A 72,089-nucleotide genomic window follows, 5' to 3' on the forward strand; every position below is an offset into this window, starting at 1 on the left:
TGATAGACTTTTTTTGCAGTGGAAAGTATTTTGACTTATCATAGTAGAAAAGCAAGCATGAACAATACATGGAATGCAGCCACTAATTTGATTATTTACACTTGAGCTTTCCCAACTGTGACATCTCAAAATGTTGTCCGTGTAAAAGGCCTATAAGTGTTTTTACTTTTGAATGCAATAAGTAACGTATGTTTTTCTCTGAAAATATTTCTACTGTAGAAATGTCATGCATCCTGGTGTTCAACAAGCTAAGCTCACTGATATGGCTTGCAGAGGCATCGTTAATGTTATTAGTTCCACCTGTGGTTTTCCTGCTTTGACATGTCAATGTCTGCTGTTAAAAAGATCCGTTTTACTTTAACTAAGTGTCTTCCAGTGATGGAAGCAGCCTTTATAGATGCTGTCTCTTATTGTTCCTCAGCGTCATTATGTTTTCGGGTTGTCCTACCATTCTCATGGACTCAGGGTGCCTGGAGGGAATTCCTTCAAATATGGCACAAATGTCCACTTGGACTGAGTCATATGCTAATCATGACATTTTGGACTGGCATACAACCGGTAATTCTAATTTGATTCATGTATCACAGGTCTTATAATTGATGGTTTCATGCTTTGTGTGTATATTCAGATTATCTCAAATAGCTTCCCTACATAATGTCTACATGTCCGTGTAGGCCTACTGTACGTAGTGTATAGTGCACTACAATACCGGTGTACAGTATTGCACACAGGTAAAATATTGTAATATAGTTTTGCCATGTGATTGTTGTTTTTGTCATGATATTTTTTCTATTGCAGGTTACACAACATTCAAGCTGATTTTTTGGTGCAATATCATATGGATATGATTAAAATACATTTGTAGTGAAAGACAGACATGACAGTTTCATAACTTGCTAACACACAATATATGTACCTTGAGTTTAGAATGCATGGAGAAACTAAAAATATTATTTCAGTCCTATATGGAATATGGGGCACTGGTGCACTTCAGCCACACACTTCGGAAAATGATGGCAAACCTTTTTTTTCACCTGGCAAAACTTCTTTGCCCCACCTGTTCACAGATGAAAACAAATACTTATGGAATTTATCAACTTTTTCACCTGTTCTTAATTCATAAACACAGAATATACAACAATTCAGATCAGACTTTGACAATAATACTTTTTCCTCACTTGCCTCTAAGTGTTTTTGTAATTTAATTTCAGGCTAAATCTGTTTCTCATTGACCACCATGACAGCATGCTTATACTTGTACTGAAACAACTTCATCTCTTTGGCCTACTGTAGGATATGTTGGAATCAGTTATGGTTATTTCATTATGTTACTAACAAAGATAAATATCATGGAAGACGTTTACATAACAAATAAATAAATATATAGAAATATAGAAATATATATATATAGTGTTTTTAATTGAGAAAATAAAGAAACAAATTCCCATTTAATATGTTACTGCCCTCCATTAATTCAGTTTGAGTTCTGACATTAACATTATGTCAAAATATGTATTAAAACATTTTCCTTTCACTTCGGTTCTATGTGAGTGAGATTTGCAACTTACACAGAGAAGAAAGAAAAGAAAAAGAAAGAAGGGGGCAGAAGCATGGTGTATTATAATAACCTCTTGCTCTGGCGGGCCCGCACACGGTAAAAGGTTAATGCGCGTGGACTTCCTCGTTAGAGTTGCTAGGTTACCATCGATGACTTGGTGAAGTCCCTCCCTCCAGGTTCGTCTCGTCAGTGCTCAGTCAAATTCCTGCACTCACACTAGTCCACTTGTAAACACTGAGGTCAACTAAAAGCGGATACGGCAGATACACGTCAATGAATTCCTCCAACCTGAATTTAACTTTTCATTCGCTGGTACGTAACGTTAACTTTTAACAGTCTACTAACTAAGTCACAGCAGTAACGTTAGCTGAGCACTTCAGCTAATTAAACCTGACGGTCTTTGCTGTTAGCATAACTTTACAACTACTGTCTACTCTTTGTTAAGTCCTTGCTATCTAACGTTATCTTAGTTTATGTAAAGTGTTTATTTACACAATTGTCAATGAGGCTTTATCCGTCACAAGGAGTTTCACAATACAATAAAGTGACAGGGAAGGAAGTGAACGTGTAATCTTGCTGCACGTGTTTTGTGAAACCTGAACCCATTGTCTGCCCTTAGCTGAGTATTGTTTTGCTTATCACAAGCCTCCCTTCTTCTACTGGCATTATGTTTACATATTGCAAGCGTTTGTTGGCTTATTTTTTAATGACATTTCCGATGTAACAATGAGGCTACTTGACAGGTTTAACAGGCACATTGCAGTTCCTCAAAGACCGCCTGCAGATGGCTGATGAGTGTTGTTGTGGGTGGAAATGGTCGTGACCTGTATCCAGGAAGTGGTGTAACTTTTAATTTGGCGACTTGAAGTAACTTGTTATACCCGAAATACTTTCAGCTTGTCAGACAAATTCTCTTTTGGGTAATCCTAAATAGTTTTGAGCAGCATCCCAAATAAACAACAACTTTAATTTCATCTGTGCACATCTACACACATTCTATATTTAAAATCAATCAATCATGCAATATGGTCCAGTGAGAATGTACTGCTAGATTTTACACAGTACTTTTGTAATTGTTGTCAGGCACAATAGAACAAACTGTATATTTAGCTGCAGAAGGCATAATGTACATTGACATAGCTGATTGTGGCTTTTTAATCATACCAAGACTGTCATGTTTAAGTCAGTGCAAAATAAGTGTCATGACTCTCGACCACAAACTAAATGTGTTGCTCTCCAGACCACAATGTGGGTGTCTGTAGACAAGAGAAACGTATGTCTAATTATAATGTAGACTATTCATCTGTCAGCCTAATCATTCATTTAAACAGATGGACTGTTTCATAACTGTCTATTATTTTTAGTTAGGGTCATTTGTGTTGCTTTAAACAGTTTTTGTTTCAGTTTGAAGTTATTGTGCTTAGCTGGTATCTCTAACAGCTGTTCCATGTCAAAACCTGAAACAGATAAGGTAACTGTATGCAAAGAAGTAAGCGCCAGCATTTGAAAGTTAGATCTTAGGAAAATAAATGCAAGTGCAAATACTTTTGTATTCCCTAAACTTATACTTGATGGCAATTGACTGAAAATAGATCAAGACAATTTAGTATTAAATTATGTGCCAGATGAATCAAATGTCTTTCCTTTTGCTTAATAAGTATCTGTGTAGAAGAGTGTTTTCCTTGTCTGATATTCCCATACTCTAGTCCTCGGTCACTTTCTCAACTTACCAAGTTTAAACAAAGTAGCCATAAACGTTTATATGGCTTGAAGGGGGGAAAACAACTTCAATCTTTCACCAATTCACCTAAGTTCCCTTTCTTATTTCCTCTCTCATGCTTAAGCGTTTCTGTTGCTCACTCATGTCATGCTTACAATATGTTGCACAATATTTAGGCTCAAACTTCATGACACATTCAGAATAGCAAGTCATTCTTAAAGAACATGCCACTTTGTAGAAATGTTGAGACAATGTTCATGTTCAAGTACCTCTCTGAAAACCAAATGTTTGATAAACATATATATGTTTTGTATTTTATTATTGAGGTGCAGTAAAATCAATTCCAGATTCCAGATGTATCAATTAAAAATGCTTGAGTGAGCTTTATGAGTAAAAAATATAGATTATATTTGTGCCAGTACTAGAGTTAAAAGGTGTGTGTGTGTGTGTGTGTGTGTATATTATGCCTCTGACCCTGCACTCTCCTCTGTCCTTTTACCTGCCTACATGCATGACTATTTTTTTCCTGTCTGTTTGGCTTATACCAGTCCCACAAGTCTACATTTGCGTGGGTCAACACACACGCACACTGTCTGATGCTCTTCTTCATGAATCGACTGAGCCGACTCATGGTGCACAATGGCCTTCTGAAGGCAGTGTTCCAAACCAATGCACATAGAACTGCAGTGCCCCTGAAACCCACCACTAAGCGAGTTATATCAGTCAATATTTCCAGGCAGACAAGACCGTCCTCGTCATACCACAAGTTTTTTTTTCAGTTTTGGCTTTACTTGTCAGATGTCATTAGTCTCAGCAGGGGCCGACTTCCCTGAAGTAAAGGAGGAGAGCAGCAGTGGTTTTAGGTGTACAGCACAAAGTGGGCAATGCAACAACTAAACATAAATGGGACCGATAATGTGTGAGAGATGGCAGAATGAGCGAGAAAGAACATTAATGAACATATTTCTTAATGTGAATGTGTAGTTACCAGCATAAGTTATTAAACACTGAATCAAGGTGCCCTTCTTAGGCACAAATGTACTCCTCAAATCCTCATAAGTCTGTTCCTTTACTGCATGTCTATTAGACTTATTTATATGCTTGAGGAGATGATGATACATCATTCATTTTTAAATGTCATTCTGATTTATTAGGCTCAAACTGCGCTACCTTATTATAGACTTTACATTTTGTTTTGATGCAGTACATACATTTATAAGGAGCTGTACTGAGGATTCTCATCCTGTCTCTCTCCTAGGTTTCATCGACTAAGGCTGTTGCTAAGAGATGACAATCTGTGACATTGGTGAGAGCCTCTGATGTAGAGCAGCCTGAAGCTCGACTGCTCCAGGATATCTCTTTTCTCCACACCTCTGTCTGTCTGTACCCGACTCATGTGACGGAGGCTATCATATCAACAGACTCATAAATACCATGGCAACTTTTACTGCTCCTTGTGCCCTCACCACCGATATCACCACCACCACCACGGTGGCCCGAACTGCATGGGCACTGACCAAGTCCGAGAATGGGGACGTGGGACAAAACACTATCGTGGAGAAAACCTACGAGTTCTTCCAGATGTGTGATATCGAGAACAAGGGCTTCATCACCCGACGGGACATGCAGGTGAGGTTGCTGATGCAAGGGTGACTGCCATGACAGAGCTCTAATGTTATAAAGTAGTGTAAAGACTTGTTGCATGAGTCATTAAAACTGTAATGTCAGTTTTGATTACATTTATGGGTTACTGCCACAGAAAACAATAGAAACACATTGTTACTAACTTTAATTACTTGACAAAGTATCACAGCTGTTTTTTATTATCCACAGTGTACAGGGCATCACATTTTCATATCTTTTTTTTTTTTTAGAGATAGCAACTGTTTGTTCATCCAGAATGAGCATTAAATGCAGGGACGGTCTGCACACTCATTAATGATGCTGATCAGGACACAGATAGAACATATTCACCTTATTCAAAGCGGCATGAAAGAGACACGGAGAGGCACCAGAAGCTTTGTCATGCAACTCCTCCACTCACATTATTGTGCAGATTCGCTATATTCATCCCTGCCGAGGCCTAATCCTTTGATGAAGCACTTGTAGGCTCTCGCTCCGAGGAGCATAAATACACAGAGGGGAAGCTTTTGATCTGGTGTTTATGATAGTGGATTGCAAATTAGATGGCGAGTAGGACCTTCTCACTTGTATTTATATAACTGTCTAAAGAGTAAAACCTGTTCTTAGAAAGCAGCACTTGTTACTTAGATTTGTTTTACACTTTCCACACATCTGTGTGGAATGAGGGGTTCTGCTTACAATCATGTGCACTCTTATATAGTATATCTTCCCAGTTCAAGTATGTTTCACACTGTGAACACCAAAACACTAGCTTTACAATTCTACTGTTTGCTGACATTAGGGATATGTTCTGCCCAGATAACACACTTTACAAGAACAGCTGATTGTCTTACGCAGATGCTACCCTTTCCCTGTCCCTCCCCTGGATCGAATGGGTCGCCTCAGTCAACATTTGCAGCAGTGTAAACACGGCATAAAACCCGAGCTGCTTACAGAGGTGTGGCTGTGTTGGCTTTTCTTCTAAATGATCCAGCAGTTACTGTCTTGGTCAGGGGGTTTTTGGCGAGGTTCTCACTCTGTCATGTCTGTTTGGATGAACCCTTTGGTTAAGGAGCAGCTATCTCTCAAATTGTATCTCACTCTATTTCACTATCTATTTATTTCTCTGATGTCCTTAGAGGACAAACTATCTATGTCAAAAGCCATAAAAAGCCATACAATCATATATTGATGTTATTTTCCACTTTCACTGAGTTTAATGATTTATGAAATTAAATGCTAGTGGATTTCTTTTCACAGTTTTTTATGGCTATGATTAGTAACAACATTGATGCATCAGCTGTATGAGTGTGAAGTGCTGTGTAGTTTAAGATGCTGCATGTCCATTAAACATTTTCTGCTTAGAACTAAATGGCATCCTGTGTTATTCAGGCTATTTTATCTAATGCTGATGTAATAATAACTAGGAAAGAACCACCAACTGTTCTGCTGCACATGATAATGAACTGCACTAATAACTGTCCTTTGAAGTCTCAAGTATCAGTTGTTATAGCTACAGTAGTTCTAAGGTCTGTGAGGCTTTGTTCTTGTCAATAGCAGCTGTGTTTTGTGTCTTTTTAAACAGAGGCTGAACGCCGAGCTCCCTCTCAGTGCGGAGGAGTTGGAGAATGTATTTGATACACTTGATTCCGACGGTAATGGATACCTTACCCTTGATGAGTTCTCCTCCGGCTTTAGTATGTTTTCCTTCTGTTCCTACTTTAAACAACGCTTCTATCACCGGCAGGTGTCGTCTGATGTTTCGATTGTACACTTAAGCTCTTGATTTTTCTAGGTGAGTTTTTATCCAGTCAGAAGATTACTGTAGAGGAAGGCATGGGGGAGAAGAACGCCTGTAAAAGCCCTACAGAGGTCCTGTACCAGACCCAGTGGGAGGAGAGCCTGGTAAGACGAGACGAGGATGAAGAGGAGAAACACTTCTCCATGCTCATGGAGAGCCTCGGAGCCAACAGTGTCTTTGAAGAGTGAGTAGTGTATGTGCGTGTGTTCTTTGTGTTGCGTGTGTTGTTAGGTCCACGTCATATCTTTGCACACTTAGTTAACGTCCGCTTTACGTCTACACTGCATTTTAAGTGACTTAGCCTGAGACTTTAATCAGCTGTGCAAATTAAACAAGAGTTGGAAGTTTGCACTCTCAAGCAAAGCCGTTCCTGTGCTCCCTGTCTGAGCAATCTGTGTGTGACTGCTTGAATATTCAAATCTTTTTAATAAGGTTGAGCTTGAAACATAGAAATGTAATATTAAACATTAGGATTTGTGAAAAAGCATCACTTCCAGACTTAAGACTTAAAAAGCCTTCAGAAAACGTATCTGAATCATTAATGTAAATGTTCTCTGCGCTTCATACAATATTTAATGGGTATTAGTAGCTGTTGTTAGACTGAAATATAACACTGGATAATGACAGGATCTTATGAAATGCATGACTAGACTCACCTTTAACAAACAACTCCAACTCAATAAAAGTAAACAGCAGTGGAGGTGGATGCCACATTTACACATCCTATTGGCCTCCGCCTACCTGTTTAGCTCAAAGTTGACATTTTAGATCAAATCAGTTTGTGCAGCACTAACTGATATTGATGTTGATGTTGGCCAGATTTGAAGGATTTGCAAAGGTTGAAAAGTTATTTGTTTGACTTTCCCTCCCTCATCATAGCTTACAGGCACATTATATTGTTTCTTGTGGAAACATAATTAAATAAATAATACATTTATGTCATCACACAGTTTTGAATGTCTGATTCCAATGCAAATGTTAATACTTAAATCATTGTTTATATTCACTGTTCCAATGTTGCTGTCTTGCCAGTTATCAGATTTTTTGCAGCAATAATAAATAGATTTCTCAAGGCAAAGAACATCATGTCCTTTTCAAAAACCACAATGACCTTGTACCTGAGCTGCTGCCTCTATGTATTGTTAGGTGTTGGATTGTTGCTGTGCTAAAATGTCCATCCTTGTCCTTAAAAAGAATAGTGCGTTTCTCATGAAACTTCATGACAAAAACTGCAACTATCAGTTAAGAAATTGAGTTTGACTGCTGCACCTGGTTACCCCTGCTTCTTCATGCTGTCCCTTTAGTCCTGCTGAGGTGCGCAGTCTGTGGGCCCAGCTGCGCAGAGACGAACCTCACCTTTTATCCAATTTTGAGGACTTCCTGTCCAGAGTGACATCCCAGATCATAGAGGCCAACCAGGAGAAGAGGGAGATGGAGAGCGCTCTCAAAAGGTGAGGGAGGGACATATTTGTTAGGGCATATCAATGGGTTCATTCAAAACTATACTGTATAAGTTAAAGGTTCAATGTGTAATTCCGAGCTACCTCCTCCAAAGAAATAGGGGGCAGTATTTCACCTCTAAACTGGATCCATAAAATCTCTCGTATTGTGTATATTTACTCATTTATAATGCCAGTCAGTCAGTCAGTCAGTCAGTCGGTGGGCAAGAATACCAACATTCGACCAAACTGCTGAAACTCTGAGAGCCGGCCAAAACACTCTGCTGTCTTGTAATCTTCATGTGGGGCTGATCATCTGTGTTTACTGGGCACTAATGTTAACTGGGGCTGTAGTCCGTGTAATTCTACGTTAGTTTGTTTATTGGACTAAATCCAAAGTGTCAGAAACTAGAAAACAACCCACATAGCGTCCATCGTCTCGTCTTCCCCGTGGCGGCTCTTCCCAGGAGAGCAGCTCGCCGGGGGAGGAGAGAGGTTGGCCGAGCTGGCACTTGGCAGCCGCCTCCGTCACACAGAGCCCCAGTCAGCAGCCATAGAGACTTGAGCTCAGCCAGAACAAGCCTCTGCACCAGCAGTCACAGCGGGCTGATGGACCTGTGTACCAGCAGCTACAGAGAGTCTGCAGGTCCCCGGTGCTGTGGCTGAACTCCAGCTAACTGCTAACTGAAGCTACACTGCCGACAGCTGTACACTCAGGGAAACAGCTTCATTGCAGCTGTGAGGACGAAGCGAGGTGTCTCGTTTCTGCCACTTTGAATGTAATCCAATAAACAAACTATAACACAGACAAAGAACATGGCTGTAATATTTACAAGCGAGTCAGGCAGCTGTACTTCTTCTCCCTCTGTACTGAGGGCAGACTGGAGCTGCACTGACTTACTATCACCTGTAGAGGGACACGACTGGACAGAGTGCAGCTAGTCAGTTAGCATGCTAATGTCAGTAGATATCTCTGCAACACAACTCTGTAACATGATATCTCTGTAACAGTGTTGACGTTACCTCTTCACATTCTGATAACGTTAGTTAATTCTTTTAATGTTTTAATGTTTACACTGGACATTGAATCTTTAAAGAGTGTTGATTTAGGCAATTGTTTTACACAAATGTACAGGTTCACACTGTAGTTAGCACATCATCTCATCTGAATCTTATCCATACAGGAAATCAGCAACACACGATGATGAGATCCAGCGCCTTTATGAGGAAATGGAGCAGCAAATAAAAACAGAAAAAGACAGGATTGTGCTGCAGGTACTGATGTCAAAAAATGTATTTCTCTTTGTTGCTAAATCTACCAAATACTGTACATCTTCATCTTCCTCATTACACTTTGTCCTCTTGCCTCCCTCTTTTATTCCTTCACTAAAGGACTATGAGCGCTTTCTGTCTCTCAGTCAAGACCTGGAGCTGCAGCTGTCTGGAAAGGAGAAAGAGCTGGAACAGCTCTTCCAGAAACAGAGAGGGGTGAGTGAAAGACAGGAAAGTGATTTCTCAGAAAGTGCACTGCAGTTCACAGTCTATGAACTATACAAACACACTTTGTCATTTTAGTTATCTCATGGGTTACTTCAGCTTCCAGAGCAGCAACACATGTGAGACACATTGGACTGATAATAGAATGCTGTGAATAAGCTAATGTTGTGATTTAGTATCTCTGTACCATAAACACACCATAAACACATCAATTAAACTGTCATCAAGGAAGGGGAAACAAGGGTGGATATTTGACAGAGATATTTCATACTTCTCACAGCAGAGCAGAGGAGTAGTCAGATATTGAACTCCTTTAGCCTAAGGGATATCTGACAGAAACATACTGGTCACAGCAGAGAAGACGAGTAGTCAGATATTGAACTCCTTTAGCCTAAGGGATATCTGACAGAAACATACGAGTCACAGCAGAGAAGACGAGTAGTCAGATATTGAACTCCTTTAGCCTAAGGGATATCTGACAGAAACATACTAGTCACAGCAGAGAAGACTAGTAGTCAGATATTGAACTCCTTTAGCCTAAGGGATATCTGACAGAAACATACGAGTCACAGCAGAGAAGACTAGTAGTCAGATATTGAACTCCTTTAGCCTAAGGGATATCTGACAGAAACATACGAGTCACAGCAGAGAAGACTAGTAGTCAGATATTGAACTCCTTTAGCCTAAGGGATATCTGACAGAAACATACGAGTCACAGCAGAGAAGACTAGTAGTCAGATATTGAACTCCTTTAGCCTAAGGGATATCTGACAGAAACATACGAGTCACAGCAGAGAAGACTAGTAGTCAGATATTGCCTTAGACTGAAAAGGTTAAACCAGCGTGTTTAATAACGGTTTTATCTGGATTTTACCATAAACGAAATTGACGATTGTGTTTTAACTTACTTTGTACAAAGGGAAGTAAAGTATCGACCAGAGAAGTCGAAAGCCCACTTGAGTTTTTGATGAAGGTCAAGTATGGAGCGGAGAGTTGTAAACACTTAAAAAACCTGGCAAGACTACAAGAATGGTGTGATGAATGTGATTTCCCGGCAGTAGGATCGTTAAGTACGGCACAGATAGGGAAACTAGGCATGAATTCCAATGTTATTTTATAATATTTTAATTCTGCTATTTTATCTGCTATTTGTATACTATTTTAATTTGGCTATTTTTATAATGGTACTTCAGACTCATTTACATCTACCATGTCTTTCCTTGTACTAATTGTTATGTTTTTTGTTTGTTGCTGTGAAGCACTTTGGGCTGCAATTCTTGTATGAAAGGTGCTATACAAATAAAGCTTATTATTATTATTATTATTATTATTATTATTATTATTATTATTATATTATTATTATTATCACATAACACAGTGATAGATCTCTGTGCCCACAAATAGATATTCTCACATGTTCAAGCACCAAACAATATAAATTCTACAATTTAACGAGTACATAACATTTATATGGAAGCCTATTTCCACCAATGTGAAAGATCCTGTAAGTTATTATGAGAAATGTTCTCTAAATAATGACGTAGTATCTTAAAACAATAGAACCCTTTCTTTTCAAATAATGACTAACTTTTCTCGAAATAATGAATGATTAGTTTCTCAGAATAATGACTTAGTATTGCAAAATACTTTAAAACGTTCTCAAAAATAATGACTTGCTTATCTCTAAATAATAACTTAGTACCTCAAAATAATGAGTTTAAGAAAGTTTCTCATTATTTTGCGATACTAAGTCATTATTTTAAGGAGGTTTCTCATTATAATGACTTACAGGACCTTTTTTTTCCATCACAAGACAAAGTTTTTATCAAATTGTTATTTTACTGATGGAAATGGGCTTCCATATATTCATGAGAATTGTAGGTTTATTCCACAGAATATGATCATGCTTGTTAAGTAAAGCAGTCTGTTCTTGATAAGGGGAAACAGAAAGGTAACTCAAAAACCAACGTCATTACTGTCCAACTGTTGAGAAAGAGCAGATTTGCATAGCAGCATTAACCTCCTTTTAAAGCTCCGTTATACAAAGTTGTAGTTCTGTCAGTTCTATCAAATACAATCTTTTTGATCCAGTGAGCTTCCTCTTCTGCAGCAGCAGCTTGAGTTGATAGCCTGCTGTTAGATGTTAATAGGTTCTGTCACATCACCGTTTAAAGACTATTAGGCTAATTAGTAAACTGAAATTAATTCAAGTTACGTCAACAAGGACGTTTATTTCCCCAGTGTCTGTGGAGAACAGACTGGCACAGCTTTAAAAGCATTTAGTATCGTTCTGCTCACTATTGTATCTGTTAATCTAGTTCATGTTACAAAAATATTTATATTATATGAAATATTCAGAGGCTGTCAGCTGTTTGAAGGTATCGCGTGTACACATCATGCTGTCTCCTTACGTCCATCCTGTAACTATGGGTCAAAGAGGTCACTGTACATTTATGAGCCATGCAGTTTTAGAGCTGAGACCACAGCGGTCGGAGTAGAGTGTGTGAATGTGAACAACTAGGAGTCGCTACAGTCAGACCTTCATAAAGTGGTACAGAATGTAGTTCTGTTGATGTGATCAGAGAGGGATTTCCAACATATTGCATGTGAAGAACACGAGATGACTGATTTAAGGAATAATACACATGTTTTAATAATATTTAATGAAAGTCAGCACTGCCTCAATAAAAAGGGATTCTTGTGTGTGGCACCATGACACGCATTTCATCTAAGCCAAGGAAATTCCAAAGCATCTTCACTCTACTTGTTTCTTTTTTGACCAACGGTCTGTCCTCAGTTGGAGCATCAATGCCAGGACCTTCACAGTGAACAACATGTGACCAAGGTGGAGAACGTGAAGCTGAAGCACACGAACGACGAGTTAGCACGGGAGCTGGATCACACCAGCCAAGAGCTGGTCTTGGCACAGGACCAGCTTTGTCTGCTGCAGGAGCAGTCCACACGGCTTCATGAGGAGAAGGAGATGTGAGTGGTAGCTAGTGCTTCTTACTTGGGCTTCTTTTGAACTCCTGCCCTGATTATCTTGCCTAAATGTCTTATTTCTTGCTCATTAGTCAGGATGCAGTCACATGCTTTTGCTACAAACAAATAGAGTGCTGCAGGGATGACTTGTTTTGTTTTGGGGCCAAGCCGGAAGTTAGAATCGCCCGGGCTCCCCCGACAAGAAGCAAATGGGATTATTTCGCATATTTACACATACACACAAATGACTTCAATGTCACTACAACTAAGTTAAAGACGGACGAGCTTTCGGCGTGATTACACATAAAGTCCCCAACAACCTCTGTCGTCTCATTTACCCACTTTTGAGAAACCTCATTTTTTAAGACTCGCAAAAGCTTTCAAATTCATGATGGGTACACTTATGTTAACAACAGACCTTACTTCAGGCTTCTAACCAAAAAAACATTGACTTCAAGTCGCAGGAAGCGGAAGTGCAAAGATGTTAACTCATTCCTGCAGCACGCTATAGAGAGGCAGTAAAACATGGACAAATACACTCATTTTAGATTATCAACTCATTTCGCCTTTCTTTGCTGTGGGTCATATCTTCTAATAAAGTGTAATCACAGCAAGTAATATATATGTGTGTTTGTAATAAAAGATGCATTGTTGTTCAACAGTGAAATATACAGACTGACTGAGGGACTGCAACGAGAGCGAGGAAGCCTCCTCAAACAACTGGACCTTTTGAGGTATGGATTTAGAGAAGCAGCTGTACCGGCACCACAAAAACAAAACGCAGTAGAGAGACGTGACATGTATATTTATCTTGTGATTTCATTGAAAACTTGAGCAAAGTTCACACTTGTATCCTTGTCTAGTCGACCATTGACACAGTACCCATAGTGAAAAAAGCCTTTGTTTTTGTTTATTTGTCGTGTAATTTCCCGCCAGTGAGTTTTACCACTGCTGCTTATTGGTGATGAACTTTTATCACAAACGGCTCAGCCAAAACCGTAACATCACAGTAATTCACCTCTTTCTAGTGTCATGATCACAGTACAACGCAAGACTTCCAAACATATTTAGCACTTTGGATTGTGTTAGCTGTTTTTCAGAAATCTATAATCTATTTTAGAAATCTAACTATAATGTTTTCTACCTGGGAGCTGCTAGTTCCACAACCGTTAGCCAAAAATATAAACTTCAGTCCAGGGATTCAAGCTAGAGCCTGCTCATTTTGCTCAACTGACATATCATGATAAGCCAAGAAAAGACCTTTTCCAGGTGGAAAGCGGGACGTTCCAGGCATATTGTTCAACAAAACACAGCAAATCAAACAAGTCTTCAAGTTAAGAATAACTTTAGACAGTAACACAATATTGATAATTGTATATGTTCCATTTTTTTGAAAGACTTTCGGTTCTCACTCCCTTTTAATATCTTTATTTCTTTCCCTGTATCCAGGGAAATGAACAAACATTTACGGGATGAAAAGGACATATTCTATCACGTAAGTGCCATTTATCATAGCAGAATGTATTATACACTACATTATTTAAAGTTCCCCTGTCTGCACTTCATATGGATATAAAGGGTATAAGTGATAAACGGAGGCAGATTTCTGAATCTCATGCTGCTATATAAATAAAATCTTCGCTTTTAATTTCTTCAGAATCCAAATAATTCTAAGAATTCTAAGAAAACGACAAGTTTGAAGCAGAGGCCTTCAATCAATGTTATGAAACACACAAACACGACTATCTTCAAAAGGTAAACAATCACTAAGTGATGCATTAAATTCAAATCTCATTAAAGATTTTTGTAAAGGTGGAATCACAAGCCACCGTTTGTACAGTACTTGTTCTGTTGTTGTCATCAAGTGTGTTGGAGCTGTGTTGCTTGGGTTAGCGCTGTAGTGTGGACTATACTGTTACGCTCTATCTGCAGTGAGGATGAGGAGGAGATGACCAGCAGCTCTCTGAGACACAGTCTAGCCAATGGGTCATGCCAGTCCTCTTGCACAGCGGAAACAAGAGGGCACCTCCAGAGGATCATCTCCATTGAGGAGGACCACCTACCACATTTACTCCAGATTGACTGTCGGGCCCAAATTCCACTTCAGAAGTGTAGTGAAGAAGAGGAATCCTCAGACGATGAGGAGAATATAGACTTGGTGATGAGCGATATTTACCCGTGTGCGTCTTCTGTCGAGCAGCAGAAGTCGCAGGGCGATGTGGAGAAAAGGGAAACGCCCACATCTCCCAGGGGTCAGCCTGTTGGCAAGGAAACCAGCATAAATGTAAGCATGTGGACGATCGAGTGATGTACAGTATGTAAAGCATAAAGACTGTTTTTTCATTCTGTAATCAACATTTCAGGACTACATGAATGCCATTACTGTAAATATTTATATGATTTTCTATTTTTTGTTTCAGAATATATTGAGGAATTCTTCCTTATGTATGATCCTGTTGTAGCCTCCCGCACAGCGGAGTGAGCCACTTAACTAATTGTTTCAATTTCTTTCAATCTCTGCTACGATGCTTCCTGTTTCTCCAGGAGGAACGTGGTCCCTCGCCGCCCGACCGCCTCTTCAAGGTCGTTCTGGTGGGGAACTCCAGCGTAGGAAAGACATCCCTCCTTCGGCGATTTTGCGACGACTGCTTCCACCCTGGCACTTCTGCCACTGTGGGTACGTACAGTATAGTGCAAACACACCCTTGTTAGTCCATGTGAACAAAAGCAAGCAAACACTCAGCCCTGTTGTTGACCTCAGGCTCTGGAACACTTGAATGTAGCACTGGAGAAAGAAAAAAGAATAATATTATTTAATTATTTTTCACAATATATTTCCTCCCTCATATTTATCACCTAGGTATTTTAATGTATTTATAATCTAAAATATATATGACTTTTATTATTATTATTATTATTATTATTATTATTATTATTATTATTATTATTATTATCAAAACAATACTAAAAGAAATAACTTGGTTTGATAAGTGCTCTATGAAAAAGGTTTCTTCTTCTTCTTCTTAGTTTTATTATTAAAACTGATTAGCGTGTATGCTGCGGTCCCCCCATATATGATATATAATACTGTCTTATTCAGGGTCTCAGGGAACAGCTAACCAGCTGACTTCATAAATATTGCTTGTCTGTCTAGAATAAAATAAGGCGAGACACTTTCTCAAAGCCAGTGTGAGAAATATATTCAAATACAAAAGCATCAAGCTCCTCCAAACTCCATCGGTGTAAGATATTTGGTTTTGAGCACATTTGTTTAGTTCGTCCTGTGTAGAATAGAAATCTTCAAACTTCATTTTTTAAAGCTGTTGCAGGATTTCCTTTTGATAAAGAAAAAAATGCAATACCATTTCTACAAGGCTACGAGCAAAGTGTTTCAGTTAAGCCTTTAAAATTCTATTTTATGTAAAATATTGTAAAAGTTTGAAGGTAATAAAGTGGCTGTTGTATTCATCAATAGAAGCTCTGTTAAAAAAAAAAATTGAAATGAAAAAAAGTCCAGTTTCAGTTTCTTCGATTGATCTGAAAGTTATTTCTTGTAGTGTAAATATTATCATGTCTGAAATGTATTAGCTTAAAATGATGCAACAATCACATGTCTTCACGTCAATGTATAGATTAGAATGTTTGTACGTATATGTATACAGTGATTTGTTCTGTATTGTATCTGTACCTGTACAGTACACAGTAAACAATAGTACAACAGAATGTGCTGACTAACATTTTCTTGTCTGTATGTGCAGGTATTGATTACAGTGTAAAGACAATATCTGTGGACAACAGCCAGGTGGCACTGCAGCTGTGGGACACAGCAGGACAGGAGAGGTGAGGTGTCAACATGCAGAAACATTCTCTAAAATGTTTCTTAGATTTTGTCTTAATAGTCTGTTAAGAGACCAATAGCATGTCTTTAGCACATTATATAATAGTCGTGCATTTTTTAAGTTCCTCAAATTTAAAAGTTATGTTTCCTGGTGTTGGACAAACAAGTTGTCGTCTGTGAAGAGTCCCAGAAATCAATGGGTACTAACAAAAACAGAGCAAATCGTGGATAAGGACAAAAATAAGAGGAAATGTGTTTGTATATCACTTGCACATGCTAGACCTGCATGAGGCCTAGTATCACATTTGTTAAGAGTCTATAACAGTGGTTCTTAACCTTATTGGAGGTACTGAACCCTGCAAGCTTCATCAGTGCATTCACCGAACCCTTCGTAATTGGAAAAATAAAATATGATTTCTTCAAAACATAGGTATATATTTCATTAGTGCACAAAATGAACCATGCATCAGTTGCACACAAAATCACTGTGTTCAAAGAACAAAACATGAATTTCACACAAAAACATAACTCAATGAATATTTACTGCAACTCAATGTGACTTTAGCTGTTGCCTTTCAGATACAAGTTCAGTAATGTGCGGCTTCACCTTGGCAAGTGCCACTCAGTATATCATTTTTACAACAAAGTCTGTTCCTTTTCTTAGTTTTCATGTCTACCATCCTTGAAAAGGATTGCTCGCAAAGATACGTTGTAACAAACGGTATGAGTATCTCAAGGGCTTTCTTAGCACTAAGGGTATGGTACGATTTGGTGACACCAAAACGTTGTTCTGAAGAGTTGCTGTTGAAGCTGGCTCTACTGAAGTTCAATGATTTCGTCGAGGTATTCATCGTTGACATCTGCTGTCGCAACACTAAACGTGAGCGGCTGTCTCACCCATGCTGGATATGACTCTGGTGGGGAAGTATCCGTCGAGAGACTTTGCCAGCTCATCTAAGTGCATGGCAATTGCTTGCTTCAGCTTCAGGTACAGAAACGTCTCCAATTCCAGACACGTCTTCGATCTTACTTACACAGTCGTCCAGCACGGGAAAGTTTGCGAAGTTATTCTCTGTTCGTCGTTTCCATAAAGGTAGCTTTTTTTAAACGCCTTCAGGTTTTCTTCCGCTTCGATGATGTTCACTCCACCACCCCTGATTTGAGATGATTGAGAGCATCGAAAAGATCGGCCATGTACGGCAAAATGAGAATGAACTCTCTGCGTGACAATCTTGGTACTCTCGCAAAAACACTTTCTTTTTTTGTTCGACATAGTTAGTATGAAGGGATTGAAAGATTAAAAGAAAATCACAAATGATGTACAATCCCAACAGCCACAAGTCGACTACTGAGCGCACCAAGTTCCGGAGCGTGACGTCACAAATAATACGAGTATTACACATTTTTACTAAGCAACTAAATATTTGTAATCTAACACGCCGAAGACAAATTGTGTTTTGCCAAATTGTCGGCAGCCAATTTTTTGACGGCCGACAAAAACGGCCCGACATTGCTAGTGTGAACCGGGCTATACTGTGTGTGTCTTGACCCCTACCGAACCCCTGAGAGTGACTCAACGATCCCAGCGTAAGAACCACTGGTCTATAATGTACTGCAACACTACTCTAGCTTCAGCCGTGGCACTTTGACAAGCTCACTGTGTGCCACTCCTTTCTTTCAAAAGATTCTTTGACTTCCCAATGAATCAAATAGTTTCCTTGTGAAAGTTGAAATACGTGTTTTGAACTTGAATACATTGTTCCGTCTTTCCGTCTGACTCCGCCTCCCCTCCTGCAGGTATCGGAGCATCACCAAACAATTCTTCCGCAAGGCTGACGGTGTGGTTGTGATGTATGACATCACAGCGGTGCAGAGCTTCACAGCTGTCAGACAGTGGCTGACTAGTGTAAAGGTAAGACATTAACAGTCACCCTGTGCTGCACACATTCTCCACAGAGAGACTTTTGTGTTTCTGCTCTACGTTGATTCCCTACGGCCGAGTGTAAAGGGTATATGTTGAGTATATATTTCACCGTATATTAATATTGAAGCTAAATGACAAATAAAGGTCGGCTGCTGAATATGTTTACAGCACTGCTCCTTGTTTCCCACTTGGGAGCCAATAGCGACAGGGAAGCTGCTTTCTCAGTCTGTTAACGGCAAAGGAATCTTTGAAGATCGGTTTCTTTGAGTTTGTATTCTTTCATTTTCTTCTTTCACAGGAGGGCGCAGGCGAAGACATCCCCACCATGCTCTTGGCAAACAAAACAGACAAGGAGAGTGAGAGACAAGTTCAGAAAGGATTGGGCGAAAGACTAGCCAAGGTCTGTTTGTGTGTTTTGTCCGCTAAGCTCAAGGTTCTATACGAAGAATCCGTGTCTAGCCCGGCAGACAAATCACAAAGTGGTGTTTTTTCTTCAGTTTCGATAAATAAAGTAAAGATGGTTACAGAATAAAGAGAGTTTTATGATGAAGTGACTCCAGGATGACTATCAAGCTGTTGTTGTTTTTTATTCCTCTAGTCTCTGGTGTGTAATGTAGTTTCTATGGTGACTGGAAATAACCATGTGAGCTAATATTGTTACATGAGAAATATTTATGTTTAGCTTTTGCAACTATTAGTACAGACTTGACTTTGATCCTGATCAAAATGCAAAACGTTGAAACATGTCTGCCTCTTTTTTAAGGACTGTCAAATGACTTTCTATGAGTGCAGTGCATGCTCCGGACACAACGTGATGGAGTCCATGATTCAGTTAGCCAGGTGAGCAAAAGTAATGACCTTTGTGTGTTAGATTATATAGAAAAACTACATTTGAGAAAATGTGTAGCAAGTATCTGCTTAAACAGAAAAAGGGGGGATTATGTCTGTGCTGAAGTAAAGCATATCCTACTGTAGAGAGACAAATGTTTAATTTGTTCTGTGTTGGAGGCACAAAGGACTTTTTCTTATCAGCTTGTTCCCGAGTCCACGACAGAAAGCAGTCACTCCGAAGTGAAAACCACCGGCATCGTTTTATTGCTGTGAAGTGCACAATCAAATGCATGTCATTGTTTTAAACCCCGATATGGTTTAAAACAATGACATGCATTTGATTGTGCACTTCACAGCAATGAAACGATGCCGGTTCACAGGGATCCTTAAAAAGTCTTAAAAGGCATTGAATCCATTAATCTAAAAATAAGGCATTAATTGGTATTAAAATTTCTTAAATTAATCTTTGAAAAATCTTAAAATACTAAAACATGGTAAATAGGATTTTATTAAGATTTTGTAATCTGACATTGCAATTTGAAATCTCAAAATATGATCAGATTTACTGTCTGCTAGCTAGCGATGACATGGGGGATTGCAAATGTAATCAAAATTTGCTATTCAACCAAGATTTTTAAGCATGGCTGAAACCTCCACCAGGCAACGCATATGAGGCACAGCGTATTTTGTGGCATGGCAGTTAAATCTAACTTGCCTTGAGCTGTAGGAACACTGAGTGTCCTCTGTCTGTGTGAGAATGTCAATGCTTTTCTTGGCGTACAGTAAACATGTGCTTAATTTAATCTCTATTACTGCTTGACATCATGGTTCTACATGCTCCATGCTGAGACAATTCAACAAAGAAGTATTTAATGACCCTACAGGGTTCATACGCACTTGATGCAGACCGCAGAACTGAAGCACGTGTACATTTTTCAGAGCGGAAGTGAGCACAGAGGACACACAGCTGTAGTGTGTCCTGCTAAATCTGCTTCATATGTTCATGCCTCATTACGTCCCTTTTTAGAATCCTGAAAGAGCAAGAGGACAGAGAGAAGGAGAAGACGGTGCAGCTGGTCGCCAACATCCCCTCAGAGAAGAAGAGAGCCTGCTGCTAACAGTTAAGCAGCTGACACGTACACAGCACTACGCTTTACTCAGATACACAATGTGATCGTGTGACCACTGATGACACATGATTCTGAATGTCAGCATATATATATATATATATATATATATATATATATATATATATATATATATATATATATATATATATATATATATATATATATATTTAAAAACATTAAAAAAATGTATGGTATTCCTCAAAGTCTGTCTGCAGCTCTGGAATATTTATTCAGATTCAGAATACCCTTTATATGTTACATGTGGGCTTTTTACTGTATGTATTAATATATTTATTCAGTGTTATGTGTTGGGTTTTTTTTAGCTGTTCTGTTTCTTCACATACATAACACAATAACACAAAGAACTGTAAAATGTAAATGCAATATCAAACAACCTTGCAGTAAACACTACCTTAGTGACGCTTTTGGTGTTCAGATTGAGGTGTTGATTTAACTTTTAGGGCCAAGATAAGTTGAAGTGTTATTTTTGCACCACATGGCACGGGTGTCTTACTTTAGTTTCTTCAGCTGGGGGATGAAGTAAGAAGAAAACTACTGCAGAAGTAATGTTCTTCTGTGTTGTACACAATTTATAGTGTAGTTAGATCAGGGTTTGTTGCAGGGCCGTCATATTTAATAGTATTTCCTTTTACAGGCTTTTGTGTTATTTTAACCTCCGTACATTATCATCGATATTTAATTCTGTGTATTGTTGTGCCAGTGCTGAAGGCTGTTCGGCTACCTGAGCATTTAGTTGAGGGTTGGCTCATTAGTGTTATACTTTAAGAGCTAGAGCTAAATGACACAGAGCATTATTTTCCCCAATAGACCAAATGAAGTTTAGTGCAGACAATATGTATTTGATTTCACCTTAATCTGCCTCAGTGCCAAGTATTTTATGAAATTGGTGTCACTATAACATGTTAAGTTTTGTAATCTGTATGTTACAGGAAGGTTTAAACTTGAAGGGTTTTGAGAAATAACAAGTTTAGATTTTACTGTTTGATATTGCACTATGGTCTCCAATAGTGCTCCACTACTGCCAGTGTCTTGCACATCACTTTAATGTATATATATAAATGTAAATGTAAAAATAAAGAATTGTTAATGTTAATATCATTTGTAAAGGACTTCTTCTTCCTGGCACAATGACATGGAAATAATACATACAGTCACCCAGTGGATGAGTTGGGACATTGCTGTTTATTCAAGTTGACATTTACAATTATGAAAAACAACAAGTTTTAATATGTTGTGAAATTAGCATGCCAATTTATTAGAATTTGTATAACTTATAAACTATATGGAAAACTAGTTGTGTGTTTGATTGGAGCAGCCGACTTTCAGAATACATTTTCTGTAAAGGTGTAACTAGATCCAAAGATGCTTTTTTTAATACAAGGATCATTTTAAATAATTCAGATTACCATTTATAGTTATAGTAAGTAATGACTCATAACATCGTATTGCTTGTTTGTGACAGCCTGTAAAATACGCAGGGTCAAAGAAACTGTCGCCGAGACAGCAGCACATTTTAATGCTGCACTATGTGTTGATTGTTACGAACATCTTGTTGCATGCTTTATAAATGTAGTTTCCTCCATTGCTCCCCGGTACTAATAGCTTACATTTTATTTACAGGCCTTCATAGATTCATTAGGGGTCCTGCACGATATATAAGACATGGGAACATGTCTCTGGACACAATAATACCAAAGAACACACACTTACAATCTGGGAAAGATAAATGGCTTCAAACTTATTGTATTTTCCCTAGTTGACAGTAGTAGTTTGAGGTTTATACTAGGAAGAATAATGTGAAATAATCTGTGCCCAGATATGCGTCTTGAGTGAATAAAACCCCTCAGTGGGTACCAAGGCAATGACCTTCGTAAGAGCACAGGTGAAGTGGAAAGATTAAACTGTGCAGTGTGTCTCAGACTGAGATAAAGTCTGTGAACTCGAGTCCCACATTGTGTGTTAGTACTCAAGAGACACGATTCCCAATCTCATGAGGTTCAAACCGATACATTGGTACAGGGATTACTGCTCGTTTGTAGGACTTAAATAAATACTTCATCCCCGAAAATCATCATCTGTGTATCAAATACTCACCCTGTGTCACCCTGAGTAATCGATATACAAATGATCATCTTGGGCGTGAAGTATTCCTCTAATCACATACTATATGTGGGGTTAGATTGTTTGACGTGGATTGTGCCCAGATGAGGACTAAAGAAGCTTCATTGCTTTAGCCTGTTTTTAAACAATAACTTCTATTAATAACCCAATGAAAGGAGAGCGTCTGTACATGAAACTATAGAAATAAAAGCTAGGAACACTTTGGCACTTGGTCAAGGCATTAAGGATGGGGAAGTTCTGTTATTGGCATGTCAACATCACTGCTCAAACTGACAACACAGGGCACATCTGGAGTCCACGCTGTGTGACACCTTCTATTACACACTCACAGAAAGCTACTAGTACACTGACTACGCAAACACGTGTTACCTTTCACATTACACTTATATGCACCTACGCGGATGAGTCCTTGGCTGTCGCCTTCGATTGCTGTTAGATTTCCAACATTGCTTAATTGAAACAACTAAAGATACAAGTGTATCTCTGACAATCATTCCCTACAGTACATATTATGACATAAGAATTGCACCTTCATTTTTTTTTGTCTACCTATGGGAGAATGTGGAAATACAAGTTGAATACATGAGCTCTGGTGTAATTTAGAAATATGCCAAACAGCCCTCAATAAAGTCCAGGTTATTGTGGAAAACAAATACTGAGCAAAACACACAGGTACATCACTCCATCTCACATATAGACGCATCAATAATCAATAACATTCATCAACACTAGATGTTTCTGACCTCTTTTTGTTGGTTTTACATTCAGTTTTGTTTAACAGTCAGCATGAGTAACAGCCTGCCTTCATCACACACTGTAGTGACAATAGTGATATTGTCAATGGCGCCACCTCTGCTTGGTCTTTGGCCTGGTCTTTTCTTTTCTTCTCTGCCCCTCTTACAGCTCACAATGTGTCTGTCTGTGGTCGTGGGAGTGTCTCTGTCTCCCTCGGGTGCTCAGGGGTTGTACTCAGTGGGGCAGCGACGTCCCCCAGTCGATCTTAGCGCATCTTGTAGTCGTGGGATATGGCCGCTTCACACAGCTGCCCTTTGAAATCCAGCTCGAAGGTAAAGTCCAAGTCGCGCTGCAGGACAAGAGAGGGAGAAAAGAATGAGGGTTGTCAGAGAGAGGGGTACGGAAGCCAAAAAAACATTGATCCATTTTCTAGGTCTGATCCAAATAGTTTTTCTCTCCTGTGTTTAGGATTTAAGGTGAAAAGTACTTGCTGTTCTCTAAGTTGGGTGTGACTGGTTTAAAGTTCTACACTAGTAATGCTACTTACTACTTCTATTAGTACTTGAACTTTTCCCCCCCACCTGTTAAACAGATGAAAAGCAAATACCTAGCAGAAACTGAAAAAAACTAATAAAACAAAGACCAGAGAGCTCTGTCAGATTTTCCATTGTGACCTGACAGCAGAACATGATGTTAGGTAAGCACAGACTGTTTGTGTGGGACAACAGGAGGAAGCGAGCCCCGCTCCTCCATCCCAGAGGCGGAGCAGAGGACACGGACAAGGTCAACAATAGAAGCTGTTGTTATTTGTCTGGAAATCCCTGCAGTGCTGCTGCCTTCTAGACAGCTATCCAACACTGAGGAGAAAACAATATGTCGTGGGCAGGCAGCGCCTGATGATGACTCATTTCTTACTGTAATATATATAAGTTATTAATATGGTGATCTAGAGTCCAACTTGTTTTCTTTCCTGTGTTTATGAAAAAAAAGATGTTTCCTTCTAAGTCAATCTGCGAAAACAGATTTCTTTATTATAGATACACAACGTCACATGTAATACATCACTTAAAGGCAGATATCATTACCTGTGGTGTTATAATTCCACATGCTACTTACACAATATGAATATTAGACTGTACAATACTCACAATGTTTTTCTCATTGGGCTTCATATCAATGCTGCCGACAATCTCCTCTCCTCTCCGCACCGTCAAATAGTCCTCCAGGTAAAACACTGTCTGCTTCCAGTGGGTGTATTGAGCATCTGGTGCTGAAACACACACGTACACACGCACGCACGCACGCACGTGTATTAATATTTAATACTGCTAAGTTATCCGCCAAGAAGGTTATGTTTTTGTTTCGTTTTGATTTTTTGTCAACAGGATTACGGAAAAACTACTGGCCTGTTCACAGGACGGATATACAAATGATTTCCGACTTTCGTTAACATTGCGAGATAGCGCATGGCCATGTGAGAATCCCATGAGCATTAATTAATCTAGTTTTTCCCCAATCTGGCAACCCAAATGTTGCTCATATTAATCGCTTGTAACTTATATATAAAGCATTAGTAAATTATTTATTAACCATTTTGAATAATAATAATAATAATAATAATAATAATAATAATAATAATACATTTCATTTGAAGGCGCCATTCAAGACACCCAAGGACACCTTACAAAAAATACAGGAGATATAAACAGCAAAACACATGAAAGGGAGAGCAGACAAACAAAAAGAGTAAATCTTCTTTCATCGCTTTGTACCTGTTGTGCCAGCTTATGTGCAGTCATTTGTGTGTGTGTGTGTGTGTGTGTGTGTGTGTGTGTGTGTGTGTGTGTGTGTGTGTGGTAAAATCTGAACCAGCCCCAAAATAAGTGTGAGCATCCCCCAGTGCCATGACAATTTCTGTTCGCTTTTCCTCGACTCGAAAGGTCAGTAGCGCTTAAATCTAATTTCTGCCAGCTTGGTAGCTCTGCTTTTATACCCCATCTCTTTGTGAGTCCATACATTCAAGGGTTTACCAATCAGCAAGCACAAGCCCAGATCTCACTTTTTTGGGCAGAGTTCAATAAAGACACTGACAAGCTAGCTGCGGTTCTTATGATGATAATTCAGTAGATGAGATGGAATTTCTTCTACTGACGGCATAAATTGCTTCTTTGACCCCTGCTTGCCTTTTTTCTCCTTTGGCTGAGAGTCTGATGCAACTGTCTGTGTCTAAAATTTAAAGTTTAAAGTTGAGATATGTATCTTAAAGTTTTGGCAGACAAGGAGTCTTCAGGTCTGACGTTGGAAAACTTGCTTGACAGACAGACAGACAGACAGACAGACAGACAGACAGACAGACAATCAATAAAGGCAGAGAAAGCTGGGGTTAGGAAATTATTTGATAAATAAATGATTATGAGTACCCTAAGGCCAACAGGTCTAGTGTTCAAACTAACCTTTACAGTGATACATTCTGCTTTACATATCATTTCAATGTTCAATATTTAGCACTACCACTAGAGGTCAGTCACACACCGATTTTGAAACAACATCTCCTGCTCACTCCAATCCAGCACTGTTTGGATTATGTCAATCAGCCTGATGTGAACTTCTCTAATGTAAAGTGACAATGACATTTACTATAGTGATAGAAGCTTTTAAAGTCTCAACAAAGATCACGTTAGAAACTCCCATTCGACTTCAGCTACATTAATACTGCAAGTGCCTAGTGAAGCTGTCTAACTGATTTCAGGCTCCTGGGAGCTTTCGGTTCCTCATAAAATGTTTGCCTGTGGATGTTTTGTATCCGCCCAATAAAGTGAAATTCGCTTCCAGTTCATATGAAACAAGTCCTGCAATATCCTCCCCTGTTCTCTTATTTCCCCTCCCTTACAGTAGTGTATATGCAATGCTTGCTACCAGCATGAACCATCCTCCACAATTCACTACAACTTCAGACGCTCTAGGAGCCCAACAAATATAAATTGATATTAAGTTAAAGTTTGTGGATATTTATTTCTTTAATCCTTTAAACTTTTATTGAATTTTTGAATATCCAACACTAAACAAATAAAAAGGGCAGACAGGAAAGCAAACAGATATTGATATAATAAAAGGCAGTTTGATATTTAGTTACAATAATGTGGTGGACGTTAGTATCCTACATGGCAACCATTACTGATGTACTCAACACATATCAACTAAAGCTGTGCCATTGTTCTTCAACCATTTCATTTTCCAGTTCTATCTTCCCAGCATCTTTACGCATGCAACAATTCCCATCATGCATTCCTGTGTTCTGTTTTACATTTTCAAAATAAACAGTTTTTAATTTGGCCCATTTTAAAGAGTCCTGTAGGGGTGTATTAAAACCAAAGCTTGTGAATATTCAACTCTTATTGTTTGTTTTCAACACTCAACAAGTTGCGGTCAAACTACACTTTTTCGCTTTCATACCAAAAGTAAGCCGAGAACATTGATATCATTTAGCTTTGCTTAGCAATAAGACTTAAAACAGTGGGAAACAAATAGCCTGGCTTTGTCTGAGGGTAACAAATGTACACATTTGAACCATAACAAAGTATTCCGTTAAGTATTTTTTGTTCACTTGTTCAGAGGTCTGTGCTTTCATGGATTCAAACTGAAATCAATTTGTTGTTAGTTGTAAGAGCTGTTTGATTTCATGTTCAGGCCATAACCTTCCCTTGTTCCCTTGCTAAGAATCAGAAGGACCCGTTGCTTTTACATTGCAAATTTCATCTCTACACAACAGGGTTCACTAAAGCCATCAAGGGAAGACGGCATATTGGATGAGGTACCAAAGCTCCCACAGCTTCAGTAAAGTATCCAATCTGCTTGCTGTCAGTAGCCTTGAAGGGAGATACTGAACCGGATGCCTGGGTGGTGCTGTTTTATTGCTTTTAAGGCTGCTAATATAAAAGGAGATTGATAATTCTTTAGATTATCATTCCCAGTCCATCATGTTAATACATATACTGTAGCTCTAATGCTTTAAAGCTGCACATACATACCGACACATACACCCAGATCCCTGTATGTAAAGTAACAGTGTGAAGCATCTTACCGGTGGAGAAACCAGTCTTCTTGTGACACTTAGTGAACTCGATGTTGAAGTAGGTGACCAGTGCGTGGATGTAGTCGTTCCTCTGGATCTGCAGGCAGAACGCTGAGGTGAATGAGAGGTCCTCAGTCTTCACTGTGTAGATGTCCACTTCCTGTGGGAGTAAAGAGATGGGCAATTCTCACATATCTGGACAACATAAACAAAGAAAGACATTTTGAGGAGTGTGTGTATTTGCTTTCTAGCCAAGAGTTAGTTGAAAACACACCACTACAATCTCTGCATGTTAAATATGAAGCTATCGCCAGCTGCTGGTTAGCTTAGCAAAAAAAACTGGAGAGTGTGGAAACAGCTAGCTGGCTTTAAACCCCCACACAAACGAAAGTGTTGAAACAATATGTTGTGGTTTGGACAAACTAGATATAATATTTGAACTACTGCACTTTCTGTGTGCTGCTAGGTCGATGTTTACAACTTGGACAGAGCCTTGTACTAAACTAAGCTAGCCCGGCTGCTGATGTTAGCTTAATTTTTAGGGTAGGCTACAGAGTTGTGTTGTTCTTGTCATTTAACTCATGGCAAAAGAGCGAATCGGCTCAGCATATTTCCCAAAATGCCGAACTTTGTCTTTACATTGTAGTTCTGACCTCAACTAGACCCTTGTTTATTCAAACCACCAACTTGCAACACTCCAGAAAATACTATATGTGATGTCACGTGCAATACATTAAGGAGAGCAAAAAGAAACTTCATCAAGAAAATACATTACAGCTTCTACCTGCAGTAAGATATAGGGTCACCATTAAACTCCAGTGGAACTGTGCCAAGATCCTAATAACCATCACAAATGAGGCCAGTAACCCATGTGTGGGTAGGACAAGGATAGGGGGACTGGGTTCATCTGGGAGCTCTAACTATGGTCAGGCTCGAGGTGTTATTCATGCATAGTGCTAGCAACTCCAAATCTGTAAATGTCCCTGGTTTCCATTCAGTTTAACAGGGTATCTAATAACCCATCATCCCACCAGGCCTTGTTCAGAGAAGAACATGTTGTTCCAGGTCCTGGCTTACTGTCAGGTACACAGCACCGCGCCAGCATATCATGTTAGCTTTGATCACTGAGTAACAGAGGGGAGTGCAGCTCACCTGAAAAACGACAGTACCGTGGAGGGTAAACATGTAGGCAGAGGTGTGATAATCGTGTTTCATGTACCATCAGCAATATTAGATATTCAGCTAGCTTGCTGGCTTTTGTGCCAAATGCCACATTTGCTGTGGAGGAAGGAGTCTTATGCATGATGGCAATAAAAACAATGAAATAGTAATGTCAGATTCAACCCTGCTGTCTTTAGGAAATAATAGGAAATAATCATTCCCATATACACAATTACCAGATATTTGCTCTGGTCATGCAGTATAAACTTCCCAAAGTCACGTTACAAAGTTTAAGAGTACAGTATGAGTAACTGCTATGTCTACACCCTTGCAATTACTTTGTAAGCAAAACAAAAGTTTTAAGAGCCCTATCATGCAGGTTGTTAATGTAAATTAATGATCTTCTACAGGATTATACTCCTGTGAGTATTGCTACCAAAGTTTCAAGTAGCATATTAATAACATTAGGTCTTATGTGTACTACTACTCGGCTATACAATTTTAATGAGGTCGTTCAGTAATTCATTAAAGACAATAAAGCTTGTCAGCAGGTATCAATATTGTAAGCTTTCCTCTTTTTTTTTTTTTACAAGATCCAAAGACAAGTAGTATTCCCATCAGCTTCTAAAGGCCCTGTCACACATATCATCATATATCACCATACGGATATGTGTAACAGGGCCTTTAGAGATTATTAAACTCTCATGGCTCATGTCTTTTCTTTAGTTTATGTAATGTCTTACTGTATTTAAAATTAAATGCTGTCTGATATCAAATACAAATAAAAACTGGCTGCTTGACAATCAGCAACATGAAGAAGGTATGATCCCACAGCAATTTGTACAAGGACAGAGGTAGACAGGGCAGAGACGTCCAATCAATGACAGCGATAACAAGGTCACTATGACATGGAGCACAATCAGGAGGACGAGACGGGCTGCTATTGAAATGCACGGCACATCAGCCTGATCAGTCTAATCCACACAGTGAGAGGCACAGACAGGGCAACATCAAGGTCATACTCTTACCAGCCACAGCATGTCATATACCAAATAATCAATGCCATTGGATAGTTATAGTTCATATATGTATGTGTTTTACCAATGAAATCATGCTGTAATCTCTGCATTATAGATTACTTTATAATAGCCAGTTCACTTAGCATTTTCTATGGTGCTAATGTCTTGATATTGTATAGTATAATCGCTCCTTATTACTGTACTGTCAGCTCATTTACTTCTGGTACAGTCTTTTTCGGCTGTCAAGTGAACCATTAGGAAAATGGTGGAAACAGTGTGTTGTAGCATGAATATCAGTGATGTTGAGAAAACAATCTCACCACATGGTCAATTTAGTAGCCGTTCTCAGGTTTTAGATTATAACACATGATCGTCATCAATAGATGGAGTTTTGACGCTGTGATGATAATTCATATTTTCTCATTTTTCAAATTCGATGATGTACATGTTAGCTTAAATTTGTTTGGGATATGACTGAAAGCTCCAAAAAATCTATTAAATTGACCTTTTAGTTTTCCTAACTGCTGTCAACAATGAACTTTGAATCTCAGTTTATAAGCAGCTTTAGGGACATAAAGTTCACAAATAGATGGTTTGAATGTTTTGAAGTGGGGTTATATTAGGTACTTATCCATAGTCAGTGTATTATCTACAACAGATGGCGATCAGCATACCCAGACTTCGGAGGGATCATCATAAATCAGAATCATAATATTGATGATTGACCACAAGGCAGTACTTAGGCACAGGTGACTAATGTCAGCATGCTAACATGCTCACTATGACAATGCTAACATGCTGATGCTATGCAGGTGTAATCATTACAATGATAACCATCTTAGTTTAGTGTCTTAGCATTTGCTAGTTAGCACTAAACATAAAGTACTGCTGAGGCTGATTGGAATTTCATTGGTTTTGCAGGTATTTAATCATACAGACATTACTTAAGTATAGGACAAATTAAAAATCCTGATCAAAAATGGCCGCTAGATAAAAGGCTAAGGGATCACCATCTGGCAATATTTTATGGCAATTAATCTAATAGTTGTATATGAAAATAACCCTAACCCTATGTCAACCTGCTGGTGGCGCTCGATGAAAAGTCATGGGGTCACCAAGGTCATTAGGATTTATTTTCTGGGCAACATGGATGTCTGTAGAAAATTACATAACAATCCATCCAATAGTTGTTGAGATATTTCGGTCTGGACTGACTGACAGATGCCAACAGCCAAAATATTGTTAATATTTGACTAACCTTGATGAGGCAGGAGTTGGTCACCACATGTTTGGGGTCCACTATGTCCACCAGTGGCTCCTTCATGGCCACATTTTGGATACAGGTCATATCAAAGCCATACACGTTCTCCCACCCTGGTAAATACAGCATCATTGAGTTACTTTACTAGCATATTTTCGGTCAGTCTTTATACAGTGCAAACATAAGACGTGGTTTTCTTCTTTCCAAGTTTTTATTGACTTTATTCAGTTTTCTAGAATGGAAAACATCACAGGAGATGCAAACAGTTTGGCTACAGAGTCGGGATCTTACTCCCAGAATACTCTGATATATGACCCCAGTTTGACCTCCAGTCAGTTTGGAACCATTTTCCTTTTGACATATGAAAGTCACATTGTATTCAGGAATGATTTGGAAACATGAGCCTGCTTGAACGCAGCCTCAACTCTTGCCTGGAATAACCTTGCAGCTTTGGCTAAATCATCCCATACATTATTCATTAAGCTCCTTAAGATAGTGTGTGAGCAAACATCTTTATCATGACCCAAAAGGAGAGAACTACTTGAGCATGTAGGAGAGCTGGTGATAATGAACAGGTCACAAAGCCCCGAGGTAATGTAATGTATTGTATTTGCATTTCTTGCTGCCCACTTAACTAATGGCCCTGTCACACATATCCGTATGACAGAAACTTATGCCGGCGCATACGAAATATCGGCAATAGGTTGATATTAAGGGTATGTTGTGACCGTTTGAATGACGCAGACGTTACGCCAAACACGTAACACATACACAGTTCCGTATGGCAGAAACATGCCGGCGTATATGAAAATTAGCTCAAAATGTGTCAGAGTCCAAATATGTCCAACTTTTCCACAGCGGTGTTGTAGCTGAAGCATACATAACGAATACATAACAAATTATTATACGTATGTCAAACATTGATAGCTTATCACTTACCTATTTAAAAAGTATCAGAGCGTCTGGTTCAACGGAGCTGGAAAAGTGCCATCTGGTTCACGTCATGCTGATGCTGGAAAACGGCTAACATGCTGAACGCTAGCTATACTGTAGAAACACGTTTAATATGTTACTACGTCGTCAGGCATAATCTTAACATAGGGTAGGAATAGGTTATCCACTCGTTATCAATAAATTGGCTGTAGGATTCACCGTCAGCCGACGTAGCCTATATCTAACGTTCCTCTAACGTAGTCACGTAGGTATTCACGTACTGTATTTACGTAGGTAAGTATTCACGTACGTATTCCGTATTCATGCATGCCTAAAGTCACGTAACGTCTGCATATCTTATGAAGCACACGTTGGGTATGTCCGGTAATTTTGAACATGCTCAAAACATCAGCGTTCAACAACGCACCCCAGCGTAACACAGTGAGCTCTTAACGAATACTACTTATACCTTATCAACGTACACCAGCGTGTTGCCCATATTTTGTATACGCCATATTATTGTATATCTTATGCATTCGTTGGGCATTCGTCTGATACATTTTGTAATAGGAAGTGATGCGCTATCAATAGGTTAGACATTCGTATCTGTATATGTTCACTTTTCCGATCCGATCCGATGAAAAGTTGGACGTATTTGGTACTCTGACATTTCCGACAATTTCCATATGCGCCGGCATACGTTTCTGTCATATGGATATGTGTGACAGGGCCTTAAGGCAGTATGCAGACCAGAGTAGCACTAATGACCACATGATGCTCTTAGAATACTGGAGTGCTTCAGAAGGTCACTTCTAAAGGTCATCTTGCCCCGGAGAGAAAGAAGTTTGTTGTCTATATGTGTTCACCACTCGTTTCAGTCTGGTAAACTTCACGAATACAGAATAATGGTATCCAGACATCATTGGAAAGCTTTGCAATGCAGTTAGCCAACGTGATATATCTTTCTCATGGTGCAGTGTGGTTATATAATTTCCCAGATGTATGGGGGGAGTGTAAGTAGGAGGCCTATTGGCTATTGTTCTGTTTGCAGGACTGTTGTCATCTAGGTTGCGCACTGGCTTAACACTGACTTGATGCAGCAAAACATCGCCCACGGTCCTCCCGGCAGGTTTAGAGTGGGTTGATACAGAGATGGAGATGCTTGTTGACTTATAATATCAATTATGAACCCCAGAGTTATGCCTGAGGATAAGTTCAAAATCAATTGCAGAGCTGGAAATGTTGTGTTTGAGCATGGCCACATTCATGTGAGTACAATGTGGAGTCGCGGACGGTGTTGTACAGCCACGGTTCACTTACAAAGTAAAGACATAATTTTGATTTCAGCAGCCCAAGAGCTATGCAGAGTACACCATATATATATATATATATATATATACCAGATAGTACACATGTATGTGTCATTCCACAGTCCACGTTCAGTAATGCACACATCAATCCCCACATCCTGTACACACTGAACTTACAATGTATTTTGAAGTCTTTGTACTGCCTGTCTTCTATGGCCACCACGTACAGAGAGGCACGGTCAGGAAACATTAATCCACCGGGTTTCTGTTTGACAAACGAGGCAAGTAAATAACTCTGCTATTAATCCTGAACACATTACAAAAGGTCTACATTACAGAATCTGTGACATTTATTTCCTCAGCCAAGTACGGGTTTAAATTATTGAGGTGTTGTTGTTCTCTCTGCGCGCAGACGGGCATAGCATAGCAGAGCTGTTGATGATGTATAACTATAAGACTATAACAATTATTTTCCAATTACAAGAAGAGCGCAGACAGTTTCCATAAGTGCAAAGTAATGCTGGTATCCACCCCGTGATTCGGATCCCAAACCTGATAGGTTCTTCCTTAGCCCTTGCTACACCCTTCCACCAAGTTTCATAAGGTTACCTTATATGTAGTATAATAGCTCATTCTAATAATTCATTATCTTTTTTAGAGGTTGCAAGATGGATGGAATGGAAGCTCAATTCGGCCACAAAGAAATCCCCTTTTCCCCTTGTAAAAATTACATTATATTTCAAACTGGCCTATTTCGCAGAGACGTGACCATCGTTACTGTATCAGCCGTACTAACTTTGCACTTTTCAGTAAGTGTATGAGTTAGTATCTCTTAGTATTAGGACTTAATACTTCATAATTGTGAGACAAATATAGCGTTATTATCTCAATAATGAGAAGAATACTTAATAAAAAAAGTAGAAAACAGAAGACATTATTACATTTTTTCAAACTTTGGTCTACTGATTACTCTTTTGCTTTTAGTTATTGGATAATGTCACATTTTAAGACCTCTAAAAACTATTCATATGATGAGGGGTTGTAATTACACAGTGTTTTGTTTAACGAGGCTGGAATTCATTGTTTTAAAGGATGATTGATAGCTGTTATAATATAATATTATTAAATATATGAATTTTTTTTTTATTTAAGTTTTTAAATTACACACACACACACACACACACATACACACACACACACACACACACACACACACACACACACACACACACACACACACACACACTCAACACATCCTACCAGCCACTTGTCCCTGGCAAAGATGACGGTGTTGAGCATGGATTCATAGAAGAGGCAGTAGCCCATCCACTCAGATATTATGATGTCAACCTTCTCAACGGGAAGCTCCACCTCCTCCACCTTGCCTTTGAAGATGGTGATCACTGCAAACACACAACATATCTTTAAAGTCATAATGAATGCTCATGTGTCGGAATACAAAAATAAATGTTTTTACCAAACCCTTAACACTAAAAATGTAGGAATGATAATTACTAATACAGTATAATTCAGAAAGCAGATTTAAATCTCAAAGAAAGAAAGAAACTCAGAGTGCTCTCACATCACTTTGCACAGAATGTGCTACCATGGCAGCCATAGTGGGTTTACAGTACAGGAGTACAATCCCTGAGATTAGTTGACTTCAGTTTTGTTTATTCTGCCTTGGCAAGAAGTTATTGACGAGTGATACAAAGTGTCTGTCAGAACGATGCGACCCCTGGTACTCCAACTGGTGATTGCTTCCTGCTTTATTCACTGTCTGAAGCTCAGGGTGAACATAGTGTTAACTCTCCTTCCAATTACTTGTGCCTACTTGATATGCATAGGTTTATAGACAGAACATTGGCTGACAGGGTGGTTTATGTAGCTATCATTTGGTATATGCACAGTCAGTAGCTTGGGAGTAAATCTGTTTTCAAAGTTACAGAGGTGTTATGATTTAAACATATGCTTTGAAGTTTCATAAGTTGGCAGCATGTTTGTGCAAATGTATACAAATGAGCCGGTCCAGAGCAGTATGGGGAGGATGAACACAGTGAGACCTGAACAGTGGAATACCCATCACCGCCCTCTTCTTCTTCTTCTTCTTCTTCTTCTTCTTCTCTTCTTCTTCTTCTTCTTCTTCTTCTTCTTCTTCTTCTTCTTCTTCTTCTTCTTCTTCTCCACATGTGTATCTGCCAGCCCACCCATTTCCAGCCGTCCCTCCCTCGTCCTCATTCCCGATGTCTGTCTCAGCTAGTTTGTTGCTCCCTTCACTGCGGCCAAAGTGCAGTGTCATCAGAACAGAGATAGGGGGAACAGCTGCGGCTCTTACCGCTGTCGAGGTGGTTGGACTTGATGATCCTCTCTGAGTACTCTGATATGCTGGAACATTCAATCTGGTAGGGGGAAAAAAAGAAACAAATTAAATAACCATGGAAGAAGGACTGCGTTGGGAAGGATATATTTAACGGAATGGCAGCACTTGCAATAACATGCACTCAGTTTGCCTATAATGCAGATTCAGAAAACTTTAAATGTCACTGCTGTTGACTGGAATGCCTCAGATAAAAGCTCAATCAGCATAAATTTATTATATATATTACAGATATACCCAGGCTCAATTTGAAGAGGGACACAAAAGCAAAAGACTACAAGACTACAAGGCTTTTATCATTCACTGTTCCTACTTATACTTTTGAAATGGTAGGGCTGCCTCTAAGGAAGTAAGCTGATGAAGGATAAAGAGTGACAAAGTCTGCGTAAGGAGGAGGTTGAGGTGTCATTGACATTGAGTACAAGTCATGAGGGTGAAGATTAGTCACTGCTCGACTGCAACCAGCCATTTAGCTCATATGGGACCTTCAAATTCTAGTTTCATTAGTCTTTTGACATTTAAAATTATTTTAAATTATCCTCACTCCACTGATTTTTTTCTTTGTCCCATTGCTCTCCCCCTGACATACTTTCTGTCACATCTTACTTCATGCCCACTCTGTTCTACCTTTTTCTTTTTTTGGAGTCCTGAGCTTGACATATTACTTCCTGTTCTGCCCACCAATGCAGGACTGATGGCTGATTTATTGAGGTGCAACATAGTTATAACACAATAAAGCTCCTTCATTCATCAGAATAAACTATGGGACACTTCTAGTAAGCAGCTCCCTGACAAAATGAGAGCATAATTCAGGAGGAGGCATTTGTCAATACTGACCTCTTACAGCATCAGGGAGTCTGAGAGTATAGATTTTCACCTCAGTGCGTACTCTGTTCTACCTACCCCGGGACTCTGCTTGTCAGAGGTGTGCAGACTTATTCATGCTGCGAGATATCCATCTGGTCGTAATCAAACAGGGGACTTTTAAATTAACTCTAGGTGCTGTGGATTGTTTATAAAAAACTTTTTTTTTTAAAGGCAAAGCCCGGCTGGGACCCTTGTGGAGAGATCAGGCTGAAACATAGAAGAACTCAGCTGTTGCCTCAGACTCTCATAGAATAATCAGGTCTACGGGGAGCTAGGGCATGGGGCAACATGAATATTACATGTCACGATTATCCTGGTCAAAAAAATCGCTATTTACAATATTATGCCAATAATCACCAAAATATGCTTAAAACTCTTAAAATGGAAATAAACCGTAGTGGAATGACTTTACCTTACATTTTGTTAAGAAACACAGATAGGACGTGCATCTTTTCTTTAGTGAAAAACAATCAAACAATCTTAAATAACGTAATCATAAATCATAAGGTCCCCCTACATAAATAAAGGATATACTGTATATATATATATATTATTTTTTGTTTGTTTTTAATAGCAACATTGTGAGAGTCCGTTCTTTCTTACAGTTCAAAATAATTCCTGTGTTTTTTAAACCAGGCTCTATTTTTAACTTCTCTATCATATCAGACAGCTTTTTCAAATCCCTCATGTGAGGATATTCATTATTATCCTGATAATGGAAATTCACCAAAATCATCTTATTGTGTTTTTTATCCCGGTCTGTGATAAAATATTGTCCCAACCCTAATGGGGGTTTTATCTTAGAGGCAGAGTGGATTAGACACGCACTATTAGCAACACACCAACTGTGAGATGGACAATTTAAGAATGATCATCTTGGATATATATATATTTTTGTTTGTTTTTGCACTATAACATACTGATATAACATTCTGGCCTCTAGCTGAGGTCCCCAGTTTCCCTGCTGAGCATGCTCACAAGGTGCAGGGACTTGACATTAGCACTGCCTCCCTGCAGCAGCTCTATTCTCTGCTGCCTATTAGTGGAGGACCGGGCAGCGGGCTGCTGGTGGCGTCCTCACTGTGTCTGTCTCCTGCCTATTGACACCAGGCTGTATTAACAGGAATACCTAATGTTGCACCAGGTGTATGCGTGTGCACTCGCAGGCACATGGACATCAGCCCTCTTATTGGCAATGATTCCTCATCCCTCTCTGTGAATCTCTGTGAGAAGAGACAGCTATTAGTCATGTGTCCATCACGCTCCAGTGGGAGCACTGAAGCCTGGAGGTTGTGTTTAGAATCAACACAGCCTCACATGGTGCCTCTTGCGCCTCTCACTAGTGTCAGGAAAAGTCACTGTCACTGGAGTCGTCCCTGTGGGCTCCCACTAGTCCTTCTGTCTGGAGACACAGCAAGTACACGTTTCTAATTTCACCCAGGTGTCATGCACTTGTGTCCTCTGTCTGAGCTGTTAACCTGTAAGTCACAGTAAGTCGCAAATGAGTCGAGCCACACTTTTAAATAAACTAGTACTACTTTACTTTACTTTACTTTACTTTACTTTACTTTACTTTACTTACTTTACTACTCTACTTTATCCTAATTCAGGATTTAAGTTTGGTTGGATTTCTGTAGTTTTATAAGAATGTAAAGCTGCCTGAAGCACTTTTTTTGTGTTTGAAATGTTATTGAATTTTATAAACGCATACAAATATTCATATTAGGGCTGTCAAGCGATTAAAAAATGTAATCTAATTAATTACAAACTTTGTGATTAATTCATCTAAATTAATATTAATGATTAATAATCAATATTTTCTGTGAGAAGCATTTCAAAATATTCAAATGGATTTTTGGAAGATGAGTGAATCAATGAGTAGGCATTATAAACTTAAATGTCTTTTATTTCAATACTATTTCTCCAATATCTTGTTTGCCACAATTATCTTAGACAACACAGACCATCAGTGTGACATAAAGTGAAATTTCAAATCGGGCATAAAATCTTTCATTGCACAATAAAAATGTTGTGTCATTTGACGCCACCTGTAAAGCCTTAACCCGCTGTCCTCTACCACCTGCAGTACATTGCAATACATTTCGTGATGGAGTTGTTAATGTGTCTCAGGTAGACCGACTCATTCTGCGTCTGAACGCCTGATCGAGAGATGACGAGACGGGTCGCTCACTTTAGCATCAGCGGCGGTGCTAGCTAGCTCCGAGCTGCTCAGTGCTTTGCGTTGAGGTGATATTTATATATCTATATATAGATATATATCTATATCTATATATATATATATATATATATATATATATATATATATATATATATATATATATATATATATATATATATATATATATAGAGATATATATCTCTCTCTCTATATATATATATATATATATATATATATATATATATATATATATATATAGAGAGAGAGAGAGAGAGAGAGAGAGAGAGAGATATATATATATATATATATATATATATATATATATATATATATATATATATATATATATATATATAGAGAGAGAGAGAGAGAGAGAGATATATATATAGAGATATAGATATATTTCAGCTTGAAGTTCTCGATGGTTCGAACATTCTTTGCTGCAGGAATCTCACAGAACGGAGCATCAACTGTTACATCCGGGAGTTTATTAATGTAAACTTTCCATTCACTGGGCCAAGTAACGTTTTGTCATCCGCTTCATCACTTTGACGAGGCTGCTGTGGCCGCGCCGCGTCGGTGACGTAAAGAGTCAAGGGCGGGATTACTGATGAATTAATTGAAATTAACGCGCTAATTCGACACCCCTAATTAATATATAGCCTGTGTCTAAAGGAAAATATATATAAATATATATCTTAAAATAATAATTGACTTACTAACATTGTCAAATGCTAAATATTACATCCAGGAGAAAACAGAGCAACATGGGCATCTCAGGAGTTGCATTCAACTTAATTCATTCTGACCCATTTCATCATCAAATTCTGGGAAAAGTGTATTTAATGGAAAGTAGCTGAAGCCTGCTTGAAATAAATGAAGTTGCAAGGTAATTTGCATATATCTGTGTAACTATTTACATACTATATACAAGAATTAAACTTTTTATTTATCAATTTATTAATTTTATTTGCTTATCAAAACGCTATCATTTCATCAATATGCATATACCTCTAATTAAAAAAAAATGTTAGAGGGCTTTACTATATAATGTGAAACTGAAGTGAAAATAAAAAAATAAAACTTGGTCAATATGGTCAAGGTAAATAAGAACAACAACAAAGTTGCTACATTTATGAACCTCTTTGGCTTGCAACATAGACCATTTGACACATTGATTCATTGTGGCTTTGTGGTCCAAGGCTGAATCAGATCCTGCCAATGTGCACTGCAAACAATATATCAAACCACCTGTTTAAAATCTATTCCGCAATGATTTGATTTCAGAGGTGTTTGGACCCTGATATACCTGCTGGCAGATCAAGATTACTTTGGCTTTCTGCGATTTCATGCTGGGCAGGCAGTTTACAATCTGTACATATGAGCTGGTGGACTGAAGTTGCTGCCCATTGTTTTAAATCACGGGTTGTTGAGCGCTGGAGGGATTCACAGATATGGACTGACCACATTAAACACACAGTTTATTTTCTGTACTTGTTGAAATCTCATACACTGCTCTAGTGTTGGTAACCGGTCCCTTATTACATTCTTTATTATTCTGTAACATTAAAAAATGTTACACCGCTATACCTCTTGCACCCCAAGAGTTGAAGTGAGGTGCTGGAAGTAGAGTTAGAAGTAGGAAAAAATGTTGCACACTCTGACTCATCTGCATTTATCTTTTATTGAGATGGCGTTTCCGCCCTCATGCCTTCTTAGATCAATAATCGTGAAGAAGAAGAAAGTCTTCTTCAGGATGGATATAAATGTTGATCCCAAAGAAGGCTTGAGGGCCAAAATGTCATCTACATAAAATGCAGATGGAGCCAGAGTGTGCAACCTTTTTTCTTTTCCTATGTTCTGTATTATTATCAGGGAGAACATTTAAATCAGAATAAATGAACAAAAAAAGGTTAGTTTTAAAATATATTTGAGTATAATTTTCATTCAAATGAGTTATTGAACATTTATAATACATACTATTTAATGTGGGCTCAGTGTATCATGACTGCATGACTACATATGGAATGTAGCACCAAAGAGTGTTTTAAGGGTACTCTGTGGAGCCAGAGATGTTATCGCTTTTCTATTTTATGTAACGAGGTCCATATGACAGAGTGATGTTATTGTTGGCCCAGAGCCCAGGTCCTTCCACCTCACCAGCCCATCTTTCATATGGAGCTTTATGAGCTTTAGGTATAAAGGCATTGGGCAACGGTGTAGAACTCAAACCGAGAGCATCTAAGTCAAAGGTGAAATAAATCCTGGGGAATCTTAGTCCAATTTATGTGGATATATCCTTTCCAGATGGACAGAAGTAATGCAAGTGTGAGGTTAAGCAAAAACTGAAATGGTATTTGAGTGTATGAAGTATGAAGAGAGGGTGTTTCTCACATGTTTTCCTTTCAAAGACCCCGAAACTGACACACATTAGGTCACAGACCCCCATTTGAAAAGATTTTGCTTCAGGGACCTCCGTCTGTAAAGATCTTGGTGTGATTTAGACCGGAATGCTACAGTTGAGGAGATTAACGTAGGGGAAGTGAAACCTATGATCAGAATAGTCCCTCTTATGACTCTTACTCACATTGGGCTCACCTCTACAGTGAATTAAATAGTGAAAAAAAACTCAAAGACCCAGACCCCTGGTTGAGAACAAGTGAGGAACTGAGCAAGAAAGCAGAATAAGGAAGGAAAATAGAAACATGAGACGTGAGGCAAAGTCACACGCACATGAACACGTAATGTCCAGTAGGTGAGAACAAGACTCTTGATATATCCAAGGTAATCATTCCACCGCTGAAAGCAAATGCACACTTGTCTGGAAGTTATTTGTGGTTATTCCAAACTGGTGGTGTGTATCCAGCATGTACCCTGATACATGACTAGCAATTACTTCCGCTCCAGTCGTCGATAAACAGAAACAGCTCTTAAATCGCTACGGCTCAGTCTGTCAGCCTGCCTCAGAGGCCACACACTTTTATCACCTGCCTGTCAGACGAGATCTTCCTCGGAGATTATAGTCAGCCTGGCGAAAAAATGGGTTAACGTGTACATACAGAGTACCTGTCATACACATACAGTGTGTGCAGCTTGTCAGGCCCTGCATGATAACACTCCACTGAAAGGAAACATGTCTTACCCCATACACGTGCTTTGCCCCGGCTTTGGCCGCGAACATGGACAGGATCCCAGTTCCGCTTCCAACGTCCAGCACTATTTTGTCCTTGAAGGCGTGCTTGTTGTGGTACATGGAGTTCCTGTAAGTGAGCGTCCTCACTTCGTCCTTCAGCATCTCCTGGTTTAGCATATGAGAAATAATTTCAGGAAGATGTTGACACAGCTAACCCCTGCGGAGAGCGACAATTTGTTTTGCGACATTGGCTGGACAATGAGGGTCTTGATTTGGTGTGATATCTGCTGTGGAGCGGTGACAAATAACACACCTAATCTCACTCTATTGCATCTCAGCCGTATGGTTCTATAATAATAATAATAATACATTTTATTTATAATCGCACTTTTCATTTGCGTAAACAAAAGTCAAAGTGTTACAGAGTAAAAACGATGAGCAAAATATACATTTTAAAAAATAAAATAAAAACATTTGATAGACAGACAAGACAACACTTTAAAATGGTAAAAGTCTAGCAAAATGCTCTGTTAAAAAGATGCGTTTTCAGGCCTGTTTTAAAAGCATCCACAGTCTGTGGTGTCCTCAGATGTTCAGGGAGAGCATTCCACAGTCTGGGAGCGGCAGAGCAGAAGGCGTGATCTCCCATGGTTTTGAGCTTGGTCCTGGGGGGAAGGAGGAGGTTAGCCTTTACAGAACGTAGGTTTCTTGTGGAGGTTTGTGGGGTGAGCAGTTCTCTGAGGTAGGATGGAGCATTTCCGTGAATGCACTGATGGGTGTAAAGGGAGATTTTATAATCAATCCTGAGTGAGACCGGGAGCCAGTGCAGTGATTTGAGGATGGGTGTGATGTGTTCGTACTTTCGCATTCTCATCAGGATCCTAGCAGCGCTGTTCTGGATGTATTGCAGGTTCTGTATGTTTTTGCTAGGAATCCTGATGATATGTGCGTTGCAGTAGTCAAGTCTGGAGGAGACAATGGACAAGCTTTTCAGCATCTGTATTCTATATATATATTCTATATCATTCTATATTCAAATCCAGGAGTTGGTGTTCCTGTGTAAGCCCCATGAGCCTCCAGGTTCAGCCTGTCTGTATCTCTTACCGAGTGTATACATATATGAGTGTGACAAATATTCAGAAATGACTAAATAAATAAATAAATTACACCAGAACTCCATTCCAAAAATATAAAAGATTCATCTCACAGGTCACAGTAGGAATGTGCTCTTTTTATATATTATTTTTCTTCTCCTGACAATGCAGCTGAACTCTGATAGAGAAGGTAACTATGTAATATTAAAATATCATCCAGAACAGTGTAGATATGAGACACATCCAGAAAGAAAGATATATTTTTGATATGTTTAACAATGGCTCACTGTTGATCACAGGTTGAAGTACATCTTAATCGAGGTTGCACCATTCTCCATCAGGTCACAACTGTGTAGAGATATGCTAAGCTAGAGTTAAGTCTCCCAGGCAGACATTTCTCTCAGACAGGGTTTATATCACATGTCCTTAGATGAGATTGGCTGACCATAATCCCTCCAGAGCTGGAGGAGGCTTGGAGTTCACCAAAAATGTCACACAAAATCATCATTAAAGGGTCTTCCCAACAAATCATAGTCTGAAATAATTAGGTCTAAACAGAGAAAAAAGAAGCAAACAAAACAAACAAAATGAAGACGAACGTCAGCGGAAAACAGATGAAGGTGAAGGTGTAAGATTTGTCATCTGTCCAAGTCTACAATGGCCCGCTGGTCGGCTGGAGCATGATTGAGGCTGTAGTGTGGCCTTTAAAGTTGCAATGCTCTCCAGATTTGAGTTAGTTTTGCCTGATTTTATTCTATTTGAAACCAAATTATAAATGGAAACATTGGCCAAAATCTGCAGACCCTGGCCGTCCCCCTGCCACCTCTGCAGACCCCGGCCGTCTCCCTGACGCCTCTGTAGACCCCGGCAGACCCCGGCCGTCTCCCTGCCGCCTCTGTAGACCCCGGCCGTCTCCCTGCCGCCTCTGCAGACACCGGCCGTCTCCCTGCCGCCTCTGCAGACACCGGCCGTCTCCCTGCCGCCTCTGCAGACACCGGCCGTCTCCCTGCCGTCTCTGTAGAACCCGGCTGTTCCCCAGCTGCCCCTCGAGATCCCAGCTGTTCCCCAGCTGCCCCTCATGGCCCCAGCTGTTCCCCAGCTACCCCTCGAGGCCCCAGCTATTCCACAGCTGCCCCTTGAGGCCCTAGTCCCTGTTCCTGCTGTTGGGCCGCGACAGCCCTCCGTTCCTGCTGCCGGGCCGCGACAGCCCCCTGTTTCCGCTGTTAAGCAGTGACAGCCTCCAGTTCCCGCTGCCGGACCTCCGCAGACTTCAGTTCCCGCTGCCGGACCTCCGCAGACTTCAGTTCCCGCTGCCGGACCTCCGCAGACCCCCGCTGCCGGACCTCTGCAGACCCCCGTCCCTGCTGCCGGATCTCTGCTGACATCCACCCCAGCTGTTCCCCAGCTACCCCTCGAGACCCCAGCCCCTGTGCTCGCGTTGCCCCCCGAGACCTCAGCTCCTGTTCTCCCTCCGTCCCTCGATACCCCAGCCCCTGTGCTCCCTCCGTCCCTCGATACCCCAGCCCCTGTGCTCCCTCTGTCCCTCGATACCTCAGACCCTGTGCTCCCTCTGTCTCCAGAGACCCCTGTGATCCCCTCTCCTCCAGAGACACCTGTGCTCCCATCTCTTCCCGAGACCCCTGTGCTCCCATCTCTTCCCGAGACCCCTGTGCTCCCATCTCTTCCCGAGACCCCTGTGCTCCCATCTCTTCCCGAGACCCCTGTGCTCCCATCTCCTCCCGAGACCCCTGTGCTCCCATCTCTTCCCGAGACCCCTTCGCTCCCCTCTCTTCCCGAGACCCCTTCGCTCCCCTCTCTTCCCGAGACCCCTTCGCTCCCCTCTCTTCCTGAGACCCTAGTGCAGGGGTCGGGAACCTTTTTGGCATGGAGAGCCATAAAAGCCAAATATTTTTAAATGTATTTCCTTGAGAGCCATATTTTTAATGAAATTGAGTTTTAAGTATATCACGTCTCCGAGTACTAAAAGCGCTATCAGTGTTTCCCCTACCATTGTCTGTAACCCCCCACGGAACCCCGCTTATGTCATTTATCTAATTTATGTGCACGTTTCTGTGTCTACTGCACGGGTGTCAAACTCAAGGCCACAATTATATCCAGCCGCGAGAAAATATCATGTCTATCATAACTGGCCCGCTGGTTTTGGTAATTAAATCAATGCATGGCACAACCACGGGAAAATACATATTTGAGGAAGTATCTAAATGTGTTAGAAATTAAACTGCCTGACAGAGCCTGCGATGTGATGAAAAGAGCACCAGGATGCTCTGGAGATGGAACATGTAATAAGCACCGTAACACAGACAGGAAACTTTCTAAGAGTCAATGTAAGTCTTTTCCTGAGGAGATACATTCTGAACATGGCGGTGCGATGGCTCACCACAGATCTCTGGAACGAAAAGTGTGGATGTGAGCTGGCCTGTTTGTGCGACATAACGAAGCATCTCACTGTTAAACCTGCAGCTTCAGGGCTGTGTGATCACAGACATGTATGATGCAGTGAGAGCTTTCCAAGCCGAGCTGCCTGTGGGAGACTCTGATGCAGCAGGAAACTTTGGTCACTACGTGTTTCCAAACACTGACAATCCATCTCCACCGCTGTGTTCCCGACTGCGCATGAACTGCTCAGCAATCCGTTTGCAGTTGACGTGGAAACAGCACATGTGAACATCCAAATGGAGCTTGTTGACCTCCAGTGTAATGACACACTCAAAGCAAAGTGTGACTCTGTGAGCGCTGCAGTTTCCAAGCTTCACCCCCGAAACGATGCCTTAATTTTGGCCCTCTCTGTGATTGAGTTTGACACCCTGGTCTACTGCTTGCTTTGCGCAGTTTCTCCTCTGCTGTTTCGAAAAGTGCAGGGCTCCGCCCCCTACACACACTGACACGCACACAAAACGCACAGACACATACACACACGCACACAGTTACAGTCAGAGACGGAGTGGAGGAAAGGAGAGGGGAGAACTAAAACAAAATCCGCTGCTAAATGTTTTACTCTAAATGACACAGTATAATTATATATTACTTGTTAATCATGTTTAAAAATGTCAGCTCAAAATTGTCTGCGAGCCATATCTCGTCATCGAAAGAGCCACATATGGCTCGCGAGCCATAGGTTCCCGACCCCTGCCCTAGTGCTTCCTCCAGCCCGGCCTCCCCACCGGCCTCCTGAGCGGCTCCGCCCGCATCCTGCCCCGCCTCCCCACCGGCCTCCTGAGCGGCTCCGCCCGCATCCTGCCCCGCCTCCCCGCCGGCCTCTTGAGTGGCTCTGCACGCATCCTGCCCCGCCTCCTGCGGGCCTTAAATATATATCCCTGTCTGTCTCAGTGTTCTTTGGGGGTTCGTCATTCATATTATCGTGTCCTGCTCGTGTCCTGCTCGTCCCCTGATTGGTTTGTGTTTGTTAGTTACTTTGTATGTTTGTACTTTGTTAGCTTTGGCTTTTGTTTTCAATAAAACTCATTTTTGGTTAACCTCATCAGTCCAGTGAACTGCATTTGGGTCCTCACCTCCAGCACAGCGTGACACTGAGCACATCACATGACTTCTTTTTCATTGAATTTTTTTTTTAATCTACATTGACCTTAATACACCACAGTACAGTTTTGATACACAGCAGTATAAATATTGTTATACTTGTAATTTATGAGTTTTACTTGTGAATTTACACTGTGTGGAGCTGGGATTTCCATAATCTGATGAACAGATGCTTAGTATTTGGGGTCAAGTACTAACTGCAGGCAGTGCAATAGCCTAGTCTTATCATGGAACTTCTATAAAGAACGTGGTGGAAATGCAAATAGGTATGTACATTTTGCACTGAATTTGAATGCAACTGATTTTTCAGCTCCCTACTTTAGTAACTGAGTTTCCTGAATATGGTCAAACACTGATCATGCATGTTACACATCTGTCTGATTATCTGTGACAAGAACAGACACGGGAACACGAAAAGAGAAACTGATTTGATTCTCACTGTGATAGGACATACCTCATGGATACCAAAGTGGGCATAAGAGTCAAAGTAGTAGTCTCGTGAGGTCATCTCCTCTGGGTTAAGGAACTTGGACATCTTCCCCCGCCCAGTACTGCTAGGAAGGCTGGCAACATGAGGGGTGTGTGGCGGCAGAGGAGGCCGTGAGCCATGCTGGATGGAAGGCACTGGCTTGGGCAACGAGGTGGGCTGTGCCGACTGGGATTGAATTATGCGGATTGGCCGTGGCTGTGGCTGTGGCTGCTGGAAAGAGAGATAAAGAGGAAAAAAAAACAAATAATTGAGGCTGATGACTCTGGGCTTTTGTTATTCAAATCACTTACCGAGTAAGAAACAAAACGAGGTTGTAATAACAACTTGGCATCACGGGGTGCAGTTTGCATTCATGAGCAGTGATTGGCTTTGACTCATTTCTCTTAACAAATTCAACTGCTCTCATCCCTCTCAGCTCAATTTTCAGTCTACTGTTCCACAAAGCAGTCTGGTGGTTTCACAGAGTCCAGAGAGTCTAGTGAGTTTGGAGAATACTGTGTTCACTGACACGAAGTCAACAGAAGGCAGGGATGGCAAGAAAGCTCTGCTTATCACCTCTGAGGCCATCTGCGAAGGTCTAGCCATGGTGTGTGTGTGTGTGTGTGTGTGTGTGTGTGTGTGTGTGTGTGTGTGTGTGTGTGTGTGTGTGTGTGTGTGTGTGTGTGTGTGACTCTCAGCAGCTCAGTTTTGAGCCACTAAGCCATTCTGGTGTTTGTTCTCATTCCAACTTTCAGCCAACTAAAAATAAATGATAAATAATTGGCAAGGTGGACGAAAATAGGTGATGCTGACAGTGATGCAACAGTATTTAATTTTTAATCCAGGAGCAGAAACGAAAAAGGAAGAAAAAAGTGAAAGGCTCAGGGAAGGTGTAGCACAAGTTCTATCCGTAACGCTTCTTTTCTCATGCACTTTCTATAATTTTGAATCTGTAATTTTAGGAATTAAGTGTTTTCCACTACTGTTATTTCCTCTACAGTTGGCACTTGTACAGTCACACTGTGACAACATGCTGCTGCTGAAATGCAAACCATTTTTTCAACCATAATTTTGCTACTGTATCTTTCAGAACTTCCATTTATGGGTCACATCTTCACCTCTAACTGAGGCCTTTTAAGCTTTTCAAAAGGCAGCTATCCATCTTCATTGCTGAGGTGATGGACAGCAGAGACATGTTAATTTCAAGTGTTGAGTAAGTCCAACTCTACAAATATGATTCCAAGTAGTTTCAAATAATTGAAACCTCACTTTGAAGTTGGTCATTTACCCTTTAATTGAATCTAACAAGGCTGGCATGTAACATAATCAATATAACCTTACTGATAGATAAATTAATACTTTTGTGACTTACAGTGACAGCACTTTTTGGGACATGGATCTAGTTGACTTAAAGTAGGATATCCGTCAGTGGCATTGATTTTTCCTTGTTTGAGCGAGTCGATTCTCCCCCTCCTCCTCCTACTTGTAGCTATCCCTTTAAGATGGTCATCATATTTATCTTTGCCCTTTCTTTTCCTGCTGTGCCTAAATGCCACGGGCTGGGACATAGTGATGTGGGATAATAACTTCACAACATGGTGCATTCACATTAAAGCTGACCTAGGCCGGTTACATGTTCAGTAATGACGCATTGTAGAAGTATTTTTAGCTGCATACTGTATCTGTCTGTCAGTCCACCACTTTGGTCCAGACTGAAATGTGTCATGACGTTTTGTGCAGATATATAATGAATCCTACTGACTTTGATGATCCTCTGACTATACCTTCATGAGGTCAATAGTTTAATTTAGCTTTGGTTTATAACCAAATACCTACAAAACGAAGTTAAGGGCTAATTAGCAAATATTAGCATGCATCACGATGAGAATGCTAACATGCTAATGATTAGCAGGTATAATATTTTTTATATTTAAAATATATTTAATAACGTGGTAAATATTATACCTGCTAATCATTAGCATGTTAGCATTGTCATTGTGAGCATGTTAGCATGCTGACGTTAGCGTTTCACTCAAAACACTGCTGTAGGCTGTCATGGGATACATGCTACTATAGGATATATGCTACTATAGGATATATGCTACTTTAGGGTGCATGCTACTATAGCATACATGTTACTATAGGATGCATGCTACTATAGCATACATGCTACTCTAGGATATATGCTACTATAGGATACATGCTACTATAGCATACATGCTACTATAGGATATATGCTACTATAGGATACATGCTACTAGAGGACATATGTCAAGTTTAAGTCACCTAACTACAGCTGCAACATCAAACATGATTAACCAAATAAATGAATGATTAAATAAGTAGATCATGCAAATTCTAAAGCTAAACTCTAATATTCTTTAGAATGGGCTAGAATAGCATAGTTAAAGGAGCAGTGTGTAGGATTTAGTGGTATCTTGTGATACAACACATATTTAGATAAAAAGAGCTCAACGAAAACAGGATTCTTAGATTCAGGTGACTATACACTAATAAAAACATATAATTAATATTTTCAATTTCAATTTCTGCCAATAGATTCCCCTACACTGCTCCTTTAAGTATTAGTAATTTGATACCTTCTCCTTGGCTTTAATGGATTTGAAGTTGATCGGTATAAATGATATTAGTGATAAACATCTGTACATTAAAAACGTATTTGAAAAATCTGTGTAACATTAGCCTTTAGTTACCTGCATTTCATTAAACATTAACTCAAGGAGCATGAGAACATTGAATGTCTCTGGTTAGTCAAGTTTAACCAAGTTTTTAAATGTTTGTTCTCACAAAAATCTCACACATTGCGAGGGAGGGAAAAAACAGGATTTGATGAACTGCTGGCTCCAAGCCATCATTCAAAGAGTCAATAATAACAAGACAGGGCCACAGAAACGGTGATTAGCGCTGCCAAGTTCAAAACAGAATTAATTAGGCTTTTTCTAGTCAATGCAGGAAAACGTAATCGTCATTAACGGCGAGATCAGAGTTGATTTGGGGTGCGTACTGCTGAGAGGAGAGCAGCTGCAGTGAGTGTAACTGAGATGCCCCCCAACACAGGATGGAGAGGGTGGGACACGTCCTTGCCTCTGACGCACCAGACAGATAAACACATTTGGGGTTGTATTTCAGACTGGATCCTCGTTCCTACACAGAGGTGAGGATTGTTATATGATAAGGACATTCAATTGGCACTTAGGTTATGAGGGGGACACACAGGCCCTTATATTATTGTTTGACTGGAGAAGATGACGCCTGTTTGGTCCCCCTGAAGTCAGTGATAACATCAGTAGGTTGATTGGTGGGGAGAACTCTATGGGAAATGTGTGTTTTAATGCATATCCGGAAAGAAGTATCAGATAAATGACTTAAAGGCAATAATGGCCTACTGCAGTAAAAAGGCTTTTTACTGCGATAAGGTCAAAGGAAATCAGCATCACTCTTAGGAAAGAGAATAACTTTGGACTTCTGCCATTATGGCACTTAGGTGAGTCTCAAAACAATAAATATTCCAAAACAACAGAGAGCAGCGGAAGGCAGAGATCCATCCATCCAGGTGGTGTCCACTTATCAAAATGTATCAGATGTCCTCAGACGTGAGAGCATTGATAACACGTTGAGAATTTGAGGATGGCTTCTCCGATGAACATGAACTTGCTTCGAGGTAACTTTTTTCTTTTGATGAATAATGTTGCAACAGTCTCCAACTTCACAGGGTGTTTGAATCTTTTAAGCATTACTTATTAGCACTGCTCCTCAGTTGCATTGTGAATACAAATGTGGCACTGCACTCAATAAAACATTGGGCTCATGTTATGCTCCTCTGAATTTATAAATACAATTTTAACAAGCAACCCTTGGACTGTGAGCCGTAGGGTTGCTGGTTCAAGTCACCGACCAGACCTAAAAAATGGAGTGTGACTGCTACTTGGAGAGGTCCCAGTTCACTTCCTGCCATGCCGTGGTGCCCTTGACCAAAGCACCGGACATCCCACTTCCCCCCTCACTCCCATTGCTCCCCGGGCGCTGTCCTATGAGCAGCCCACTGCTCCTAGTACTAGACTCCTGGTACTAGGATGGGTTAAAAGCAGAGAACAAATTTCACTGTGTGTGCTGTGTGCTCTGCATGTGTGACCAATAAAAAGAAGGTTTCATCCCTCAAAATCTTAAATCTTAAAAAGCTAAAGTCGATGAGTATTTCAATGAAATGTGAAAGAATGTACAGCACATAATGTGCATTTGGGGAAAGACATTATCAGATTTTTGGGGGTGGCTATAAATGGTAGACATTAATTATTCCCTGCATCCTGTGGATCCCCATTCAGACTCTTTCATTCAGACTTGAATGAAACTGAACTGCTCCACACATCAGCGTTCTCTGTTTCCTCTGCAAGGTGCTGCCGTACCTTGGACAGCGCAAGTAATTCTGAAGCAGCAGCAGCACATTATGTCCTGTTGAGCCTCATCATGCTCACAGCATAATCCTTATTATAACTGTACATTTTTATGCAAATGCATTGCAGTATATTTAGATTTTTTTTAGGACGCTTACCCCTATCCGAGGACGGGTGGACAACTGTTCATGCTGCAACAAGGAGAGATTCGATCTTAACATCCTGTCGCTGTACTGTCTTCTAGTAAAATACAAGTGAAATCACCCCTGCAGAAGACACTAACCCTGGGAGCTACACGGTTAAAAAGAAAATAGATCAGTAAAACGATGCATTGTTTTATTTTCCAAATGTGCTCGAGGTTGGACTGCACAAAATGCCAGTTATATCTCTGCAGACATGGAGCCTATCCCCTATCACTCAGACTGCTGTCTCACTATCCGGACAGTATCTGCATTTTGTTCGAGGTGCAACTTCTACTTCAATGCTGCAGGACGCGTTTAGGGCTCTGACAGAGGACTCTCACATTTTATTCCTAAAATCAAAGGTGCCTCTGACACTTACCTCAATGCTGTCAGACTCCGCCATTTTTCTCCTGAGGAGCATGCAGCGGGACGAGTGCTTAATTCCCATAGGAGCCGGCAAAAAAGGTTCACTGGATAGAAGTAAAGAGGATGAGCAAACAGCGATCGCCTCAACGATTGTCTTAATTTATCATTCAATAATAACTATCATTCACAGCCCAAACTGCAGTGTTCTTTAGAAATTCTAAGACTGGGAAAAGACACACAACTAAACGAGGTCCCAACAGCATTGCAGCCGCTGTTGCTATAAAGAGTAGTGGTTTCCATGGCGCAGAAGTTTGCAGTCCACCGGTGCGCTTTCCTGGAGAGCGGGAGAAAAAAAGGCATCATTTGGCATCAGATATAAGATTGGTATAAATGTCCCTTCCCCATGACCCGAAAAGCGCAGATAGGAGTCTCAGTTTGCGGCACTTAAAGCAGCCGATTGTCTTGAAAACACTGTTTTAAGCCCAGTTTGATTCCTCCTCCGCAACATTGTTTCTAAAAATAGTACCGCGTCCGCTGTTGCCTCACAGAGCGGAATGACTTGCCGCTGAGTGCATGCACAGAAATCTGTCGACTCTTAAAACGTGCCTACGATTTGTTTTTCAGCTACACCACACCACCGTTAACGGTCACCTCCTGCTCTTCATTTTTAATGGAACTCCTCTCGGGAATACAGCTCTTCTGCTCCATTTATTCCGCTCTCCATTCTCTCAAAGTGCTGAACGCTGCCTGCCCAGAGAAAGTTGGAGTTTGGTCCACTCCCCTGTTCTGTGCTCAGATTGCACACACACACACACACACACACACACACACACACACACACACACACACACACACACACACACACACACACACACACACACATTTACACCCTTTTCCTTGATGCCTCTTTCCTCTCTCAGCTGTTAGACACCAACACATCTCTAATAAAAATGTTTGCATTTTTTTTAGTTGACTTACTGGTATGTTGAGATATTTTAATTATAACACCTATGTTGAGGAAATGACTGCATATTTCCATTGCTGTCAGATCTGTTTCATAACTCAATGTGTGTGTGTAGGCTATCTTCTCTCTGAAGCCTTCTGCCTTTGTGCTGGAGTCTATATTGAGGAGAGGCCATCCCTCTCTGCCACCCACACCACTCACCACTTGTTACATTATTCAGGAGAGACGTTAGGCAGACAGTCTCCTGACAGTAAGCAGGCACCAGAATGCTGCCGAGATCAGATGCTCTTCTTGTTGCCCACACCTTGTGCCATCATATCACAGTATATCTACAAAGGCACAAACATTTAGTCACAGACATCTGGAACTGAACAACATAGTATTTTAATTTATGATCCAAACAACACATTTTTACACTTTGCAAAGTCATCCCGCGGGCCATATGTTTGAGACCCCTGATTACCCCTGGGTAACAACCTATAGGGCACTGCATCATGTTTTTTTAATTGCAAGGCCACACTATAAAGCACTTTGGAATTTTGTATCTACTATATGCATGGATTCCCTCCCTGTCACATTCCAGAGCCAGTTTGTGACACAGGTATACTGTTTACCATGTTCACCAGCATAGTTCATTGTGGTAGCATGCTAAGATGTGCAAATTAGCACCTAAAACAAAGTAAAGCTGAGACTGATGGGAAACTCATTTTGCAGGTATTTGGCCATAAACATGAATACTGGACAAATGAACATATGTCAACCTCAACCTCAACCTCAACCTCAACCATATGTCAAAACCCGTCTGTTTGCTATCTTGGCTCCAAAATGGTGGAACGACCTCCCCATTGATGTCAGGTCAGCAGACAGTCTTCACACTTTCCGTCGCAGACTGAAAACTCACCTGTTTCGACTGCACCTTGACGAATGAAAATAAATAAATAATAATAATAATTCTGTTCTTTGTATGTTGCACTTTTGTTTGGCTTATTTGAAGCTATTGTTCTGTACTTAAAGGATTTCACCTATTTGAATCTAATGTACTTGCAAGATTATTCCTGTTCGGAGTTGTATCCTCATGATTGTTTGCACTTATTGTGAGTCGCTTTGGACAAAAGCGTCAGCTAAATGAACTGTAATGTAATTTAACCTGCTGATGGCTCTAGAGGAAAAGTGAACTGCCAAAATCATTAGGATTTATCATCTGGGGACTATGAATGACTGTAGAAAACTCTATATCTAATCCTCCAAGATATTTCAATTGACTAAGTCAAAGTTTCTCCCTGTCAGAGGATCACCACATTCCTCTTCTTGGGGCCTTGGTTACCCGGAGAGTTGCACTAGAGGAAAAGACAGGGGGACAGGGAGAGCATGAGGATCAATACTCCCAACTGGGCAATTGATCATGCATTCAAGCAGATTACTGTTAAAATGTTCTTTTATCTCAGTCCAATTATTCTCCTATAATTTGCAGCATCATTTCTGACAATGGCAGCGAATGACTTCTCACTGGGTCGCCATTCCTCTCACAGTGAGGGGATCAGATGCACCGAAATCACTTCAATTATTTCATTTTCTCCCTCTGATGTGTATCTTCTGGTCTTTTATCATCGCACGGCTGAATGCTGGCAAAAATACCCAAAACAAGTTTTTGCTGATAACAGAGCAATGCTAAGATCCATGGTAATAGGCCATGGTCCAGAGTTACAATAATTGCTTCCTCCTCTCTGATGTAGTGAGGCGATGTGTTTTGACTGTCTTTGTGTGTGTGGGTGAGTGTGTGTGTGTGTGTGTGTGTTTGTGTGTGTGTGTGTGCGTGTGTGCGTGTGTGCGTGTGTGTGCATGTGTGCGTGTGTGCGTGTGTGTGTGTGTGTATGCGCATAAGGAGGTAGTCATTACCATGAGAGGACACCGCAGTCTTGTGAAGCTTAATTAGGCAATACCGACTCTTTCATTCCAACGTGAACTTTCTGAATTGCAGTTACATACTTACAAAACCGAAGAGAAGCAACAGAAGCAGCAAATATATTGGACTTCATTAACTCTAATGTACAAGTGAGAGCTAAAGGAACCTCTGTCAGATGTTGTTTAATTATGTGCTTACAGTTTAGTATGCAGCTTGGGCAGCTGTACAAAGATTAGCACTCCTGTATTTCCTGCTTCACTATAAATATTCATTCAGTTCAAATGTAATAAATATTCAAACTGTATTTCATTTGCCCGTCCATCCTCTCTCCTGTGCCCTTGTTTGAACTTGGATCAGCATTTGCTCTTTCCGTGTGTTTACTCAGAGTTCACTATCGGTTCGTCTTCACCCGCTGAGTGAAGGAACTGTACCAACTGTTTCATGTGAGTTTCATCTCAGTTCACTGAAAGCAAATAGGACTTTTCAAACATGATTTGTAACGATAATAAAACACGGAGCAGATGTTCTGTGTAATTTTATATTTCTAAAGTGACGAGGAGCTTTGATTAGAGAACTAGATAGCTTACATTGGCCTTTGCAGACTGGTTGAGTTTTCTTTGTAGTTTTTGGTTGGAGGAACTCACATGCAACCCTAACTGCCCTTCCCCAACTGGAGTCCTATTTCTCTGATTCAAATGTAAAAAGCAAAAGGTTATCTAGCTAGCGATGTCCCTGCAAAGCATGAGCACAACAGACATTACTTACAAGCAAGAGGTTTTCACACATGGTCAAAATAGGATTTTAACAAAGACGCTGAGGGACAACAGGATTAGCATCTTTTCAGGTTACTTAATCTATACAAAGAAAAAATAACTGTGTAGTTTCAATTCTCAAAGCACCCGCAAAGGGTGAAAAGCATCCCTAACTGCGTTGCCAAGCAAATACCGTTCTGGTGCTCCTGAGCTATTTGAACATATTTAAATGAGGTAATATGCACACATTAGGCGCAAAATTGGCCCCTTTCTATTCAAATCAGCCTCATTGCAAAAACTGTCCAATTCACAATGATCAGTGCTAATTGCCACACGCATTAAAGTGAAATTATTAGTGTCTTCAGAAAGTTGGTGGTAACTGAAGCCAATTTATACTGACAGGATGCAATATTAAATCCCAAAAATGGTTTCTCTCTGTCAAGTAATTCCTTGCCTGAACTCTGCATCTCGTCGGTCAGGACCTTTAGCTTGCGGTCTGAAAATTAAATGTTTCTCTTTCTCTGCCATTGTTCCGCCTACTGTGTTCTTGGCGGAAAGGCATCATTTATACTTTGCCACAAAGATGATTGCAATCACAATCAAGAATCAACAAATCAAAAAAAGGGCAAATTGTAGCCCGCCGCAAATCTTTATGCCATATTTGCACTGTAATATCATCAGCACAATATATTTTGTGAATCGGAGCTTGAGACGGGGCGGATAGCAGTTTGCAAGGAATGCTCAATTCATGGTGCTACCAGCAACTGCAATCCAGTCTTAGCAAATTTGCACGTGAGTGCTTTCCCCTGCCGCACTGTTCTTCCAGCTTTGTAGACATGTCAATGTGTAGATTTCTAATCATTTTTAAAAAGCCCGGGATCTTGTTGACTATGCTGTACATATCCCCTTGATGATGACATTGAAATGCTACTGATTGTCTAATTAAAAAGCAAAGGAACATGGTGTCATGCCTGCATAAATGTATTGTTCAACAGAGGAAAGTAATAAGATATAAAGCAAGAGTTACTGACCTTTACAATAAGAATAACATAATGCCACATCCAGGTCATATTAAAATCATTCTTTTTAACAGTTTCCAACTTGTAAATACTGTTCCTATTACTTACAGTAATAATACAGTTCGCTAAAACCAAGCAAACATGGAACCCTCACAGGACCAACTCTGTAAATGAACAAATGACTTCAGTTATCTGATGAAGTGAATGCTCTCAAGCTGTAAACATGGGAATCTTTTCCACCTCTACAACCCATCATATAACGCATGAATGCAGAATACTGTAAGGTCTTATTCAGCATAGTCATTTTAACTGAAGAGCCCCACACATTTCTTTCTCTCCCATAAAAGAAGGGAGACAGAGTGCTGCATATACTTCCCACAATTTAACATAATCATTTAGTTTGATAAGGAACATCATGATCATCAAAGATGTTGAAACCACTGAAGCCTCTTTGATGGTTTATTTTAGGGGATTATTCACTGCTGGTTTGAATTATACTGTAACCAAAACTTGATGACAAATCTGAGGTTTTAGATTAGAAGCTAGTTTATTTCATAATGAAACATTGATGGAGATGCTTGAAGTTGATTTTGTATTGCTGCCAGTTGATCTGCCAATGACAAAGAGTAGTGTGCTATATTTCTGTGTTACAGTCTCAGGTGGCCACACTTCAGACACAACTGAATTAATAATGCCAATATCAAATAATAGAGCAGCAAAGGAAAAGCTGCGCCTTTTATTATTCACTTGTAAAGTTGGCTGAGACCGCTCCTCAATTTCTGTCTGCCTGTACAGTGTCAAGTGTGCATCTGCAACGCTGTCAACATAATAAAGTGGGTCTTACATCTCCACCTACAGCATGTCACAGCAGTACATTCATCTTTCACCTCAAGATATCTATTTTTAATGTAACTTACATGCCCCAAAAAATAAATCTTCTGTTAAAGTATTTGGTATATCCCCATGGCATCCAGGGCAGATGTGTATGTTCTGTGAAGATGTTTAAAACTAAACTAAACATTTTCCAACCACCAACAAAACTACTTGGTTAGAAGAAAAATATTTATTGGGTTAAAAAGAAAAAGTACATTTGTTATGTAGCAGAAAGGAGGAAAAGAAAGAAAAAAATACAGAATAGCCCTTTTCTACCCTGATAGGATATGAAGGAGATAAATGAGACACACATGTGAGCTGGGGGAAAAATAACACACTAACACAAGCAGCATGGAGGAGATCAGAGAGAGGAGTGGAAGTGGCTTAAGGAGGAGATCATTTGAAGTTTAATTTAGTTACTTGGAAAACAGTGATTAATTTATATTAAAAAGTAAACAGAGCAGAAAGTGATTCAAGAACCTTCTGGATTTGGCAAATCTTTGTGGAAAACAAGGCACGGCTGGAGGTGTTCTGATACCTGGAGCGTGCGGGATGAATGGATTCTTATTCATCTACATCTTTACATCTTGGACCTGTCTGGATTCAACTGGTGACTTCCTTGCTTTTGTTGGGTCATTAAGAAACTCCCATGTGCAACTCCGCTAATGAAGTAATGTTTTTGTCCCTGTCTGATTGTTAGTTCATTATTTTGTCTGTCTGTTATCGGATATTGTTAGTGCAACATCTCAACAAGTAATAGACAGATTTTACCATCATCTAACAACTGTTTAATATTCCCTGCGTAATTGCCAGTAGCCTTCAGCAGTGGCACATGATGCAGATGACGTTGGTGGCTGACGTCCTTTAAGTAGTTCAAACAAAGGATATGTTAGCAGTTTTTTCCTTCTACCACTCGGCACAATAACACATTTATAATCGTCACAAGTCTTCATTTGCTGAAGGCCCATGGGGCTGACCCCAATGAGATCAGCCTGTCCCGCGAGGTTGCCAGTTAACCGGCGGAAATGTCAGGAAGTTACTGCTCCTGGCCAAGAAATAGTCCAGCAAATAACATCCACGAAAAAACAGCAAATTGTTGTTTTCAAAGTTCAGTTTTTGTCCAGATTAGGGACAAAACTGATAATTAGGTACCGTGTGGCGGTTTCAAAGTGAAACAAGGGTCCAAAAATTCCCACACACAGACATACAGTGCCTTTGTCTTTATGTGTAGCTAATGTCTTTGTATCCAGTCAAAGTCTGACCTTGGGCAGTGGACTCACAGTCTGTTGGGTACCCAGGTGGATCATTGGCCTTAGTGAGGCAGGCACGCCTGGGACCTCATTACTGATACTTATCAGTTTGTTGTGTTCCACCATGATATCCGAAAAACTGATCGACTCTGTTGCCGTTGATAGCTTTCTTTCCACAATTCAATCTCTTCTTTACAGTTTGCAACACCAGTCTTATTTATTCCCCCTGGCTTTCCATCAAACACACTGATAAGACTGAAAGGAACAGTAGAGGTTGCTTTTCAAATGTGCTTCCCTCTAAGACTGGTGCAGCAATCGTCTGCAGGGTTTGCTGTCAGTTAAAGGGAGAACAAAAACTATTTCCACACATCAGAAATGAGCCTACAAGATACACAATGCTCACACACGATACAGTTTAATGCTGCTGCTGTTTTTAGCATGGTGGCTGTGTTGTTTGGCTCTTTTTTATTCGGTGTTGATTAGACCTCTGTGCTGTGAAATGAGGCTGAGGATGTAGCCGTCATTCAAACCTACTGCAACACAGCGAACATGAGGAGATGAGTGACAGATCCAAGGCCGACCGGGAACCTTGTTAAGCTCTTTCTGTGTGTTGCGGTTAAATGCTGCCTGATTGTGCAAGTTTGTTTTTAGCTGGTTTGTCGAATATCCTGCAGTCACGGCTTGGTGGCAGTAATTGGCCTCCAATGATAAACTGTGATTACACAGGCATTTAAATGATGTTTGATGTTTGCAGCAGCTGATATTCATTGCATTGTCCTAAAATATATGGTCTATGTGGGGGTGAAGTGAGTTGGAACACTCAAGATGGAAATGATAATTAATGAAACTGCGTATAGTTACTATTGGGCACCATGATGGAAGTTAGATAACAATGTATCATTCAGATTAACTCTCACACACCGAGACAGCAAGTTAGAGTTTAAATCAATGCCATGAGATGAATGCAATGAACCATGAGAGAGTGTTAACACACCGATCATTGCAAACAGAAGTCCTTGATCACAGCTGGAGGCATTGTGAGTACGAGTATTTTTATATTCCCCACACAGAAAACTTGGCAAATTACATGTATCATACTTTCACAGACTTTCGCTCACACTAGAAATGTTGTTTTCAAAGACAAAACCTTGTGTTTTCCAACTCATTACCAGCTGCTCTGTGGAGCGCTCTGCGAGTTAGGTCTCTGCATTGGAAATGGATCAAATGGAGCCTGCTGAATTAATTGACTGTCGCGTGTTTTGACTTTGATGAGGCAAGGTGGTATGTTGAGTAGACTCACATGGGAGCAACATTGAATTCGGGCACGTAGTGTCCTCCATGTTCACACGCCAGAACACAAATACTCCTCATTCTCCACACACATACACACAAACGGCTAGTGTCATCCCAGTGGTTTTTTGATATCCTTTGTTGTTGCCTGTTTTGAAGACTGGAAGATACGTGGCAAATTGACAGGTTCTTTGTTCCTTAAAAGAATCAACAAACAAACCTGCTAGTGTTAAATCCTCCTAACTGTAGTATGTGAACATATGATAGTTAATGCAGGAACTGTAAGGCATATGTTCATTTAACAAAGAATATTGTACTGTATATTAACAGTAGTTTTCCCTTATACTGTATTGTATCTCTTCTTCTAACTTTGTTGTTGACTTAAATGTAAAGATGAAGATGGGAGTTACAGTAGGCAGATGGAACATACACGCATTAAACAATCAAACTGTATATATGGTAAACATGCAGACATTTAGATTCATGCTGTTATTGTAAAGATTGAACACCTACAATGACGACTTAGCATCAGACCATGGTTTAGGTCTAGACCTGATTCCTGTCTTTGTGTTGAGGTATGTGCAGGGGTGTGGACTTTAAGAAGGAGAACTAACATTACGTTGCTGAGCAGGGAAAAGAGGTTGGTTTGCAATGGATGTGCCTAATGACAGCTGTTCTGCCAGGATTAACACACACACACACACACACACACACACACACACACACACACACACACACACACACACACACACACACACACACACGCGCATTTTTTTCAAACATTTTTTCAGTATGAGATGACTTAAATACAACATGACAGGGCAGAAACAAGTAAAAATGCATTAAGCTGTGGAACTGGTTAATTGTGTTGTATGCTATGAAAATATATTTAATGTATCCTTACTATGTTGTTAAAATGGCATTACATTTGGAACGTATTATGAATTAGGACTCAAAAACTCAAAGTGTAGGACTTGGGACTTGAGTTGAAAGAGTTGAGAATTACTTATGACTTGCAAAATAATGAATTGGTCCCACCTCTGGTATTTACTGACCATCAAGCTAGCTTAACGTTAGCAACACAGAGACACCAAACGTCTATTAAACTCACAGTAAGTCCAGGAAGCAAACCAAACAATACTGGGATTAGTTTTTGTAATGTAAAAACTGATTTTCAAATTGTATTGTACATTGTAGTGTATTTCCCTCACAGTTAGATGATATATATATACATTATTAAATTACAAGAACGTTTTCCTTCAATCATAACCGCAAACCTTTCACAGACTTGTGCTTCAGTCACAATAATTGCGGCTTTTGTGTCTGTGCTAACTATGTGGTTAAGTGGGGAAGACATTGGAAATGGATACATCAGACATTGCAATATGAGATTTAGTCTCTGTACTCCCAGAAGAAAAGGATGAACAAGGTACTTTTTAAAATAAAGAAAAAACACTCCAAGTTAAACTGTAGCAGTCCTTGTTTCTGGTTCTCTAAACCACCCTGTGAGAAACTGAGGTCATACTAAGCGATGAGGTAAGTGATGTTAGAGCCTCGTAGGAGGGCATTAGGGGCATGACCTACATCGTTTGTCCTGGAATCCAACAGCTTCAGGGAGTATTTTGAGGGAGGGAGTATCTTTATGCGGCATCCTGAGGCTGTCAGTATAAAGAAGATAGCCTACAGGTGTCGTTACTGACATAAACACTGAACTCTCCTTTATCGTTTAAGTATGAGCCATTTTAATATCAGGATATTTGACACATAATAAATGTGAGTATACCTGCATTTATATACAGAATCTGTAGGCATTGGGACAAGATTTTGGTATCAGAAGTGTCCTGGTTTTACCGTTTGTAGCCCGAGTAGTATTGGCCAATAATGTTTGAGATGGTTTTGGTCAAATGCAGATAACAGTCCGTGTGGAAAGCAAAAGAGGCAGAACAAAGTGGCCGAAATGCAATTTTGGAACCCATCTACTATCGTCTGCCAATGATTTATCTTTTTATTGATTAGTTAGCTTATAAACAGGATACTTGTGAAAAAAGCCTGGAGTAGGCTTATCGTCATCAGATATATTAGAAACTTTAACCCTTCACAAAGGTTTACTAAGTCGTTTTAAGCACTTCTGATAGGAAAATACAGGAATTGAAATACTGATTGAAATACTGATTGTAATACTGAAGCACAGCAGGAGACAGGAGACAAGACCGGAGGAAAAACTGAGTTTTAAGCACAGCAGGGGACAGGAGGTGAACTGCTCATTCTAAGTACAGTCCTCAGTCGATTGAATTAGCACGTGTGGGACCTGAGTTGATCGACATCTGTGTTTACTGTAAACCCCCATGTTGTAGAACAAAGGAAGACTGACCTGGAAGCTCTTCATGGCTTCCTGTCTTTTCTTTGGGTATAAATACTGAGGATGGGAGAGTTGCTCCGGTGAGCAACACAGCAGACTTTACAAACCTGTATATGTGTGAGTTTTGATCATCCATTGTATGAAATAAAAACGCGGGCTCCTTCTTGCAAGAATATAGATTAAATCCTTTTACTTGATTTGGATCCTGACTTTGTGGTGTTATTATAAATATTTTTCTAACAACTTCCTAAGAACCTGTGCTTGTCAGAGGGCTAAATAAAGCCACAGAGCAGACTTCTTGGTAAATACAGATCATTACAGAGACTAAAGCATTTTGTCGGTATCACAATGTGGCAAGGGAGCAGAGGGTTACATTTTCTTGCATTCAGCAATTGCTCTCTTTCTTCCTCCCTCCTCTTTTATTTACCTGCAGTTTTGTGACACTCTCTGGGGAGAGGATCCATATTTAATGACCCAGCAGTAGCTGCATGGAAATAAGCCACTGTACAACCCAGCAACAGGCCCACTGGTTCATTTTTATGCTGAACAGATATTTTAGGAAGACAGCAAACTTGTATTAATGAAAACGCATCCATTTCCCAATGGGACTACCATGACAGTGGGCTAGCTAAACTTTTCAATAGGTCATTGACTGAGAATGCTAAACAGCTGAGGAGCACATACAGTAAGACTGGAGGATTCAAATGATCATGTTGACCCTATATTCTTTAAGTAGAGAAAAAACTAAGAGCTATTGTCACTCGACTGGACTTTGCCATGAAGATAACAATTATTTCAAAAGTGTTGATTGTCTAAGAGGGTGATACAAAAGACTGACTGTTCATCAGTCTTCCTATTTGAATATTGCAGAAATAGAAAGCCTCAATACGCATTCATCTATTTTGTACATTACAGGTCATTTAGCAGACGCTCTTATCCAGAGCGACTTACATTCAACTAAGTACAGGGACAGTCTCCCTGGAGCAGCTCAGGGTTAAGTACCTTGCTCAGGGGTACACTGGTGGCAGCCTGGTATTGAACTTTTCTAACTTTTGAACCTTCTAGTGTTTTGTTTTGGAAGGCGTACCACTACACCACTAGGCCATCACCACCATCTATTCAGGTGGAATAACTGCCTCACCACGCTTACCCCTTATTGATTGTGAGTCTTCATAATGAAGCTCTTATCTTATCTTGCGTGCGTGCGTGTGTGTGTGTGTGCGTGCGTGCGTGTGTGTGTGCGTGCGTGCGTGTGGTTCAGTCACAGCTGTTTGTTTTGTTAGCTGATATTATGACATGGAGACTAAAGCTTAATGTAAAAGGTGTCATTTAGTAAGTCCATCTACTCAATCAAAGGTGTGTTAGCTTAGAGGCAGAACGTTTGCAACAAAATACAACCCTGCAAACATTTACACTTACAGGGTATAAACATGAGTACCGGTACTTAAAGATTATTTAGGCAGCAAGATTAATGAATAACTTGATCAGTGATTGCACCAGTATACTATAGAGTGCCTCTAATAAACCCTTTTGGAAAAATTAACATGTTGGGTTTTTAGCCGTGTGTGTGTGTGTGTGTGTGTGTGTGTGTGTGTGTGTGTGTGTGTGTGTGTGTGTGTGTGTGTGTGTGTGTGTTTTATATCTATATTTATGTGTGCAACTGTTCATAAATCCCTCCAAACCCCTCAGCCAGGTTATGAGACCCATTTCATGTGTTCACCAGAGCTTGACGATGCTGCAGGCTTTCACCAAGTTTGTTTTGTTATGACTCCTGGTGGAGTCATTTAGCATTAGGCTGTAGTGATTTAAAAATCAGTGCCGTGTCCTCAGGCCTAACATGTTCCCTTTAAGATTAAATCCAGCAACCTAAATATTTATTACAACCACCTTTCAGTTGATAACCTCATTCACACTTGTCATTGCATTACATTGAGATATAAGACACTTTCCTCTACATATCTGCCAAATAGGATTACGTTGGCCAGATTGCGAATCTGTTTACAATCTGTTTGTGTTTTCTCCAGGTGCATGCAAATCAAGGTTGGCCCCTTCCTCCAGTCCACAAGGAAGAGGCCATGTCAGGTCAAGTCAAGTCAATTTTATTTATAGAGTCCAACATCACAAATCACAAATTTACCTCAGGGGCTTTACAATCTGTAAAACATTAGACACAATCTGACGTCCTCCAAAGAACCCTTAAACAGGCAAGAAATGGAAGAACCTCAGGAAGAGCAACGGAGGAGGGATCCCTCTCCCTGGACAGACAGACATGTAAGAGATGTTGTTTTTATAGAACAGACATGGGATACTCAACCTGTTTGTCCCAGGGGCCACTTTTGCAAAACGACAGGGGGCCAGGGGCAAGTTAATAAAGGCTGGTCCTTTTTTTGTTTGTTAAAAAGCTATTTTTATGATTTCTTTATGCACTCAGTGGCCATTTTTAGCTACATACAAAGTCGAAAAGAAATTCCCCATTGGAGGAATAAAGATTAAGTATGCGTCCTTGATGAGATGTATGTATTTACACCTTTTCATCGTCTGCCCATGACTACATCTTAAACTGCCTCCAGAGATAGTAGCAATCAGATTTAGGAAGCAGTCTGTCTTGAATGCTTCTTGGATGCACTTACACTTCAGATAGCTGTCTGATACAACCAAGACGCATGAGGTGACTCAGTGGAAACGGGGTGAGTATTTATGCCACAACTTCCCATCTTACATTGTAGGTAACTTCACACATGTCCACCTTTGAGTTTTAACGTTGGGTTCCTTAGCTTAGTTAATCACCATTAATTTAGACTGTGATTATCACCTTGTCAATATGTTGTAAAAATCACAACAACGTATACGCACATTAGGCTCTAACAGCCAATTGGCCCTGCTTGGTATGCAGGAGGGCTATAAAACGGCTCATTGCAGGTGACATCCTCCTGAGGGCATTCTGCCAATATAAAGGCTGAAAACTAATTCCTTCTCGAGCACCAATTCATATTCATTACTCTCGCACATCTGCGGAACATGACAGATTGAGTGAGACTGCCTGAAAATGCAGATCCAAACTGTTTCCCTCAGCAATAACCGCGTTCCTGTGCAACTTGATTAATTACCGGCCGGTGTCTCAGGAGCATGGCGCCAACTGGAGAGGGCCCGGGTGGAGACGAGAATAAGAATGAAGAGGTTGAACAACAGGGAAAATAGGTTGCTCTCGAAGAGGGTAACAGTAACAAATACAAGACTGGGAAAGGAAACACTTGAAGGAAAGGAAAGGATGATGTACACCAAGGTCACTACACAATAGGTTTCCAAAGGCAGCGATGGAGGAAGTATTTTAGATCTCCTCATACTCAGATGAAATTAGCAATATGTACTCCATTATAAGTAAAAGTACAAATGTTATTTACTTAAAAGTACATATGTATTATAAGCACAATGTATTTAAGAACAACTCATTATGAGTGGCTGTAATCTGTATAATATTAATATCATGTTAAACTATTAGACTGTGATGGCTGAAGGGTAGCACTTTAATGTGGTATCTAGAACTAATTTGGATTACAGTAAACCACACTCAGTGGCCACTTTATTATGTACAGCCTATTGCGATCCAATATAACTGTTCTGCTGTACTTTTATGATGCCTATAATGTTCATGTTTCTTTTTTGCCACAGTCATAAAAGTGCTAATTTGATTATATGTTTTAGCACACAGGTTAATATTAGAGATGGCATTGTGCTGGAATGCATTATACTGAGAGGAGTTTATAATATTCTGCTCCACTCATGTGTGTAAACGTGTTAGACAAGAAAATAGAAAAACCTCTCAATACAATGTAGTGCATTTCAACACCACCTAAAATTATGACCTCAATAATAAACAAGTAATTGCATTTTAGACATTTCTGACAGTGTCACCAAACACTGGAGGGCTGTGGTACTGAATTGAATATATTGCACATTTGTTCCTAATGAATGAAAAGGTAGGTCTACGTCATCATTTGCTAAATAATCAACTAACTATAGCTGTCGAATAAGTTCAGCGGAGTAAAAAGTAAAATACTTCTCCTAAATTGTAAGTATAATGTATATAAAATATTGGTTTGCTTTCACACCACAAACGTTCGTCCGTTTGAAAGCCCTCCTTTTCAGGCGGATTCAGTTTGGTTGTTTGGTCCGCACCAGGGTGTGATTGACAGCTTTAACACCGGCCAAAGCGAACCATATAAACGGAGCAAACAGACCTAAGATACTCTCAAGCGTCCATATCTCTACTCTCGCTCCCTCTCTCCCTTCAGGCCGGCTCATATTGCGGGAGGCATGACCTTCTGAGATCAACAATGAGTCAAAAAAGCCAAATGGCAACTTGTGACCATGACCCTTTGTTTGGACTCCACCGACTCCTGAGGGATATATTTGGGTCTTCAGCTTGCTAGTTAGCCACTAGCTAGTAAACATTTAAGCATTCGATAAACCTTGTTGAGGACCAGCTGCCTGCGGCGAACAATGACGGTTGTTGAGAGCAGTAAGAGTGAACCAAGACTGTCAATTTGCAGTTCAGAAAACCTAAGGAAAAAGCTGAAAGATGGAACTGAGAGGAACTTTAAAGTAGTGCAGCTTTAAGTAATTAATTATTATAATAATAATAATTTGAATACTTGAGTCAACGTAATTAGTCGAAGTCTACCACTGTCCAATGGAAAAACAAGGAATCTGAGCATGGGACGAATGATAGCTCTATTACTCTAATCTACTGCTGTACATAAATCAAAAGAGTCCTGAGCAGAGTTAAAGCAATAATAGCTGAAACTCTCTAAATTTTGAATCCAGGTTTTGACAGCAACGCTGATGTCGCCACAGCTGTTGGCGATATGTCTGAGGCCAGCTGTGGCTCAGCAAGATAAGAGCTACCTGGCTGCTATCTTCCTGACTTGGATGAATACAGATGACAGAAGATGATGGGCAGCAAACCTTATTATGGATTTGACATTCAGATCAGGGGGATCAGAAGGACAGTCTCAGGGCCTCAGAGGATATTGACGAAGGCCGTCTGCGGTCCTGCTGGAGCCCTGCGTTTGTATAACAAGGCTCGGGGCTTTGCTTCTGTCATTATGTTGAGGTTCTATTGATTCAGATTGCAGTGATAAAAGCCCAGATAGACAAAACCAATTGATTCACTTCTTTATTGAAAATGAGGAACCACTTAAAAGAATAGAAAATATTGAGTATTATTGTTTTTTTTCTAGATCTTTGTATTAACATAGTCAGTAGATTTTAATTAGCATTGTTCTGAATAGCATCTATGTCTTTTATTTGTGTTCTTTCTGGTGGACAGCACAGGCTCTAAGACATATGAAGGGTTTACATGAGAGCTGATCATTTATCTCGATGCATCAAGATGTCACTCGATGGCTCTTCACTCTGATCTTGTCATTGTGAGCATCAGAGATAAGGGCCACAAGCCTGCAAGATAAGTGCTCTCATAAAAGACGAGTGTCGGTAGCTCCAAGGACACCTGACCTTAACCCAGCTAAAAATAAGTTGATATTTCTTCCTCTGATGACAGTTTAAGAGTTCCTTGGTCCATCATGGAGAGATGGGTTTGGCAGAGAATTTGGAGGTTAAAATAATAAGGACATTAAGGTAATTCTCCCTGACCTAAAAATGGACAGGAACGCCAAGTTCTCTCTGTTGTGTTTAACATCAGTTAAATGCAAGGACAGAAAAGACACAAAGTTTAAAAATGTGCATTATTTTGGCACTTTTGTTACTCAGCAACAATCGATATAGCATCACAACAGTTAATTCAAATTTCATCGTGAGCTAAGGTGAACAGGAAGAAGTACAATGCAAAGTTGGTTGGGACACTCTTATTACGAGAAAGACTATACTCAAATTGTGGATTTCTATGGACATATTTGTCAATATTGAGGGATTTATTAAGATATGGCAACCAGTTTTGAACATGGTGGACTTCTCCGGGTTGGACTTGATTATATCTAATTAACAACATAGGAACTGAAAGAATACCCTTGTAATTTAAATGTAATTAGGTGTGGTGGTGTGTTTTGTTGTCCATTTTTATTGTTTTGACTCCTGCTGTTTTTGTGTTTTGTTATGGTAGTTAAAAAAACATATTGTACATTGTACTGTACTGTACATATTCGTAAATGGACGTTTGTGTTGCCAGAACCTCAATAAAAAAATTATAATGAGGTTGATGGGAAAATAAATGTAAGAGGCTAGAGTAAAATATTATATAACTGTATTTTTGAACAGAAACAGAAAACCAAAGCAATAACTGCTTGTGACTCAAGGAGTCACTAAAATCATGTATTTCTTATTCTCTTTCCAAATCCAAAAACACACAAAAGTGTAAAGAATGGATTAAACAGAGTGTTTATCTGTTATAACGTAACCTGCATATGTTAGCATGTCTGGCTAACTATCTTACCAGCTAAAGTAGCAACAGTAACAAAGTTATCTTCCAAGCCAGGGGTGTCCAAACTTTTTTCACTGAGGGCCACATACAGAAAAATATACGAAGGGCTGGGCCACTCATACTTTTGAGGTATATTGCCTAAAAAAAAAATCAAGGGGGGGGGGGAATGAGGGGAAATGGGGATGGATATATCGCAAGCTTGTTAAACAAATAAGTTATTGGGCTTGTTAACACATCAACTAACGTTAGTTAGAAAATATTATCAACTTTATTTGACTAAATTTATTGAAAAATTGAGCTTATTAACATGAATACCTTGTAATATATGTTTTAACTCTCCTATAATGGGAACAGCGTTGCACTCAGTGGAAGCAGTGATGCTTTGGACTGAAGGATGCTGCAGGTCAGGAGTAAGTTTGGTGTTTGAGATACGAAGGACATCACAGAGATGCTGTCGCTCATTTTGGTTCTCAACCTGCTGCGGGCCAATTAAAAATGGACGTAGTTTGGATACCCCTATTCCAAGGGAATGGAGTAAATTACTAGTTACATTATGTTGTGGGGTTAATGATTATGTTAGAAAAAGCCCAGTCTAAATTAAGCGTCCAAACAGAGTTTTTATTTCACACTTATCAGACTGTTCTATAATTGGTGTCTGGATTATTGTCAGACAGACAAGATCGACCCAACACACACACACAATCAGGTGTACTGCTTGGATTGGACATGATCATGCAAACACAAACAGACAAAACCCCACTTTACCCTCCAACTAAGGACAGTTCAGTAAGTCTAGACTGCATAATCAGGCTCGAATCAACATCAAAGCCTACCCTGCTGGTCTCACACACACACACACACACACACACACACACACACACACACACACACACACACACACACACACACACACACATACAAAAGGTACTTGCGAGTTAATTGGAAAGTGATGCTGACAGGGAAGAGAAGAGCTCCGACGGCTATTTCTCCTTCAGTGGCTCCTAACCAATCTTACCAATCTTCTCTAATCAGGTTCAACTCCATCTGACTGTGAGGAGGGGAAAGAGGCGTTGCAGGTGAAGCTTGTGATTTTTACATCCAAGTGCTCCTACCTGCAGTTGGATTGCAACGTGTTTAAAACTCAGGGAAAAGCTTTGAAGCAGCTTCCAAATTCACTCTGTGGTTGGAGGAGATAGATCATAACTCACACCAGGTGAGGAGTGGACATTTGTGTTTGGACAAATGGGTATTAAACATTTCACAAATTGGTAACATTGTTTGAGCTCATTGCTCAGTAAAGCCAATATTGTCTACTCCTCAAGATATACGGCATCAATTATACGTTTTTTCACTGATTTCATTATTTATCTTCATCTCATTTCATATGCTGCAAGAAATACTTAGATTCTCACAAATGACAAGCAGATACAAGGAGCGCTTTTGGAATTAAATAAAAAAAATGGTTTAACATTAAGTAAAATATGCGGAATTTAGATTTACATTTGACGTTTGACTCCACTGTAATGTCTATTAAATTGAACAGGGTTTCTGTAGAGTTCACTAAGTTAAATTCAAGACTTTTAAAGACATTTTGTATACTACATAGAATTCAATTTAATACCTATTTGACTGTCTTATACGTGTAAAAGTATGAAAGAGACAACATAAGGATGATATTTCCCAGCAGTATATAGCAATAATTCCTAATGATGAAATTAATTAAACTGTGACCTGGATGAGCGACAGAAAATGGTCGAGTTGTCAAAGGAATTCCTCGCAATTGCAGCTAGAAGTAGTGACAGTATTTGCTATACAGTAGGTGTGATGGTGCTGACACAAAAGTATTGACCTCCTCCTCCTGCACAATCCACTGTCACAACAGCCCTCAATCAGACACAAAACTGCTATTACTAACAGTTAGCTTAGTTAAGCATAAAACAGGAAGCAGGGTGAAACAGCTGGCTTGGCTTACTCCTATAAAACTACAACTTGTACATTTTATTCTCTTTTTGTACCAATTAAACAAACCAGTATGATTGTTTTTAATAAGTAAGATTTAGGTGCTTGTAATGACATTTTGTTATCTTTGGACAAGCTAGATGTTTATCCTTGTTTCCCGTCTTTATGCTAAACTAAGCTAACTGCCTGCTATGGTAGCTTCATATTTAACATGCAACATGCAGCGTGGTATTAATCTTTTCACCCAAGAATGCGCATCATCCAAAATGTCGAACTATTCCTTCAGAAACCCTCTTCAAGTTGAGCGCATGAATATTTTTAATTTATTTTCATTGCTCTGCGGCATTTCGGCCGCCGCAGCATCTGCCAGGTGCCACCGGGTAAGAAGGAGGCAGGTGGCTCGGAAGGCCTGGTGGTGGTGAACGTCATTTTCGCTGTGTCATCTCCATGTTGATGCATCGTTTAACAGGACGTGGCCGCCGTCTGCTGAGCGGACCGGTTAGGGCACTGCAGATGCTCTCTCATCTCCTGTGATGGTGAGACCTGCCTCACACAAGCAAACAATCAAAATCAAACACACACAGATTTCCCACTGCTTTCATGGCTGCTGTTCCGATTACTTTTGCTAAGTTGAACAAATCCATCATAAGTAAGTGAAGGAACAACAGCAGCTCATTTGCTGCGACAGTCATGTCTGTTTGCCAGAGTGGGTCTATCGAGGGTTGATTTCACAGTAAAGTCAACAGGAGACAGTCAGTGATGCAGTACATTTCTTTGGGTAAACATTTGAGAGCACACTCTCAACAACGCTGTCTGAATACAAGAGGAACAAATTAAGATGTTTTACAGCTAAACCCTCAAATAAAAATGTTTTCATATTTACAATAATTTTGCAGAGCACACAGAAGAAAGAAAAAGCTGTTAATTGGAGATAACAAAAGTCTCTTCAGCCCCAGCCCAAGGAAAATATGCCTAAAATAACTTTCCCAAAATAAGTCAGGAATGGCTCTTCAACCATAAGGCGTATATGCATATTTCTGCTCTCCTTTGAAAAGTAAGAAGCTAAGGAATATGAATCTATTGTAAGCAAATACTTTTCTATTACCACTCTAGAGTAAATGGAGATGCAATAATGGAAAAAATATGATTTGTTTTGCTCACCTAACATGTAATCTAAAGGCACTATCACCATTATAACAAAGATGGCAATGAAAACAATGCAACTGAATATCTTCTCCTACTTTCTACTACAATTGGGACTGTGAATGTAAAGAAAATACACTAAAATACATCATTTACGATACAATTCATACACATATACTCAGGCAGTCTCCATGTTTTAGCCATGTTTATTGTTTACTGGGAGTTTTACCTCAAAACACTATTTCTATATATCCATGTTACACATAACTTAAATCTCCCAAAAGCATTGAAAGAATAAATACAATACAATACTGAGGAGTTCCTGCTATACAGGCAGATAAATGGAATATGCCTGGCCCCACAGATTTGATTCAACCGGAGGAATACAACGTTACAAGCCTCAATGCTTTTAGCACTTTGATACAGCCATCAGGTAGCCACGAACAGCCAGAGCTCCTACAGTAAAAGTCAGTCTAACTTGCCGAAGATGGTTGCTGACTCCTCCCGAAGGCTCACTGAGACTTCCCA

The 72,089-nt window shown here is 40.0% G+C and overlaps 2 protein-coding genes and 1 long non-coding RNA gene across 5 annotated transcripts; 2 read left to right on the forward strand and 1 right to left on the reverse strand.

Annotated features, from left to right (window-relative positions):
• Positions 1–414: 414 nt before the first annotated feature.
• Positions 415–20,442, forward strand: cracr2aa (calcium release activated channel regulator 2Aa). 2 transcript variants are annotated; one of them, XM_029433986.1, is made up of 18 exons: positions 415–558; positions 4,537–4,907; positions 6,487–6,598; positions 6,697–6,886; positions 8,007–8,153; positions 9,326–9,416; positions 9,534–9,629; positions 12,436–12,623; positions 13,283–13,354; positions 14,070–14,115; positions 14,278–14,375; positions 14,553–14,904; positions 15,165–15,297; positions 16,379–16,460; positions 18,256–18,370; positions 18,681–18,782; positions 19,146–19,222; positions 20,241–20,442. In XM_029433986.1, exons 2-18 carry the CDS (start codon positions 4,713–4,715, stop codon positions 20,329–20,331), a joined length of 2,187 nt encoding a protein of 728 aa, XP_029289846.1. In that variant the 5' UTR covers positions 415–558; positions 4,537–4,712; the 3' UTR covers positions 20,332–20,442. The 2 variants fall into 2 exon arrangements, with proteins under 2 accessions (XP_029289846.1, XP_029289845.1); XM_029433985.1 differs by lacking the exon at positions 415–558 and adding an exon at positions 1,683–1,870.
• A 54-nt stretch (positions 20,443–20,496) lies between these two features.
• LOC115009768 (uncharacterized) lies at positions 20,497–38,725 on the forward strand. The gene is made up of 2 exons (XR_003832387.1): positions 20,497–21,424; positions 38,689–38,725. It is a non-coding gene; the product is annotated as an uncharacterized LOC115009768 (long non-coding RNA).
• On the reverse strand, positions 21,534–52,340 carry LOC115009767 (protein arginine N-methyltransferase 8-B). Of its 2 annotated transcripts, none has more exons than XM_029433988.1 (10): positions 51,627–52,340; positions 46,639–46,881; positions 41,542–41,697; positions 35,312–35,375; positions 34,237–34,379; positions 33,154–33,241; positions 30,731–30,846; positions 27,302–27,452; positions 24,369–24,490; positions 21,534–23,569 (listed from the first exon to the last, which is right to left on the reverse strand). In XM_029433988.1, the coding sequence occupies exons 1-10, from the start codon at positions 51,693–51,695 to the stop codon at positions 23,486–23,488; spliced, it is 1,236 nt and encodes a 411-aa protein (XP_029289848.1). In that variant the 5' UTR covers positions 51,696–52,340; the 3' UTR covers positions 21,534–23,485. The 2 variants fall into 2 exon arrangements, with proteins under 2 accessions (XP_029289848.1, XP_029289847.1); XM_029433987.1 differs by having other exon boundaries at positions 46,639–46,884.
• Positions 52,341–72,089: the final 19,749 nt, after the last annotated feature.

Source organism: Cottoperca gobio, chromosome 6 (genome assembly GCF_900634415.1).
Source record: "Cottoperca gobio chromosome 6, fCotGob3.1, whole genome shotgun sequence".
Classification (NCBI taxonomy): Eukaryota; Metazoa; Chordata; class Actinopteri; order Perciformes; family Bovichtidae; genus Cottoperca; species Cottoperca gobio.

Bases quoted from the DNA above. Each gene is read 5' to 3' on its own strand.
- LOC115009767 (XM_029433987.1), bottom strand. From the start codon at position 51,695: ATGGGAATTAAGCACTCGTCCCGCTGCATGCTCCTCAGGAGAAAAATG. The intron at 41,698-46,638 runs GTATGTCCTATC...ATGCTAAACCAG, and splicing joins CCCACTTTGGTATCCATGAG to GAGATGCTGAAGGACGAAGT. The intron at 34,380-35,311 runs GTAAGAGCCGCA...GTGTGTTTGCAG, and splicing joins GTCCAACCACCTCGACAGCG to TGATCACCATCTTCAAAGGC.
- cracr2aa (XM_029433986.1), top strand. From the start codon at position 4,713: ATGGCAACTTTTACTGCTCCTTGTGCCCTCACCACCGATATCACCACC. The intron at 4,908-6,486 runs GTGAGGTTGCTG...CTTTTTAAACAG, and splicing joins TCACCCGACGGGACATGCAG to AGGCTGAACGCCGAGCTCCC. The intron at 9,630-12,435 runs GTGAGTGAAAGA...GTCTGTCCTCAG, and splicing joins TCTTCCAGAAACAGAGAGGG to TTGGAGCATCAATGCCAGGA.